The sequence below is a fragment of the Helianthus annuus genome, chromosome 4, assembly GCF_002127325.2.
Source record: "Helianthus annuus cultivar XRQ/B chromosome 4, HanXRQr2.0-SUNRISE, whole genome shotgun sequence".
Lineage (NCBI taxonomy): Eukaryota > Viridiplantae > Streptophyta > Magnoliopsida > Asterales > Asteraceae > Helianthus > Helianthus annuus.
In genome coordinates, this window is record NC_035436.2 from 17,507,539 (window position 1) to 17,564,047 (window position 56,509).

A 56,509-nucleotide genomic window follows, 5' to 3' on the forward strand; every position below is an offset into this window, starting at 1 on the left:
ATCCCAACGCGGGAATGATACTATTTGGGTGATAGTAGATCGGTTGACTAAGTCTGCACACTTTCTGGCCATTAAGGAAACAGACAAGTTTTCTACCTTAGCAGAAATCTATTTAAAGGAAGTAGTCTCCAGGCACGGGGTGCCAACTTCTATTATTTCCGACCGAGACGCTCGTTTTACTTCCGAGTCGTGGCAAGCTATGCACAAATCCTTTGGCTCACGTTTGGACATGAGCACCACTTATCACCCGCAAACGGATGGGCAGTCTGAACGCACCATCTAAACCCTGGAAGACATGCTTAGAGCATGTGTGATCGATTTTGGCAAGAACTGGGAAAAGCATCTACCGCTGGTGGAATTCTCCTACAACAACAGCTACCACACTAGTATTCAGGCGACACCTTTTGAGGCATTGTACGGTCGTAAATGCCGATCACCTCTCTGCTGGGCGGAAGTCGGTGATAGTCAACTCACAGGCCCAGAACTGGTGGTGGACACAACAGAAAAGATTTCCCAGATCAGGCAACGCATGGCGGCAGCTCGTGACCGTCAGAAGAGCTACGCTGACAAGCGTAGGAAACCGCTAGAATTCCAGGTCGGGGACCGGGTTCTACTTAAAGTCTCACCCTGGAAGGGTGTGGTTCGTTTTGGTAAACGAGGCAAGCTGAATCCACGATATGTTGGACCATTCGAAATTACCGAGAAAATCGGTAAGGTTGCTTATAGATTGAACCTGCCTGCAGAGCTGAGTGCAGTGCACAACGTTTTTCACGTGTCTAATCTGAAGAAGTGTCTGTCAGATGAAACGTTCATAATTCCTTTCAAGGAACTCACTATTGATGAACAGCTACACTTTACTGAGGAACCGATTGAGATCACGGATCGAGAGATCAAAACCCTCAAACGTAGCCAGATACCCCTTGTGCGAGTTCGTTGGAACTCACGACGCGGCCCAGAGTTTACCTGGGAGCGGGAGGACCAGATGAAGTCTAAGTATCCCCAGTTGTTCCCAAACGAAAACCCCAGCACTGAAGCTACAACTGAATTTCGGGACGAAATTCCAAACTAACGGGGGGATGATGTGACACCCCGTTAAAACACGCTAGCTTGGCAGTGGCTGCCTTAACTTTCGGGACGAAAGTTCTTAAAACTTGGGGATAATGTGACACTCTAGGTTTTTCCGAACGAACACCTTGTAATATTTTGTGTATATATAAATATTATTAAATGGAAACGTGACTTTTACATGATATGTGTGATATGTATGTAATATATATATATATATATATATATATGAGAGTCGAGACCACGACCCGAGACCAGGACTCGCAACCACCCGGTTGCGAGTGGGCCACTCGGTCTCGAGTGGGCCTTTGGGCCGTAACCGGCTTGGGCCGAAATCCCCCAAGCTTATGTTGGAACCTTGTATATAAACCCAACCTCCCCCTCATTCTTCATTCTTTAGTTACCACAACACTTCTATACTCTCTCAACTAGAAACCTTCAACAACAATCCATCCTCATCCAACTTTCGGTTCAAGCTTGGATCTCGGTCAAGGAAACTCGGACAAGTTCATCACCACTAACTCGGACACTTTATCTTCTCTCATTTTCTTCCTTTATTTCGGCTCATTCTTCTTCTTCACAACCGGTTAGTGTTGTTACTATGTGCATGAGATTTATGTATGTTGTATGAACTAGAAATGCTTGGTTAGTAGTGTTACACATGATTTTTGGGTGATTTGTGAAGTTGGATTATGGGTGTTAAACCTTATGTATGAATATTTGCTAAACATGTTTAAAATAACTAGAAATGGTAGTTTAAGAGAGTTCATGGCCAACCAAACTATACTTCTTTATTTCTTGCAAAAATGATGATGTTAAACATAAGATTTCGGCTACAAACATGTATGTTTCTTGTCCTTGCATGATTGATGAAATATGTAAGTTTTAGTTCATAAAATGAATGGTTATGTTGGACATAAAAAAAAAACCCTAGGATGTTGAATATGGATGAACTTGTTATGAACATGTTGAATAATGGTTGAGTATTTGAAAACCCTTGTGATTTGATCCATATTTGGTTGATAGACAGTTTGGGTAAGTTGTTAGTTAAACCCTATTGGTTGTTTCCTGATTTGGGGACTGATGTCTTGTACCAACTAACCTGACTTAGTCTGCATCATCACGTGTACATGAAAGGGACATATTACGACTCGCAACCACAGCATTCCGACTCGAGACCACGCAGTTGCGACTCGCAACCATAGCATGACAAGTCGAAACCACACGATTGCGACTCGAGACTACAACGGTTGCGACTCGCAACCACAACGTGACAACTCGAGACCACGGTTGCGACTCGCAACCACAGCGTGACAAGCCGAGACCTCCTGGTTGCGACTCGAGACCGCCTGGTTGCGAGTGGGCTGTCCATTTTGGTTATTGGGCCGATATGTGTTTAACTTGGGCTATCTGTTGACTGGATTATGTGTCGCTGTTGACTGCTTAAATGTTTAGGCCGGCCCAATAACCCCACGACTGTTTACTTGTATGTATGCTTCGTGCCAGTTATGTGTATAGATTTTTATGTGAATGCTTGTACACCGAACCTGACCTATACCGGTAACCATGTTAGGACGTGGTGACCAACGTGATTGACAAGTAACCTAAACCTACCGAGCAACCCAAGGTGAGTTCACAACTTAAAAGCATGCGTCCCGGTGGTTTGGGACACGAGACTAAAACAACCCTATCCCCTTGTAAAAGGGATACCATCTACATACCTTCCCTAGTTATTGGGAACAAAACTTACTTTTCCTTCCCTGGTATTGGGAAACCTTTTGGTTAATTACTGTTTATACGGATTGCAACTAACGGCACTAAACGAAACTCTATCACTCAAGTCCCTACTACAAATACCGATTAGTCGCCGGGGTCAGGCGAACGGGTTATTAGTTGATAGCGCTATTTAGGTGTTTACCAGCCTCACACCGTGCCCTGGTTTGGGATCGGTCGTGAACTAATGTACTCAGGCATCCGTCAATGATGATAGAACATTGACATCGGGGCATCCTGCGGAAACGCAACGGTTACCTAGTGTTCGGTATTGGAAAAACAGTTTAGTCGCTAACTTTTGGGGTAGCTCCCCATGGCATGTATAAACGGATAAATTAACTGGTGAAACAAGTTTTTGGAAATTAAAACTGGACAACTAGTGAACTCACTCAGCATTATTGTTGACCCCTTACTGCATGCTTTGCAGGTAACCTGTGACGAAGGAGCTTGCTGCTTGGGAATGAGTAGTGTCTGTCCACCCTCGTGTTGGGTGTTACCTATTTTGAAATATGAACTCTGTTCAAACTGCTTTACTATTGCTTCCGCTACTTATTACTGTTTGAACTTAAAACTTTAAACTCTGAACTTGATGTTTGCTAATCTTATAGTTAGTAAGTATTACTTTTGTTATCAACTTAATTATTCAGTATAATTGGTGGCTGGATCCTGGTCAGTCACGCCCTCAAAGCGGGTGTTATCCGCAGGTGGATTTTGGGGGTGTGACAAATTTCAATACATTGAAAATACGGGTTTCATTAAACTTTATTTACACAATTAAAACTATACAAGATAACATGCTTGAGTTCGTCATTTAACAAAACAACGATACATAGTGCGGAAGCTTATTTCTTGATCGTGTTCGGTTCTTCGTTGTGCTTGATCATCCTCCGGTGCTAAAATCATACCTGAAACTCATAAAACATGAGTTGGATTAGTCATATGTAACTTAGAACATATTTAAACGAGTCCTGGAAGCAAAACTGATTAAAATAAAATTTTTTCGCTAAATCAGGGTTCTGTCGCGTGTCGCGGAGGAACCAGGTTGTTCCTTCGCGTGTCGCCTGGGAAACCAGTTTCCAGCAGTTTGCAGTTCAGATCAGCTATGCCAGTTTTTACGGAAACGGCCATAACTTCTTCGTTATTGATCCGTTTTACCCGATTCTTTTTCCTACGCGTCCGTAATTTAATCCTCCATCTTATGGAGTTAAAATCCTACATCCAACATAAGAAATTTTGAGACTTCTAAGCCTTTGACTCGTTACCATTTTACCGAATTTTAACCCGTTTATGCATTTTATCAAACAAACGTATTTGTTTGATTCCTATGTTACATACACTTCTATAAATTAATGTTACCTACCATATTAGGTTCTAATCATAGGTTTATTACACAATTTAAACCCGTTTTCGCTTGTATGCTTATTTTGACCCGTTAAGGGTATTTAAGCACTTTCGAGCCTAAAATCGCTTTCGATTGCTTCTAGCATTACATCACCACATTTCTTACCCTATAATACCCCACCTCGACTGTATTTAAGGTGAGTTTATTGTGGTGATCTTATATAACCCAAATTTTACCTCTAGAATCAATATTTTACGGCAAAACTCAAATAGTGCTGTTTGACTAAAAATAATACCTCTTTCATCTTCTATACTTATTCTAAGTATTTGCCCTATCATAAAACTCGTTTCCAAACAACTTTTAAAGGTTGTTTGTTCCAATTAGCCAACGAGGGCATTTTGGTCGATTTTATTCTCTTTACTACTAAGTACTCTCTTTCCCATTTATTCGAACAAAATAGCATTTTTAACTAAAACATGAATATGCGTACCTGTCCCGGATCAACAAGTAGACCCGATTCATACCTTGTTTTCATTATCACACAATCAATAGTGACGAAATCATCCGATTTTGCTAATCGGTCCTGTTAGCATAAGACTTGACAACCATATTAGTCGATATTGTCAAATGGTGTTATCAACACCATTCGACCCGTTTGGACTACACGCCCAACGTCATCTATTTAATCAAAACATCGTTTTTGATTTCCAATTTATACGTCCATTCATCCCGGATTTTATTAACATACCCTTTTTCTTTAAACTCTTTTCTTACAAAATTCAACCCATTTCGGCTTACGCTATGAGTATCCTTTTAACCTTTATTTACACTAGTCGACATTTGACCAATTTCCGTTTTTGTCCTTTTTCCCCCATTATTAGATTACACGACAAGGTAATCTTAACAAAAATCCATATTTCAAAAACAATCGTTATCCGTTTACAACGTATTGAATAAACGAGTATTCTACATAAGTGTGTAAATTACACTTACCTTGCATCCGAATTACGCTTTTTCTTTTCTCACTTGCTTCGATCAACCCGCTTTCTCCCCAAGCTTCACCTAGCTTGTTAAGCGCCTACTATCATCCATCATTCACAAGGTTGTTAGATTAGTCATTCTAAATCATGACTTTCACACCTTATGAATCTTTGATTACTTTCTTATTGAACTAAATCATAAATCATGAGTTTAATTCTCATGTCAAGACCCACTTCAAATCAAGTATGAATTCTTAACAATTTCCCTTTTTGTTCAAGTAGTTCTTTCATACAAGTTAGTATGGTGTTTATAAACACCAATACAACATAAATTTCATTAAATCATCCTAAACCCCTTTTTCATAAGCTTTAACGCATAATTCTTTATAATAATCAAATCTGCGTTTTTACCCAACTTTTAGCATTTTAATCCGCACTTAGGCGTTTCATCAAACACCTAGCGGGTCAGATTTTTATATCATCAAAACCAAGTTTATGACTTGTAATTATCATCTAAATTAACTTCAATTAAACAATTTTACACAAGTCTTAACATCCATATTTCTGAATTTTACTCTTAAATTCAGATTATGCTAGAACAAGATCATCAATTCTAGGGTTTATCAAGTTTTCTCCAAGTTCATTAATCACCTACCATGGTGGTTATAAATTCTATAAATATTCATGAAATCTTTTTACATGATTTCACCTAGGGTTCATCCCTAGACACCATATCTCTTCTAATTACATTCATGCATGACACAACCAAGCCAAATTTCGATTTTTCATAATTAACCTAGAACTTGAGATGAATCAAAACACTAGAATTTCACATACCTTGTGATCCCTTCAGTGAGGTGATCACTAATTCGTGCTTGAAACTTGATTTAGGACTGATTAGGAGCTTCAGTTTGATGGAAATCGATTGAATTAGGGTTGTGGGAAAACCCCTATGTCGCCCCTGTGCAGAGAACGACCAGACACACACTTCTTGTGTGTGTTTGGTGTAATATCTTTTGTTTTAATATCCCAAGTTTCAAGTTTAATCATTCTAGTCCCTCAACTTGTGTTTTCTTTATGATTGAGGAGTTTTAACCCTATTTAAGTTATTTTTAGACTTGTAGTTAACTAGGTTATAATTTTTCCTAGTTATTCATCTTGTACAAAAACCCGTTTTAGTTTAAGTCCCGTTAAATCTCGGGCCTTTTTATATATTTTGCTTTCTCAAGGTATTTCCCATCCTTTTAATAAATATTAGACTTATTTGTTTAAATCCTAATATTCACCGAGTTAATTTTACCACTAACGATATTTTACCCGTTTTTACTATTGACGAGATTTGATTACCAAACCCGTTTTTCGGGGTGTTACAAGTCTACCCCCCTTAAAGAGGTTTCGTCCTCGAAACCTTTTCTTTCGTAATTTATCGAGTTTAACTCTATGCATATGCTCTCGATAATCAATTGAGCATTGCTCATATTTTAATCGATTACTAATATTACCAGAAAAATTATGGTAATACCTTTTTGGTTGCAAAACATCTACGTGCCTCATTCGACATAAAGCAACTTGAAATAACGTAATTTCGTTATTTCTACTAATTTAATTAACTTAGCGATATCCATATTATCGAACCCTTTGTGAGTCCGTTACCTTGACCCGTTTAAAGGTCTTTGGTGAAATCTTTCACTTTTAGCAACAAATTCTTTTATTTTCAAATTTATTTATTCGGTTCAGTTATACCGAATCCACCGCTTACAAGCAAACCAAATTTATTTAAATGACCTTAACCGATCTCACTAACTAGACTTATTGGTCCAGTTACTTTCTACCCTTATTATTTGCTATGGTTTACCTTATTAGGTAACCATTTAAAAAAAAAAACTCGTTATCTTTTAGTTAAAAGTTTTCATGTATACTGACGCGTACGTCTTTCATGTGTAAGGCCTCGCGGGCCGTTACTTACTGCTTATAACCCTTAATCTTTATTGACTGAGTTGTAACTTGACCACTCAGTCTCGTTAGTCTTTTAACAGGTTTATCGCGCGCTTGTCTTATATTAACAAGCGTTTTGTATTCGTCATGACATTTTCTTAACTTTGAATAGTTTTGCCGGCTAGCCTAATTTGACACCGTCACTTCATACCCCGTCACACGGGTATACTAATTTGCCATCTCCGGCCTTATGTGTGTCTAAGATTCTCTAAACCATCTCATACTACTTATGTTTGTTAAAATATTGCTTTTGACTAAAAACTAAATTTTTAGTTTACATTTTCTCCTTGTCTTATATCTTTTTCTCATGTCTAGGAATTTCCGTTTTAAGTTTTATTCCTGACCATTATTAATTTACACGGAGAATTGTAACCAGTTTCCCTTGCTTTACAATATTGGCCCGTAGGTTTCTTCACTTAGCGTCATGGGCTATTTCTTTATATGTTTCACCTTTTAAGGTGAGACCCAACAGTTCGTCTCTTCCTATTTATGACCCAACGGTCTCCTTGGTCTCGTAGACCTTATCACTACATTTTATCCCGTAGGTTATGATGATCCCATAGATCGTCTTTTATTCATGTCTACATTCATATGTCTATTTATACTTATATATCTTTAAAGCATCCTTTGTTATGTTTGGAATCATTTAATTTTGTTTTTGAACTTTGGTTGACTTTGACCGTAGTCTAAGGTTTCTTTTGTTCACTTTCGGGCTTTACTTTCGGGCTATCTTTCCGACTTTACGACTTCTAACGTCATTTACACGTCGGTTTGCTTACGTTTACCGTTACCCGGTTTATACTTATACTCCTTTACAACCCATTACCCGGGTCCTTCTATCTTATTGTTTTCAGCCTTCCGATTTCACCGGTTTGCGTTTTCCTATTATATTAAGCGTTATTCCTCAATTGACTCGTTTGACTCATTTTGGGTGAATTTTCATCACTTATGAATGTTAAACTTCATTTTCTATTTGACCCGTCCAACTTTGAAATGGTTGAACGTAATTACCAAAATTTATGTTTGCGAAAATTCTTGTCATCCTTTAGTCATGACTCGTATTCCGAGTCTTTTGACTTTCTCTTTCGCGCTCCCGTCTCTCGGTTTGCGCATTCACCCACAATCCTACCCGTTCATCGGGTATTTTTACCGTAATCATTATCAAGTAACCATTCTTATATGGTTTTAGACATCATTTCAATTTATTTGGTCGTCTTAGCGAAATCCATCGCTTTTATTTAATTAAGTCCTTTATTCATTATTCAATTCGTTTGACTTGTCCACGTGAATTTCATCACTTATGTCGATAAAAATTTTATCCCCATGCCTTAGCATTCTCATTAGTTAGTTTGTATTTTCATTTTCTCCGATCTTTGTCCCTTCTCTCGGGCTCATCATTTTAACGTAATACGTTCCTGTCGTCCGACTTGCATTTACGTTTACTATCAAACATCTTATTTATTTGATTCATTTGGGTACTATTTTAGTTTGTCCCATTCACCCCGCCCTTACTACGTCAGACGTAAATGTGTCCGCTACTTACTTGGCCAGAGTAAGCGATTAACACATGACACGCATGACCTTTTTATAGTTTTCACATCACGTGTCACACCCCCAAATTACCACCTAGGGAGTGTCCCTGTCAGGCGTGTGACAAACCAATACCGAGCCACTAATCATATTGAACCAATCATAATGTTGAATAAATTCATCAATTACTCTGAAAAGTACTGTTAATAAATTTAAAAGAAAACCAACATGTTCAGCGGAAGCAAATAAAAGAAAACATAATTAACTGTTTCAGTTTAAATGTGTGAAATCAATAAACCCATCATTCGTATCCAATCAGCACGACCCATGACCACTCCAGCTACTTCAGACAGCAAGTTCCAAATCCGTATAACCTAACAACCTGCGAGCATGCAACAAGTGTATCAGACAACGCTGGTGAGTTCATAGTTTTACGAAAACGTTGTTTACCAAGTATGTAGTTAATCCATTGAAGTTAATTCCCGAAGTAATGTTGAAAACAATGTTGATAATACCCCAATACAAGACGACTTCTGATTATTTTGCCCTTTCTCCAATGCTCCTATCAAAGCATTGGTCATGACTAGGTCATTAGTTCAACACTCGTCCTCCCAGGAACGGGGTGAGGTTGCCAAACCTAAGTAGCGCTACTAACTAATACCATGTTACCTTCCCGGTAACCAAACAACACGGAGGGACTTTAAAGGTGATAGGAAGAGTATATTATCCAACATTCCCGTTTTACCCAAAAGACTTATCCCTCCCCAGGATACCCACTGACTGTCCCAACCACCGGGACGCATGCTCAAGAGAGATGAACTCACCTTTGGTTTGCTCGGTAAGATTTAAGTTGGTGTTCACAGTTTGATCAATCCAATCCTAGTATGGTTTCAGTACCAATCAGTTACTTACACACCCAGATCACATATCTTTAATATGCAAGTATGAACAGGCTTGGCATATATTATCACATGAATTACAGCGAGTATTCAAGTTATGTACATACACCTTCACATCACACGCCATATGCCATAATGTCACACGTTGAGAACCCATTTCCATTTATATACACATAGTTGGTTCACTATACACTCACATAACAAATTCATGCTACACCAGACACACAGCAAGTAGACGAAATACATGAGCATATTTTCCTAATTCATAACTTTAATTTTAACCAACTGTATAACTATATATATAATTAATACAACATAGGTGTGTATTTAATAATTGTGTGCGGCCCACATCACCTACCCAAACCAATATGGCACGGCCCAGTTACCATACCAAGCCCAACTAAAAAGGATGTTATCCGTTTAATACTTTAGCCCAACCGGATTTGCATGTTATTATTATTTCAATTCCCAATTATAACCAGCCCATCTCAAGTATGTTTGCCACTGTTCGATCCAACAGCCCCCAAAGTGGATCTGTGATTTATCAATTTCCATCTTTACTATTAACATTTTATTTTAATCATCATCAGTTACACCCACTCATAATAATTATTAAGCATATCTGAATTCATGAAATTGATTCAATTATACAACATTGTTTTCTAACCATGAAATACCTAACAGTTTCCACACAAAACATCATGTTCAACTTTTTTTTTTAAACAACCCAGCTTAATAGTACACTTATATCATCGACCCAAGTATTAATCAAGTTATCCCATTACCCTACATACCCTAATTAATTAACAATCTGTTATCAGGACCCTTGTTATCATTTAATCCATAACAAAACATTTACAAAACCCATGGATACCATATCATGTGCACTGTTATATCTATTTTACCATGGATTTCCATACCGAGACAACCATCATAATTAACCACCTATATGCATCGAACCACCATTAAATAATCGGAAGACATGAGCATGGTATTAACGAAACTTACTTTACCTATATAACAAAATCATTAATCACTAATCCATACCTCCTAGTTTGCATGTGCAGCCAATGACATCAATTTTAACGTTTCACATAACATCACTATTACTTGTTTCAGTTTAATACTTCAAAGTATGTTGCAAATAAATCCTAGATTATTCTTAAATCGATTCAAGCACCAAGAAGGTAACAAACTATGATCCATGGCCTCAACAAACAGCAAGAAGATTACATGAATTGATTAACATACTAACCGGAGTGTAGAAGATGCAACTAGTAGGCTTCGATGAAGAGGGGGGGGGTCTCCTGTTGCCGTCGCACTTCCAAGAGGGTAGGGTTTGTTGTTGTAGTTCTGTGATATTTCGTTTACGTAATTGTGTATATATCATATCCTAATTTCACTAATCGACCCCTAATACAAGTCCTACTTGGGCTCCTTGGCATGTGAGTGTAAGCCCAACATATGTGAACTAGAAATCGGCCCAAACATATGTGTTATGTGTAGACTAGTAATTGGCCCAAACATATTATCGATACAGAATTGACCCATTAAGTCCTATAATATGTAACACGTACCACCATGCGTCACGTTTTACGATTAGGGGATTTATTAGGGTTACGAGTGGTGCGTAAAGAATAACCTACTGACATGTAATGAAGTTATAACACCCTACTATGTTTAGGCGACATTAACCTCGGAAGTTCGGGTCGTCACATCATCCCCAACTTGAAAGAAATTTCGTCCCGAAATTTGACAAGTAAGCACAGAGAAATCAAGTGGTAAATCAAGATTGTTCCGGATTATTCTCAGGTGTCACATCATCCCCAACTTGAAAGGGAATTTCGTCCTCGAAATTCACCAGTTGCATCGGAATCGATTCAGCAGATTCGTACGATTGCGGATACTTAGTCTCGAGTTCTAACGAACTCTCATAATTGGAATTTGACAGTGCTCGCAAACCTTAACCTCCTGGGGCATGATTTCAATAGGCACCTTGACAACTGCAACTTGACGTTAGACTCAGACTCTAAGAAAGTATCACAAGCGTTTCGTCGGAAAAACACTACTTTAGATTCGCGACATAAATGACATCATGAACGTTACCCAATTCGTCAGGTAACTCGAGCTTTTAAGCGATGTGACCGATTCTTTCCATAGGTAAGAGTCCTTCCACTTTGCACCAAAGCCGGTCACACACATGCTCACAACATGTCTTCGAGTGCCAGGAGAGTTCGTTTTCTCTGACCGTTTGTCCAACGACAGTAAGCAATACTCTGGTCCTGGCGTGGGCCAAGGGTGTTGCGTAGTGTCTCACATAGATCATGCATGGATCAAATTCAGAGATAACAGGAGTTGGCACCTTGTGCCTAAAAGCCGCCTCTCTCAGAGGAACATTCAGAACTGTGAAGACTCGTCTGTTTTCCTTGAGTGCAAGAATGTGTACTAGTAACTTGAGTCCATCAATGATCACCCAGGGGATAATGTTTCCGTTTCGAGTTGTAAGTAGACTAGTGACAAAATCCCTGGAAGTCTGTTATGTAGGCCTTCAGGCCCGGTCATCCGTACATGGTCTTCAGGTTTTAATTCATCCTATCAAAACTCAGGTGATTAGGCTATCGAGATCCGCGTGCTTCGCCTGCACCAGTTCCCTAATGTTGTTGTATAGTGAGGTCCATATTCGTTTCACGAAGTAGCAAATATTGTCCAACCTGCCAAAGGTTGCCTCCCCATGCCCCGCATGGGTTAATCTTGAGAACTCTCTTCCTTCGAAACAAGGGTATACAGGAGGCCCTTGTGATCGGTCTAGGTAGTGCATTTGGTACCATCCAAGTAATGCCTCTAATTTAAATCCAAAGACTACGGCTTCCACCGCAGGTCGTGACTCGTGCGGTCCTTCCTGTAAGTCCACCACGTAAGTCGTCGCCTTCTCATGTTGTATCGGTGCATAACCGGGACTCTAATTCGAACAATCATGGTATGCCGCCAGACCATCAGTACCCTCAGATAGGAGTGATGCTCAGTGCGTTGCAGAGTTTGGTTTCAAAAGCTGAAAAGACGTTCCGCGACTTTGTTTTCCCAAGAATTCACAGCTCCCAGCTGTGCTAAGGAGGTTGTAGTTACGCAATCTTCGAAAACCCTATGATGAATCTGTGATAGTATCCAGCGAACTCAAAGGATTGTTGTATCCCAGAAGGAATCTGAAATTGCATAAGGTCAATCTGAAATTCCACCTGACGATGTGGAAGTAAACCAGGTAACTCTTCAGAAGACACGTCAGAAAATTCACAAATAACTGGAAGATACTCGATCTTCCTTTCTTAAAGTGGCGAATCGATGACGAGAGCTAGAATAGCAGAGTAGCCCTTCCGTAGACACTTCTGGGCTTTCACGACTGAGACGATGCCAACAATGGCACCACTACGATGATCTTGAACTGATAAGGATTCCCCACTGGGGAGAGGGATACGCACGATTTTCTTTTTGCAGAGAATTTCTGCTTGATACATAGATAACCAAGTCCATGTCAACGACCACGTCAAAACTTACAAGAGTATTGGGAAGTAGGTCAATGTCGAACACTTGACCCACGAGATCAAGTTTACAGCCAAAAAGAACATGAGAAGCTTCTATCGATTTACTATCAGTTAATTCTACTACATGCTTATTTACAAGAAGGGTGGGAGTTAGTCCTAACTGGCGACTGAACCCCAAAGACACAAGACTCAAATCGGCACCAAAGTCGAATAAAACAGAAACAGAAAGATCATTCAAAGAAGACGTACCGGTCTCAGCATTACCCTTCATTGCGAGCTTCCCCAGCGCCAATAGTAAATACTCTTCCACGTGCCCCGTTCCCACCGTTGTTCCCGTTGTTGTTATTCCCTGCGTTGTTGTTGTTGCCAGCATTCTGGTTAAGCTGAGGGCAATCCCTCTTAAAATGACCCTCATCACCACACTGAAAGCACCCCATTTGATTTCCCCGGTTTTGTTGGGACTGTTGCCTCTCCTGTTGCTGTGGCTGCTGCTGCGGCTGCTTTGGAAGCCAGACCCTGCAATCTTTAGCCATATGACCCACCTTGTTGCACCTATGACATACCCGGGTGCACGGTCCGCGATGGTGAAACATACACCTATCACACTTTGGTAACTTCCCCGCGTAGGAACCCTGATTTGAATTGTTGCTCTGATTCTGGTTCACAGAAGACGACTGGCTAAAACTACGGTGGATGCTGTTGTCTGCCCTTTTCTGAGGTTGGCTGGCACTGGTTGCTTTGTCAGTATCGTTCCATTTTCGCTTGTGATCACTAGCAGGTGTGGTAGCTGTAGCAGTCGAGGTAGTAGCAGAAACACGTGGCGGCAAGTTGCCACGTTCGACCTCTTGGTCAGTAATCTTATGTGCCAAACGGACGATACGGGGCAGATTGTCTAGGTTTGCAGCAGTAACGTACCCCTTAACAGCTGGTGTTAAGCCCTTGAGATACAACTCAATTCGCCGAGGTGGGGGTCGAGACATGTTAGGGCACAAAGTTGCTAAATCATTAGACCTCCTAGTGTATGCTTCAATCTCAGATCCCTCCATTTTCAGATTGTAGAACTCGTTCTCCAATTTCTGAATCTCATCACGAGGACAATACTCCTCTCGCATCAACTCCTTGAAATCATCCCAAGTGGTGGCATTTGCCATCTCAATACCCAACATCTGAACTTGGGCATTCCACCATGTAAGGGCACCATCCTCGAGGGTGCCCGTAGCATACTTCACTCTGTCCCCAGCTGGACAGTTACACATTGCAAATACCGATTCTGCCTTTTCAAACCATCGTAGGAGCCCTACAGCCCCTTCAGTCCCACTGAAGGTCTGTGGCTTACAATCCATGAACATCTTGTATGTACAAACAGGTGGAGCAGGTGGATTGTTTTGATTTGCGGGTTGACCTAAAACGTAAGAACGTACAACGCACTGGTACGATTCGAGTATACGACACAAGGATATAAAGTAATTGGCACATATCGTACCAGCCTGGTAAGCCGCTAGGGCTTCAGCTACACGAGTGTTGATCAAGTTGGTCAGCTCAGCTTGGGTCATCGCGATGTGACCACGTCCATGTCCTCGTCCACTCATGATTCTATAGGGTAAGAGGGAAAAGGTTACGAGTTGAAATGAAGTACAGGTCAAGTATCACGTTGAAATCTACAATCTACCAAGTTTACACACAATAGGGCAGAACCCTTCTCACGCTCGTTAAGCCTCACTGGGACTTGCATGCACCTCGCGTTATTATTATGTGTGCACCCATAATAATAAGGCGATTTGCATGCTTATCTCAGCGCCTCTTAACTTGCCTTAAAAAGGTTCCCCATATTCAAATAGCAACGAAAGGTTTTACAGGATCAAGAATCACAATAGTCAAAGGGTTGTGTCACACTAACAGTTCACATAACAGGGGTTGGTAACATAAGGGCTCATATTGTTATGCCAAGTGTGCAGTCACGTGTAATGTTATACATAAGTGTACGATAGATATACTATGCAATAGTAAATGAGAAACGAACCTTGCAGTCTGGAGCCGAGTGTCATGGTCGATTTCGGTACTGTTCGGTTATAGTCTGGTTTTATAAAAACGTTTTAAAACCAAGTTCACTATAACCAGTGGCTCTGATACCAAACTGTCACACCCCCAAATTACCACCTAGGGAGTGTCCCTGTCAGGCGTGTGACAAACCAATACCGAGCCACTAATCATATTGAACCAATCATAATGTTGAATAAAATCATCAATTATTCTGAAAAGTACTGTTAATAAATTTAAAAGAAAACCAACATGTTCAGCGGAAGCAAATAAAAGAAAACATAATTAACTGTTTCAGTTTAAATGGGTGAAATCAATAAACCCATCATTCGTATCCAATCAGCACGACCCATGACCACTCCAGCTACTTCAGACAGCAAGTTCCAAATCCGTATAACCTAACAACCTGCGAGCATGCAACAAGTGTATCAGACAACGCTGGTGAGTTCATAGTTTTACGAAAACGTTGTTTACCAAGTATGTAGTTAATCCATTGAAGTTAATTCCCGAAGTAATGTTGAAAACAATGTTGATAATACCCCAATACAAGACGGCTTCTGATTATTTTGCCCTTTCTCCAATGCTCCTATCAAAGCATTGGTCATGACTAGGTCATTAGTTCAACACTCGTCCTCCCAGGAACGGGGTGAGGTTGCCAAACCTAAGTAGCGCTACTAACTAATACCATGTTACCTTCCCGGTAACCAAACAACACGGAGGGACTTTAAAGGTGATAGGAAGAGTATATTATCCAACAATCCCGTTTTACCCAAAAGACTTATCCCTCCCCAGGATACCCACTGACTGTCCCAACCACCGGGACGCATGCTCAAGAGAGATGAACTCACCTTTGGTTTGCTCGGTAAGATTTAAGTTGGTGTTCACAGTTTGATCAATCCAATCCTAGTATGGTTTCAGTACCAATCAGTTACTTACACACCCAGATCACATATCTTTAATATGCAAGTATGAACAGGCTTGGCATATATTATCACATGAATTACAGCGAGTATTCAAGTTATGTACATACACCTTCACATCACACGCCATATGCCATAATGTCACACGTTGAGAACCCATTTCCATTTATATACACATAGTTGGTTCACTATACACTCACATAACAAATTCATGCTACACCAGACACACAGCAAGTAGACGAAATACATGAGCATATTTTCCTAATTCATAACTTTAATTTTAACCAACTGTATAACTATATATATAATTAATACAACATAGGTGTGTATTTAATAATTGTGTGCGGCCCACATCACCTACCCAAACCAATATGGCACGGCCCAGTTACCATACCAAGCCCAACTAAAAAGGATGTTATCCGTTTAATACTTTAGCCCAACCGGATTTGCATGTTATTATTATTTCAATTCCCAATTATAACCAGCCCATCTCAAGTATGTTTGCCACTGTTCGATCCAACAGCCCCCAAAGTGGATCTGTGATTTATCAATTTCCATCTTTACTATTAACATTTTATTTTAATCATCATCAGTTACACCCACTCATAATAATTATTAAGCATATCTGAATTCATGAAATTGATTCAATTATACAACATTGTTTTCTAACCATGAAATACCTAACAGTTTCCACACAAAACATCATGTTCAACTTTTTTTTTTTTAAAACAGCCCAGCTTAATAGTACACTTATATCATCGACCCAAGTATTAATCAAGTTATCCCATTACCCTACATACCCTAATTAATTAACAATCTGTTATCAGGACCCTTGTTATCATTTAATCCATAACAAAACATTTACAAAACCCATGGATACCATATCATGTGCACTGTTATATCTATTTTACCATGGATTTCCATACCGAGACAACCATCATAATTAACCACCTATATGCATCGAACCACCATTAAATAATCGGAAGACATGAGCATGGTATTAACGAAACTTACTTTACCTATATAACAAAATCATTAATCACTAATCCATACCTCCTAGTTTGCATGTGCAGCCAATGACATCAATTTTAACGTTTCACATAACATCACTATTACTTGTTTCAGTTTAATACTTCAAAGTATTCAACATAGTTGTTGCAAATAAATCCTAGATTATTCTTAAATCGATTCAAGCACCAAGAAGGTAACAAACTATGATCCATGGCCTCAACAAACAGCAAGAAGATTACATGAATTGATTAACATACTAACCGGAGTGTAGAAGATTCAACTAGTAGGCTTCGATGAAGAGGGGGGGGGGTCTCCTGTTGCCGTCGCACTTCCAAGAGGGTAGGGTTTGTTGTTGTAGTTCTGTGATATTTCGTTTACGTAATTGTGTATATATCATATCCTAATTTCACTAATCGACCCCTAATACAAGTCCTACTTGGGCTCCTTGGCATGTGAGTGTAAGCCCAACATATGTGAACTAGAAATCGGCCCAAACATATGTGTTATGTGTAGACTAGTAATTGGCCCAAACATATTATCGATACAGAATTGACCCATTAAGTCCTATGATATGTAACACGTACCACCATGCGTCACGTTTTACGATTAGGGGATTTATTAGGGTTACGAGTGGTGCGTAAAGAATAACCTACTGACATGTAATGAAGTTATAACACCCTACTATGTTTAGGCGACATTAACCTCGGAAGTTCGGGTCGTCACATCACGCCCTATTTAAGTAACGCCTCTATTTAGTTTTCTTGGAAGTAATATCCTGGATAGGTATTCTATTCAGGCTTTCCAAGTTTCTAGCTTACATATGCAACAATCAGTTTCTACATGTTTATTGCATATTGTCATTTGTGCGATTATATTTAAAAGCACGCACCTGGTAATGCTTGCCCCCGGGCGTTTCTTGCCTTTAAATTTGTTCGCGGTCGTTACGCGATTTAGTCCTTGGTGAGCATGCTCCTCTTGTCATACTTCGGACCGTTCTTCTATCATATCCATAATTTGTTAAGCTCTCGCTATCCTCATATGCGAGTGTCCTTCAACTAAAACATATACAACAGTTAATAATTTCAACATTAAAGGATGCCCGTATAATAATACAAGGCTTTTCTACTATACACATTAACGCATGTAATTTCGTTGACTATATCTACTCTATATCGATTTTATTGGTGTAACGTGTATTACACGATAACCATATGTGTTGTTCTCAACACTTTAATCATATTAAACCATTGATATACATGTACTTACCGGATTTGCGATCAAGCCTCGAACCGAACACTAATCTTTATCAAGAGCGTGAGGTTTAAGTCCAAGCATAGCTTTCCCGCCATACTTGAATCTCTTAAACCAAGGCTCTGATACCAACTTGTAACACCCTTATTATTATTTAACAATTTTCGTATAATTTACGAAAATAAACGGGTAATTAGAATTTCAATACATTGAAAATACGGGTTTCATTAAACTTTATTTACAGAATTAAAACTATACAAGATAACATGTTTGAGTTCGTCATTTAACAAAACAACGATACATAGTGCGGAAGCTTATTTCTTGATCGTGTTCGGTTCTTCGTTGTGCTTGATCATCCTCCGGTGCTAAAATCATACCTGAAACTCATAAAACATGAGTTGGATTAGTCATATGTAACTTAGAACATATTTAAACGAGTCCGGGAAGCAAAACTGATTAAAATAAAATTTTTTCGCTAAATCAGGGTTCTGTCGCGTGTTGCGGAGGAACCAGGTTGTTCCTTCGCGTGTCGCCTGGGAAACCAGTTTCCAGCAGGTTGCAGTTCAGATCAGCTATGCCAGTTTTTACGGAAACGGCCATAACTTCTTCGTTATTGATCCGTTTTACCCGATTCTTTTTCCTACGCGTCCGTAATTTAATCCTCCATCTTATGGAGTTAAAATCCTACATCCAACATAAGAAATTTTGAGACTTCTAAGCCTTTGAATCGTTACCTTTTTACCGAATTTTAACCCGTTTATGCATTTTATCAAACAAACGTATTTGTTTGATTCCTATGTTACATACACTTCTATAAATTAATGTTACCTACCATATTAGGTTCTAATCATAGGTTTATTACACAATTTAAACCCGTTTTCGCTTGTATGCTTATTTTGACCCGTTAAGGGTATTTAAGCACTTTCGAGCCTAAAATCGCTTTCGATTGCTTCTAGCATTCCATCACCACATTTCTTACCCTATAATACCCCACCTCGACTGTATTTAAGGTGAGTTTATTGTGGTGATCTTATATAACCCAAATTTTACCTCTAGAATCAATATTTTACGGCAAAACTCAAATAGTGCTGTTTGACTAAAAATAATACCTCTTTCATCTTCTATATTTATTCTAAGTATTTACCCTATCATAAAACTCGTTTCCAAACAACTTTTAAAGGTTGTTTGTTCCAATTAGCCAACGAGGGCATTTTGGTCGATTTTATTCTCTTTACTACTAAGTACTCTCTTTCCCATTTATTCGAACAAAATAGCATTTTTAACTACAACATGAATATGCGTACCTGTCCCGGATCAACAAGTAGACCCGATTCATACCTTGTTTTCATTATCACACAATCAATAGTGACGAAATCATCCGATTTTGCTAATCGGTCCTGTTAGCATAAGACTTGACAACCATATTAGTCGATATTGTCAAATGGTGTTATCAACACCATTCGACCCGTTTGGACTACACGCCCAACGTCATCTATTTAATCAAAACATCGTTTTTGATTTCCAATTTATACGTCCATTCATCCCGGATTTTATTAACATACCCTTTTTCTTTAAACTCTTTTCTTACAAAATTCAACCCATTTCGGCTTACGCTATGAGTATCCTTTTAACCTTTATTTACACTAGTCGACATTTGACCAATTTCCGTTTTTGTCCTTTTCCCCCATTATTAGATTACTCTACAAGATAATCTTAACAAAAATCCATATTTCCAAAACAATCGTTATCCGTTTACAACGTATTGAATAAACGAGTATTCTACATAAGTGTGTAAATTACACTTACCTTGCATCCGAATTACGCTTTTTCTTTTCTCACTTGCTTCGATCAACCCGCTTTCTCCCCAAGCTTCACCTAGCTTGTTAAGCGCCTACTATCATCCATCATTCACAAGGTTGTTAGATTAGTCATTCTAAATCACGACTTTCACACCTTATGAATATTTGACTACTTTCTTATTGAACTAAATCATAAATCATGAGTTTAATTCTCATGTCAAGACCCACTTCAAATCAAGTATGAATTCTTAACAATTTCCCTTTTTGTTCAAGTAGTTCTTTCATACAAGTTAGTATGGTGTTTATAAACACCAATACAACATAAATTTCATTAAATCATCCTAAACCCCTTTTTCATAAGCTTTAACGCATAATTCTTTATAATAATCAAATCTGCGTTTTTACCCAACTTTTAGCATTTTAATCCTCACTTAGGCGTTTCATCAAACACCTAGCGGGTCAGATTTTTATATCATCAAAACCAAGTTTATGACTTGTAATTATCATCTAAATTAACTTCAATTAAACAATTTTACACAAGTCTTAACATCCATATTTCTGAATTTTACTCTTAAATTCAGATTATGCTAGAACAAGATCATCAATTCTAGGGTTTATCAAGTTTTCTCCAAGTTCATTAATCACCTACCATGGTGGTTATAAATTCTATAAATATTCATGAAATCTTTTAACATGATTTCACCTAGGGTTCATCCCTAGACACCATATCTCTTCTAATTACATTCATGCATGACACAACCAAGCCAAATTTCGATTTTTCATAATTAACCTAGAACTTGAGATGAATCAAAACACTAGAATTTCACATACCTTGTGATCCCTTCAGTGAGGTGATCACTAATTCGTGCTTGAAACTTGATTTAGGACTGATTAGGAGCTTCAGTTTGATGGAAATCGATTGAATTAGGGTTGTGGGAAAACCCCTATGTCGCCCCTGTGCAGAGAACGACCAGACACACACTTCTTGTGTGTGTTTGGTGTAATATCTTTTGTTTTAATATCCCAAGTTTCAAGTTTAATCATTCTAGTCCCTCAACTTGTGTTTTCTTTATGATTGAGGAGTTTTAACCCTATTTAAGTTATTTTTAGACTTGTAGTTAACTAGGTTATAATTTTTCCTAGTTATTCATCTTGTACAAAAACCCGTTTTAGTTTAAGTCCCGTTAAATCTCGGGCCTTTTTATATATTTTGCTTTCTCAAGGTATTTCCCATCCTTTTAATAAATATTAGACTTATTTCTTTAAATCCTAATATTCACCGAGTTAATTTTACCACTAACGGTATTTTACCCGTTTTTACTATTAACGAGATTTGATTACCAAACCCGTTTTTCTGGGTGTTACAAGTCTACACCCCTTAAAGAGGTTTCGTCCTCGAAACCTTTTCTTTCGTAATTTATCGAGTTTAACTCTATGCATATGCTCTCGATAATCAATTGAGCATTGCTCATATTTTAATCGATTATTAATATTACCAGAAAAATTATGGTAATACCTTTTTGGTTGCAAAACATCTACGTGCCTCATTCGACATAAAGCAACTTGAAATAACGTAATTTCGTTATTTCTACTAATTTAATTAACTTAGCGATATCCATATTATCGAACCCTTTGTGAGTCCGTTACCTTGACCCGTTTAAAGGTCTTTGGTGAAATCTTTCACTTTTAGCAACAAATTCTTTTATTTTCAAATTTATTTATTCGGTTCAGTTATACCGAATCCACCGCTTACAAGCAAACCAAATTTATTTAAATGACCTTAACCGGTCTCACTAACTAGACTTATTGGTCCAGTTACTTTCTACCCTTATTATTTGCTATGGTTTACCTTATAAGGTAACCATTTAAAAAAAAACTCGTTATCTTTTAGTTAAAAGTTTTCATGTATACTGACGCGTACGTCTTTCATGTGTAAGGCCTCGCGGGCCGTTACTTACTGCTTATAACCCTTAATCTTTATTGACTGAGTTGTAACTTGACCACTCAGTCTCGTTAGTCTTTTAACAGGTTTATCGCGCGCTTGTCTTATATTAACAAGCGTTTTGTATTCGTCATGACATTTTCTTAACTTTGAATAGTTTTGCCGGCTAGCCTAATTTGACACCGTCACTTCATACCCCGTCACACGGGTATACTAATTTGCCATCTCCGGCCTTATGTGTGTCTAAGATTCTCTAAACCATCTCATACTACTTATGTTTGTTAAAACATTGCTTTTGACTAAAAACTAAATTTTTAGTTTACATTTTCTCCTTGTCTTATATCTTTTTCTCATGTCTAGGAATTTCCGTTTTAAGTTTTATTCCTGACCATTATTAATTTACACGGAGAATTGTAACCAGTTTCCCTTGCTTTACAATATTGGCCCGTAGGTTTCTTCACTTAGCGTCATGGGCTATTTCTTTATATGTTTCACCTTTTAAGGTGAGACCCAACAGTTCGTCTCTTCCTATTTATGACCCAACGGTCTCCTTGGTCTCGTAGACCTTATCACTACATTTTATCCCGTAGGTTATGATGATCCCATAGATCGTCTTTTATTCATGTCTACATTCATATGTCTATTTATACTTATATATCTTTAAAGCATCCTTTGTTATGTTCGGAATCATTTAATTTTTGTTTTTGAACTTTGGTTGACTTTGACCGTAGTCTAAGGTTTCTTTTGTTCACTTTCGGGCTTTACTTTCGGGCTATCTTTCCGACTTTCCGACTTCTAACGTCATTTACACGTCGGTTTGCTTACGTTTACCGTTACCCGGTTTATACTTATACTCCTTTACAACCCATTACCCGGGTCCTTCTATCTTATTGTTTTCAGCCTTCCGATTTCACCGGTTTTCGTTTTCCTATTATATTAAGCGTTATTCCTCAATTGACTCGTTTGACTCATTTTGGGTGAATTTTCATCACTTATGAATGTTAAACTTCATTTTCTATTTGACCCGTCCAACTTTGAAATGGTTGAACGTAATTACCAAAATTTATGTTTGCGAAAATTCTTGTCATCCTTTAGTCATGACTCGTATTCCGAGTCTTTTGACTTTCTATTTCGCGCTCCCGTCTCTCGGTTTGCGCATTCACCCACAATCCTACCCGTTCATCGGGTATTTTTACCGTAATCATTATCAAGTAACCATTCTTATATGGTTTTAGACATCATTTCAATTTATTTGGTCGTCTTAGCGAAATCCATCGCTTTTATTTAATTAAGTCCTTTATTCATTATTCAATTCGTTTGACTTGTCCACGTGAATTTCATCACTTATGTCGATAAAAATTTTATCCCCATGCCTTAGCATTCTCATTAGTTAGTTTGTAGTTTCATTTTCTCCGATCTTTGTCCCTTCTCTCGGGCTCATCATTTTAACGTAATACGCTCCCGTCGTCCGACTTGCGTTTACGTTTACTATCAAACATCTTATTTATTTGATTCATTTGGGTACTATTTTAGTTAGTCCCATTCACCCCGCCCTTACTACGTCAGACGTAAATGTGTCCGCTACAAGAAGTTCATGGTACCATATGCCACTACTTACTTGGCCAGAGTAAGCGATTAACACATGACACACATGACCTTTTTATAGTTTTCACATCACGCCCTATTTAAGTAACGCCTCTATTTAGTTTTCTTGGAAGTAATATCCTGGATAGGTATTCTATTCAGGCTTTCCAAGTTTCTAGCTTACATATGCAACAATCAGTTTCTACATGTTTGTTGCATATTGTCATTTGTGCGATTATATTTAAAAGCACGCACCTGGTATTGCTTGCCCCGACGGGCGTTTCTTGCCTTTAAATTTGTTCGCGGTCGTTACGCGATTTAGTCCTTGGTGAGCATGCTCCTCTTGTCATACTTCGGACCGTTCTTCTATCATATCCGTAATTTATTAAGCTCTCGCTATCCTCATATGCGAGTGTCCTTCAACTAAAACATATACAACAGTTAATAATTTCAACATTAAAGGATGCCCGTATAATAATACAAGGCTTTTCTACTATACACATCAACGCATGTAATTTCGTTGACTATATCTACTCTATATCGATTTTATTGGTGTAACGTGTATTACACGATAACCATATCTGTTGTTCTCAACACTTTAATCATATTAAACCATTGATATACATGTACTTACCGGATTTGCGATCAAGCCTCGAACCGAACACTAATCTTTATCAAGAGCGTGAGGTTTAAGTCCAAGCATAGCTTTCCCGCCATACTTGAATCTCTTAAACCAAGGCTCTGATACCAACTTGTAACACCCTTATTATTATTTAACAATTTTCGTATAATTTACGAAAATAAACGGGTAAAAATCTGATGCTTCAAACCTATCAAAATGAGCCCAAATTTTCAAATGGTTTATATACGCTGCGTAGTGACCTATATGCAGCGTATATAAGCCTTGTTTTTTGTGCAATGATTGGTTATAGGCACTGAGATCCATGGTTTATATACGCATCATAGAGTTTAATACGCAGCGTAGAGGGTTAACCCTATACGCTACGTATTGACCTCTACGCTGCGTATATAAACCCTAGTTTTGCTAGGGTTTGGTGTGCCAATAGACACTAGTGTGCCAATTGGCACACCCATATTAAATAGCATGAAAAGCCAGAGAAGAAAACGAAAATGTATGGAAAATTGTCACATGACCCTTAAATAGCATGAAAAGCCAAAGAAGAAGACGAAAATGCATGGAAAATTGTCACATGACCTACATTAAAAAACTATATATTAGATTTATCAACTTTCACTAATTGACCGATAGAACTCTCAACTTTCAATTTGTACCACAACACTCTCAACTTTTAACTTATTCCTTTAGCACTCCCGAATTAACTGAACCCTAACCCAATTAGTTGTTTGCTGAAACATATATAACTTTAGAATAACAGGCTTACTTCTATTGGGTCACTAATTGACACCGTACTTTTAATTGCTTTATTGGTGTCAAGAATAAGGTTGCTGAGATGGACAAAAAATGTTTTATAAGGTGAGGTCTCTCGAGTGGAGTCCTTGCGTGGATGAGGACGATGCGACACTCAAGGGGAACTCCGCCCCACGTTATGTGAGATGGAGAAAAAACCCTGAACAGGGAACTATACCAACATGGAGAAGAGGTATATAGCCATTGGAGTCACCATTGAAAAAAAAAGCAACCGAATTTTCCTATATAAACGAATTTAAATCTTCCATTTTATAAATAATCTACTCTACTCAAAATCATTCTATACTTACAAGATCCACTCTACTCACATGGATCTTATAAATATTTTACCATCTTCTAGTTCGTCATCTTCATTAATTTCTAATTCGTCATCCAATGACATGGAGACTTATAATTTGCAACTTGTCGTCTGTGTTGCTCAAGCCACTTTAGCTGATCAAGAACCCCAAGCATGAGAAGATTTCCGTTATGCATTTTTAATGATGTTTGACATGCTTTTGTTATGTATATGAAATTTTGTTTGATTTATCTTTTTTATATGACCCCCCTGACCGATCCAACCAAATCTGACCCAAACCGGACCGAACAAGTTTAATATATAGCCATAGCAACTGACCCCAAAATTTCGTACAACCAAGAAAAAGGTTCCTTAATCCACCACTGCTTTTATAGCAGTTTTGATGTTTTTAAATCTTTGAGCCAATTTTTCAAGTCTGGTATCTCAATATCAATATCACCTGACACAACCACAATCACCACTTTCATCTGAACCCAGTGGCGGATTCAGACTTTTATTTTAATAGGTTCCTTTTGGTAAATTTTCTTTAATTATCACTAATTTTTTCTAAATTCTATAAGGTTCTCACTAATTTCTTTCCAAACACACTGGGTTTCTGAGATCCCACAAATGTGGGCTGGATCCGCTGTGCCTGAACCCACTGCCACAGATGTGGCCTCCACAGCCTCTAGCGTGCTCCCGGTATTAAGCCCAAATTTAAATTGTTAACACTTGACATCCATGTTTTTGGGCCGAGTAATGCACTCACAGGCCCACAACGGAGTCCAACTAATTGGCATGATCCCCTTAGACTGTGGGTATAGGGCGGGGGTTGAGGCGTGTGTTGGTTGAAAACGCCCAAGTCACCACCCCGGGTGGGCTTGGGTTTGGGCGTGGTCCAAGGGGCGGGAGTTTAAAGCCGTGCGTGGGGCGGGTCAATCAATATGACATGGCGGGCACTCAATGGCCAAACCAAACTAGTCGTTGGGCTAGCCGTTGGCCAACCGGCCTGAATACGGAAGAGATGCCGCAAAAAGGCGCGCTCAGGGCATCACCTTTAGTTGGGAGTTCGGGCTCGCGTAGGGGAGTATACGGCGATCAGTTGGATGACATTGCATGCAAGTTAGATACATTCAATGTATTCCAACAACAAAGGGCCGAAATTCAGAAGAGCAAAGAAGCTAGTGATACCCTGAAACAAAGACGAGATGATATGAAATTTCTAGCACAGCCCATTGATCACCTATCAGGTGAACAGTTGGAACTAATGTTGGAAACGAGAGAAGATATAAAGAAAAAATATAAGCATTAGGAATTTTTTTATGTAGTTTTCTTTATTTAAAAAATTTAAATTTTTTGTTTTAAAAAATATAAAACAGCCGTTTGGGCTGGCCACGCCGCAAACCGTCGCCCCACCATATCGTCTTCAATGTGGGTCAGCCGACTGAATCCCCCTCAAGCCACGTGTCAACCCATACCCCAAACCCTCGCCCCACCATACATCACGGTGATAAGGGTAGGCAGGGGCGGAACTAAAGGTATGTGAGCTGTAGCACGGGCTACGGCTGAAGTCTGTATGCGTAGTGTATTTTTTATATATATATTTTTTGGTTTTTTACAAAAGATATCCCTAAAATAATATAAGGATACCCCTAACCAACCCAAACTTATAAAATAAGGGAGCCCGATTGAAACAATGACTCAATTGATTAGATAAGCCCAACTGATTAGATTAACAAAAAAAAACACAAAACTACATATGGCGGCCAGGGGCGGACCTAATGTAGGTTGGGGCGTAGCACGGGCTACGGCTCAACTTTTTTCCGGTAGTGTAAAATTTTATTTTTTTTTTCGATTTTTATACTAAGGACACCCCTCAACAAGTACTAGGACACCCCTGAAAAAAAATTTATAAACTGAAAGCAAGCCCAAACAATACTGATTATATTTGCCCAAAAAAACAAATGATAGCCCAATAGTAATTAGCCCAAATAACCAAATAATAACCCAATAGTGTATTAGATTGTTGTGCTAATTGTGATTGTGAGTTGTGAGTATTCTTTATTTCTTGAGTTCTTGAATTGTTTAATTTCGATCTAAAAATTAAAAATAAACCTAGCCCAATCTAATATCTAAAAACTTATTGCCAATATTAATTCATAAAGCCTAGCCAAAATGTGATATGCTCAATATTTATTCGTTAACCTAAATACTAATAACTTAAAAAAAAAACTAGTTTATAAAATTTAATTCAGTAAGGCCTAAGGGCCTTTTTTTGGCTCACCGAGGGCACTCGAATTTTCAGGATCGGCCCCGCCCCGTAATGCAGGTAAAAAAAATTCTGTTCTATAAATGTATCGTAAAAAAATTTGGGATACCCCTGAATATTTCTTCTAGTTCCGCCACTGAGGGTAGGTACACACAAGATGACGTATTATTTGGTGAGGAAATGACGTAAACCACTACGTACACACGTTATTAATTATTTAATTATTTATATCCTTTGATTTTTAAACATTATATTGATCGACTTAAGAAACACAAATAATATTTAATTATTTATATCCTTTGATTTTTAAACATTATTTGATTGACTTAAGAAACACTAAAAAATATATATTCCCATTCATCTAGAAAACTTGCGTTTATAATATTGGTGCTGTGATGTTACCAAACATTACTATCACTCTCTATATGGGCGTCACATCACTTCACCTCATCCGCTATCTTTCTGCACTATCCAATATGGTGTGGTCCCTGATCTCCACCATCCTCGAACACGAATAAAATTCCACCAATTAATCCAAAGAGGCTTGTGATCGGCATGAAACATCCATGCTCACCACACATAGATTAAGAGTGGTGTGGTGTACCACGTGAATCATATCCCATATGACAATCCATAACCTAAACCATCATGTTCACACCCCACAACTTTATAGTTCAATATCAATTTAAATATATTTTGTTTCATATGGTTTTTTAATTGATGTGGCTTTAATTAAGTGACAAATCTCTTATTAAATAAAATGTAAAATCTAAACCAATTCTTCTTCTTCTTTTCTCTCCCTCTCTCTCTCTCTCTATATATATATATAAAGTGTGGATTGATGTTTGTTATAAGAGAATGATCAACTAAAAAATAGATTTTGCCTAAATAGCCTAAAATGGATTATGATGATGCCATGTGTCACTCCTTATAAGTAAAAAGTAACGGCATTTAGGTCCTTATAAGAGTGGGAAAATGACATGTGTCACCCTTTTTGTTTTCTAAAGGGTGTACCTATTGGCACACCCATTTGTCTATCTACACACCTTAAAAGGTATTTTTTGTCCTTATATGCACACCCTGCAGTGTCGAACTGTGCCCAAAACGCGGCGTTTTGGTCCAGTTAACAGAAAAAGACTGACGGATTTCTGACGGGTCTGTTGACCGGACCAAAACGTCGAGCTTTGGCCGCGTTTTGGTCCTGTCAACCAGACAAAAGACTGACACCCGGTCTGATTGCAGGACCAAAACGCGGCTAAAGCTCGGCGTTTTGGTCCGGTCAACAGACCCGTCAGTCTTTATCTGGTTAACCGGACCAAAACGCTACGTTTTGGGTACAGTTCGACACTGCAAGGTGTGCATATAAGGACAAAAACCACCTTTTTGGGTGACTATCTACACACCAAGTGTGTAGATAGTTTGGGCCTTTCTAAAACTACAACAAAAAAAATACAGTACAAAAACCCAGTACAAAAAATAATAGCACAAAAAATATTCCACAAAAAAAACTAGTAAAAAAATATAGCACGAAAAAATTCAACACAAAAAATATAGTACAAAAAATTCAGCACGAAAAATTGAGAAAAAACATAAAGACAAAAAAAAATTCAGCATAAAAAATTTAGCACAAAAATTCAGCACAAAAAATGTTATACAACATAGAAATACAACACATTTTTGTGGGTTTTTTTAGTCGTCATATTTTATATAACAATTTGGTACTCAAATTAAAAATAAAAAAACGTTCGATTTTATTGTGAAATTTTTATGGTAAAATACTGTCATATGAAAAAATTACGAATGTTTAAAAATTGAGGGTGTAATATGTATGTGTGTTATATGTGGAGAGAGAATGTTAATAAATAAAATTTTTCTAAGATATCATTACACTTCTTTTTTTTCTATATTTTTATCTTAATTATTGATTTGAAAAATGAATAGTTAAGATTACTTCTCATTTTAATTAGTCAAAATAAACTTTTGTTATATTCCATATTATCTTGATCAACTAATAAAGGAGACTATAAAAACCTTTAGTATATTCATTTGATCTTACCCTGTTGGTTATATTCTATATTATCTTGATCAACTAATAAAGGAGACTATAAAAACCTTTAGTATATTGAGTTTAAATAAACCACTCTTAACCTTAAAATAATATTTTAGCAGATATTTTAAGATTCCATTATGGATTTTTTTTTTCACTTTTTTATGAATGGGATCATTCTCTCCTGATTGTTCCTTCCATGACCAAAATAAAACTAGAAAATAGTTCATGTGCAACATATACACAATAGTTAAAACTAGTGGTAATTTTTTCCGTTGTGACGACTCGGTTTTAAATATACATTATATTTAGAGATAAAAATAAACATGTCATAATGGTATATTTGAAATTGTATAAAACACTTTAATTTGAAAGACACAAAATATGTTACAACGATCGAAAACTATAAAAACGAATATCAATTTTGATAATATTGATAACGATACTGTTCTCAGTCGACATTGCTCTATTCTTCACGATACTGACACCCACTATAGCTTGCAATATCAAAAATATCTTTTAGTTTAAATACTGTTATACATCTACTTATTATTAATATGGTTATCAACAACTAAAATAGACTAGGCAATGTGTAAAATGTTTAATACATTTTTTAAAACACCAATTTTTTATTAATTTATTAAAAGACATAAAAGCGTTTAACCACGATTACCGGTATTGGTATCCACCTAAACCCAACTGCCAACTCATTAAGCCCTTTTCATGCTAGCATTATGTTCAAGTTAACAATTCATCTAAATGTCTCACACTCAGAAGTTACAGATCCACCTAATCCTATATCAGGCTTATAAGGTAAAGATTAAAAATCTACAACTTTATATAAATAACCCTTATGCATTTAAAATTAAATTTGGATGGAATGATGGATGATGATGAGCTTTAGCAATTTATTCTCTTATATATAATTCAAATATTTGACCTGTTTGCATGTTTAAGCAAACGGGTTTATGGAATTACATCTTTTTCGCAAGGTCATCATTTCTACGAATATACCCCATTACCTGGGTTATTATTCTTGCTTTTGGCGCATCCGTTACGTTTAAGCTTATTCAACCCGTTCAACCATTTAACGATCAAACTTAATTTATCTGAATTCTTTTTAGGGATTCAAAATCTTCCGACTACGACTCATTACCCGAGTCCATCAATTTGTAATTCGCGTTCTCGTTACCCGCTTTAGGCTTTCCTTCGTAATTTAACCCATCAACCGGGTTTATACCGAAGTCATTGCTCACGCATCCATTCCTGTATGCGTTAAAACTTTATTTAGACCCGTTTGGTTGATTTTGTGAAAACCATCATTTTTAAACAAACCAAACATATCACCACTCGCTATTTTGACCCGTTTGGTTGTTTTCGTGAAAACATTCACTTTTAAAAACCCGAACATATCATTACTCGTTATTTTGACCCGTTTGATTGTTTTTGTGAAAACCATCACTTTTAAAAAACCGAACATATCATTACTCGCTATTTTGACCTGTTTGATTGTTTTTTGTGAAAACCATCACTTTTAAACAAACCGAACATATCATTACTCGTTATTTATCCAAACGGTTCATTTGTGTGAAATCCATCACTTATAAATGAGCCGAATTTCTCTAGCATCACTTCGTTGTTCAACATATATCGATAGAAAATTATTAATAATATCCTACGAAGCATAAAGCCACGTACCTTATAGCTTTTCCGTGTATCGCTTCCGGCTTTGTCACCCACCTTATCACTCAAGTTGCCTATAAGTACAACTCGACAATTGTTAAGTCATCATTATCATGATCATTTTTGCCACATTTCAAAAAATCGATTTGTACGGCTCATCTCAACATTTGTCCATACATAACTAGCAACCAAGTTTCATTTAAGAATTTTACCATACACCTTAAAGGCGTATACTTCCTAGCACTTCATTTGGTTAGGTTGCTATCTTCCTATTCCCAAATTTCGAGGCATAATTACATGTTTTCACTAGGTCGATTCAATCATGAGCATACATCATTCAAGATTATCTCCCTTAGCTATTATACACAACATAAACTTGGGGTTTCTCATTCTATGAACAAACCCATTTCATATTCCAATTGATTAATCATCTAAACAAGTTATGCAACAATAATTCATACAATTTATTGATTAGGACTACCAATGTTGTCCCTGTGTACATGTAATCTCATTTTTAGGGTGATTGGTCATCTAGGTCATCTAATTTCATGAAACCCTTCAACTAGTGAGTTTCATAAATCACAAAATTACAACATGTTAAGCTGAAGCGGGGCTTATCAAAACCTCAATCTTGCATAAACATCACTTCAATTTTCAGTTCAGATCAAGTGATTTGATGAAATATTATGAACTAGGGTTCTTCCCCTTTTCTCCTTTTTCCTTGGTCGCACACTCCTGGACACACATATGTGTGTGCAACATTTCTTTTTTGTTTAATAAGAACAACTTTGCCTCTTTGACCACTGTAGTCCCCCAAGTTTATTTTAATTACTAAAGATACTTGCATCCATATTTTTGTAAGTTTTACTAATTCCTAACTAGGTTATTTACCCCTAGTTATTTTATTTTAATTGAAAATAAAAACATATTTTCTTATTCGTATCTTTTGGTATTTTTGGGGTGTTGCACACCAACAAATCTTAAAATCAACACCCACTTTGAACAAACAAACACCTTTCATGCGGGTTCCTGGCAAAACGAACCCACCTTACCTACCCTTGAGGGTGGCGGTGGTGTTCTAGCATCCCTAGATGCCTCTACCCGCTAGTGACCCCTCCCGCTGATAGCTTACAATAATGTCACTGCTTATTGAAAAAATAATTTGATGAACCCTAGAAAACTAAATGGATGAACTCTTCAATAAAAGGTGTAAACACTAATATGAAATTTTAGTCTTTAATAATTAAATCTAGTTATAATATACATATAACTAGTATTAAGCCACCCGAGTTGCGGTTGGGGTGTAAAACCGTGAGAAATAGCACCAATGTCACACCACCGATAACGACCACCAACAGTGAAGTTGCGGCGTGTTAATGTGAAGAATTAAGACCGAAACGTAAAGTATGCAAAGTAATAACTAAGTCAATTTAGAACCCGCACATTGCGACAAACTTGTCAAGCAGGAAAAAATAGACGACGTAAAAACGTTGAACCACACACGCACGTTGTGTCGTGTTAAGTCGCAAAATTTAGAAGAAAACGTAAAAACGTTGAACCATATACGCACGTTGCGCCGTGTGAACTCGCAAAATTTCGAGCGAAATATAAACAAAAAAATTGCAAAACATGAAAACTAGAAGGCGAAAGTTGAAAGTAAAAAAGTTATGAGGTTAAATTTGCAAAAGATGAATACTATTGGAATAAAAGTAAAAAAAAACAAAAAAAAAACCAAATACTTTTTTGTTAAAAGTAGAGTAAACTGCCATTTTGGTCCCTGTGGTTTGGCCGGTTTTGCCATTTTAGTCTAAGTCTCAAACTTTTTACATCTGGGTCCATGTGGTTTGCATTTTGTTGCCATTTTAGTCCAAAATTTAAAAACACTATTTTTTTTACTGTTGCACCCTCCTATTTTGTCTTTTAGTTCAGGGGCATTTTAGTCATTTTGCTTTTCATTTAACATTTTCTTAATTCAAAAATTAATATATATATATATATACACACACACACACACACATACATATACACTATGCTCTCTCTCTCTCTTCTCTGAACTACCACCACACCACCACCACCAACCCCACCACCGCATCATCCCCACCACCACCATCCCACTGCCGCCAACACCACCATCCCCGTGAACTCTCTCTAAAACCTGCACACACACTCTCTCTCTTTCTCTCTCCAAACACCCATCTCTCTCTTCTCTCTCTCTCTATCCTCTCTGTCGAACACACACTCTCTCTTTCTCTCTCCAAACACCCATTTCTATGATATCAAGATCTGAAAATTCAGCAGTACACTCAATATCAGATCTGAATAATTAAGCAACACAACAACGTTCAGCAATTCTACGTCTTTTTCGGCACATCAGCCGCAAACAAAACCTGCAACTTGTGTTCTTCTTCGTTGCAACAGCAAACAACAATACTGACATGTAACTTCGATAAATTTCTGCAATAATCAAACCTGTAAACTATACGATTCTCACAAAACAATAACCAAATCGATTTGACTTCCTACTCCTTCTTAATCAGAAACAACAATCTGCAAAACCAGTCGATCAACAACACAAAAACCTGCAAATCTTTCAGATTGATGAACATAACAATCTTGCAATTTATCAACACAAATTCAGATCTAAAACTTTCATGTCTCAACAAATACAACTCAAACTCAGATTTGGGGATGATGATGATTTATTTAGGGAAACTTCGAACCTCCTTCATCAGCATCAATCAATCAACTGTTCATCTTCATCATCGAACACTTCAGCGGTTCATCTTCATCATCGACACCTTCATCAGCGGAATCAGTCACGGAGCCGCCGTCATCGGAGTTCCTTTCTCTCTCCCCCCCTCTCTCTCTCTGATCTCCTGAACATACGTGTGTGTAGGCCTGAAATCGGAGTGTCGATGGTGAGAAGGGGGACGACGCCAGAGTGGGTGTGACTGTTGGATGGGACGATGCCGGAGTGGGTGTGACTGTTGGATGGGACGACGCCGGAGTGGCGGTGGTGAGAAGGGGGAGGAGGTGGCGGTGGTGGTGGTGCTATAGAGAGAGAGAAGAGAAAGAGAGGGAGGAGGTGGCGATGGTGGTGGTGCTATAGAGAGAGAGAGAGAAGAGAGAGAGAGAGAAGACTGATTATGTTGGGGATGATGATGATTTATTTGGGTTTTATTGCTAAAAACTAAACATAAATGACCAAAATGCCCCTGCACTAAAGGACAAAATAATCAGTTTTCAACAGTCAAAGTAGAGGGTTTTTGGATTTTGGACTAAAATGACAACAAAATGCAAACCACAGGGACTCAGATGTAAAAAGTTTGAGATTTGGACTAAAATGGCAAAAGTGCCCAAACCACAGGGACCAAAATGACAATTACTCTTAAAAGTATAATATCAAATTTATTGTGAAAACTCCCCTAAGCTTTTAGTACAACTACTTTATGCATAACAATATATTAGTATAATATAAAATTATTTTGAAAACTCTCCTATACCTCTAGTACAACTACAGATCAATATGGAAAGGAGTTGACATAACTCCAGTGTTGTAAAAATCGCGACTAGGCGACGATTAGTCGGCGATTAATCGCTAGTCGTCCAGTTACTGAGTAATTTTTCTTAAATCGGTCTATTACCCGACTAGGTCCGACTAGGCACGACTAGGTCCGACTAGGCAAGCCAAAAGTCGACGATTCCAGCAAAAAACCTGTATATTCCGGCCAAAACCTCTAAATTCCGGTCAGTTTCCAACCAAATCATTTGAATTCCAACAATTAATCATGTATACTTAAATAAATGAGTTGAGTAAGATTTAAAACCTAGCTACTTAAAATATTTACCTATAAAAATGTATATATTTATACATAAAACTGAAAATTACATATAAAAAACCCGATCCGATTAATCCTGATTAATCCCGAGTAATCCCGAGTAGTCGCTAGTCCCCACTTCACCGGCCGACTAGCGACTAGCGAGTTCTCCAACCTTGCATAACTCCATGACCTGTGGTATCGCATTATTGAAATTAAAAAAGAAATAAAAAATTATGATAATTTATTATTTAGGTATGTTTTTATATATACTAAATCACAATAAAATCAAACTATATTCCAGATTTCATAGTAATTTAAACTTCACTATATATAATATATATACATACATACTTATTTTATTAACGACAGGGCTGCCACTTATATAACGTGTATTAGAGATATAAGGAATAAAACAAGTCAACGAGTGGATTGTTTCGTTGTTTGATATGAACGCTTTTAACTACCATAACACTATTCAAACAATCAAACTTTTCTCAAATACTCCAAAAACGTCTATCTTCTCTCCATCATCACAAACATCATTACATTTAGATGTCATCATCATAATTTTTTTGTTTAAATAACTAAAAACTAAAGTGGTGGAGGGCTTCCAAACATCATCACAAACATCATTACATTTACATTTAGATCTCTAAATCAAGTGGTGGAGGGTTTCCATTTCTCTTGAGAGATGCAGGTTCGACTCTTATTTGGTGCAGAGTGAGGTACTGGTAGGCAATGATAGGAGACCCAGGGAAACCTGGGTTGGATCCTTGAGCCAAACAGGTTTTACCGATAATTTCACAGTCATGCCTACGGGCGGGTGGGTTACCGGGTTTTCCCCGGAATTGATGGTGGACTCGGGTTACTCTCGGAGTACTCCGTTTGTCCAGTGGGTGCCCCGAGGATGCTCGGGATTGAGTTTGTTGGCCGTTAAAAAAAAAAAAAAAAACTAAAGTGTATAAGTTATTAAATCACATGATGTAAAATAATAAAGCACATGAAGAGGGTTACAAAAAAACGTGAAATATTTTTTTCATTTCAATTACTATACCTAAATGAATTTAAAACTTAAATATATGCGAGGTATAACTAGTTAAAACATATAATGTACAAGTCATTTATACATTAAACATGGTTGAAAAAAAGTGTTTTTTTATTTGGGCCCACGTCATCATCATGTGCTTTGCCCTCGCAAAGAGGCCTGTAGACGAATCGAATATTTAGCAAATAGTTCGTAAACCGTTCCATGTTTTAACTAGTACCACTTGTCTCTCTCGTCGTAACAAATATTATTAATTTATTATTATTTTTTATTTAAAGGTAAAAAGAAAAATTAAAAAAAAAATAAGTGTGTAAATAAATAAGGGTGTGCCTATTAGCACACCAAACCCTAGTAAAATTAGGGTTTATCTACGCAGCGTATAGGTCAATACGCAGCGTAGAGGGTTAACCCTCTACGCTGCGTATTGACCTACACGGTGCGTAGATAAACCATCAATCTCAGTGCCTAATAACCAATCATTGCACAGAAAACAAGGTTTATATACGCAGCGTATATAAACCATCTGAAAATTTGGGGCCATTTTGGTAGGTTTGAAGCATCAGATTTTTACAAGGTTTATATACGCTGCGTATAGCTATATACGCAGCGTATATAACCTTTCAGAATTTTGTTTCAACATTCGGCCTATTTGTGGAATAAATTCTCACCCGGTTATAACGTTAACTCGCTTAAAATATATAATGAGTTAAAAATATATAATGTTTTTTATTATTTAGTCTACGTCGTCGTTAATTTATTTAGTCGATGTCGTCGAAAAGCGTATAATGTTAAAATTTTGAAAAGGGTATATACGGTTCGAATATTATAACGTTAAAATATTATAGCTTAAATAAGTGGAAATACCCAGGTACTGTTCGAATATGTTAAACTGTTTACAGCAAAAGTTTTATATGTACACCAAAAGTTTGATATATAGAGCAAAAGTTTGTGCATACATAACAAAATGATAAAATGATAAAATACTCTGGTTGCTGCTGCTCCTGCTGCTGCTCCTGCTGTTGCTCCTGCTGCTGCAACTGCTGCTGATGCTGATCCCATTCCGCATCCGTAATGAAGGGTCGGGGAGGTAACCCATCACGCTGTCTGCGCTCCTGCAGCTCCGCGGCCACCCACTCCAATAGATAGTTGTTCCTATCAACATTGCGACTTAGCCGCTGATATGATGGGTCAGGACCGGGCCAAACATGTCGTAGGAACTGAGGCGCCCCGGGTGGTCCACGCGGCTATGGTGGCTGCGGAATGACGACGACAGCCTCATGCGCCTCCGGCACCTCCGGATCGCGTGGAGGAAATACCAGTTCGAACTGTGCCGGCAGCTGTGTAAGCTCGTATTATGAACCGTCCTGATTCTTTAACCGCTTCCCGCATGGGAATTCTTTGGTAATGTGCATTCCGGATAATGTGTTCATCCCCATCCGCTTCGGCTGTTTCGTCGGGCCTACACGGTCTCGGTCATTCTCCGGATGATAGCCCAACGAAAGGGCTATCCTAGTCACGTAGGCACCGCCGTATAACAGTACGCGCTCCTGTCGATGATGCGCGGAGGCGAAGTACGCCAACCCGTAGGCGAGAGCGCACGACCTCTTGTATAAGAGACAATATAAGAAATACAAGTCACCAGTGGTACACCACTCCTGGCTTTTGTTTCGAGCAGTGATCGAAGTGGAAATCATTTTGTGCAAAAACCTGCACAAAAGGAAACCAGTCAGTAAAAAATAATCAGACACATCGACTAAATAAGGATAAAAAAAACAATATATTTTTGACTCGTTAGGATTTCGACGCGCGTAACAGACCTACGCGCCTTACGAGCGTCGAAACATATATTTTTTTATTATTTAGTCTACGTCGTCCGTAAGGCGCGTACGGGCCTAACGAGCGTCGAAACTAAGTTCGCCGTTAAAATATATTTTTTTATTATTTAGTCAAAACCCTAAAAGCGTGGGTTTATCAACCATTACCAACCCCTGTTTACACGAATGTTTATTAAACGTTAAATTAATATTAAATCTTAAATGTTATATATTAAAATAATAATAATAAAAATACAAAATTTGTGTTAAACGTACCGTCGTATATAGATCCGTAGCGATCTCAGCCTCTGTATACAAACCTTGGGCGAGGGAGGGGGCTGCGCGGGGTCCACAACCTGATCTGGCCGACGAGGATGAAACTCGAACGGCGAAAGAAACTCGATCAGTATCTCCTTGTAGCTCGACATAAACGATAGCTCAAACAGCCGATCCCACGGTGAATCACGGGGAACAAACCCCTGCGCCCAATCTTCAACCGCGAGCTGCCTGAGGGTTTTCCAAGAAACCGCAAAATGGGCACCGACATGCATCTTCCGAAGCTTCTCGCAACGGAGAGCAGCGTCGGAGTCCGGAGGAAACTCCAAATATGGGTGATTCTCGAGAGGATCCGCCGGTTGACGCTCATGCGGCTACTCCGGATTAAATTGTTCTATATCCATTTCATCCTCCATCTTTCTCGTCCTGAAAACCAAAAAAATTATTAGATAAACCAAAAACAGTTTACTGTATTTTAAAATAAAACAGTTTTCTGCGAAATCCCTGCCGTTTGCGGCTGCGTTTGCAGCAGTAAACGGGCGTTTAAACGGCTGCAAACGCAGCCGCAAACGGCTGCGAAATTGCTGCCGTAATTAAAAACACCTGCAAAAATAAAATAATGAAATGTAAAAGCGTGTGTAAAATATAATAGATTGGGTGAGTCGTTTGTTGAAGGAATACTTACTTTCTCGGTTGGCAACCACGAGTCGGTTATATAGTTTCTCCAAGCTGTACTTGTACATGGGCTCTGAAGCAGATTCGCACACTCTCCGCCAGTACGACATAAATTTTCCCCAATCTTCTTTATTGAACCATTGCTTGCAATGTCTACATATATGTTTTTTCGATGTGAAACTGGCATAGAAGCCTAGATGCGTTCGGGAATACTTTAGCACACGCGTTAATTAGGGCAAGCTCTCTATCCGTGACTATCACACGCGACATCATACATTCATGCAACATTGACTTGATCCGCTCAAGCACCCACACGTAGTTATCCTTTCGTTCTTTGCAAATAACGACAAGTGCGATACAAAAAGACTTGTTGGTCGACGTCACACCTACGACCTGGACAAATGGCATATTGTAGATGTTTGTTTTGTAGGTCGCGTCGATCAACATCACGTGCGGGAATGGACACCCCATAGTGATTGAATAAGGATGAACAAAGAAAATCTCTATTACGACATCTGTTTTGGGTTCCTGTCGGGTGTTGTAAATGAATCGGTTGTCATGCAGCACGCTTTCCAGTGCCTGCATAGGAGTCTTTCCGTCCATCAGTGTCACTCTAATTTTTTGTACCGCATTTTGCACGTCTTTCTGAACATGCAGGCTGTCGGGGAACTGCTTTCTTAGGGTTTGAAATATGATACGTGGCTCCATGTTTTGAGCAGTTAGCTGCTCCACTAGCTTGTATTCGACTTCAGTAAATCTTCACACAAAAGCGTGGCCCAACAGACTCGTCGTAAGTTCGTGGTTATGGTTCGTGTTGTCCACTTTTAAGTCCCACGTGTCATTCGTCACGTCCCGGATGGCGAGTAATGAAAATGGGCAACATTTTTTTTTGCTACCAGCTTTCCTAGCTGTTGCTTAACTACGGTGCTCACCACTACGGTCGCACACAAGCCATACAATCCCAGTAGTACCGCCAATATTTTTCGATCGGCGGGTAACAATTACGTAACCATTCTCCTTTCCCATTTCTTGTACCCAATTCTTCAAATCAGTTAGAGACATAAAACACTAAAAAAATAATATTTTTAACAATAATAATAATAATAAATTATTATTATAATAATTATAATGTTGTCAATAGCTATATAATTTTTAACAATAATAATAATAATAATAATAATAATAATAATAATTTTTATTATAATAATCATAATGTTGTCAATAGTTATATAATTTTTAACAATAATAACAATAATAATAATAATAATAATAATAATAATAATAATAATAATAATAATAATAATAATGATAACAACAACAACAATAATAATAATGATGATTATAATTATAATATTTTTAACAATAATAATAATAATAATAACAATAATAATTATTATTATTATTATTATTATAATATTTTTAACAATAATAATAATAATAACAACAACAATAACAATAACAATAACAATAACAATATAATTCTAACAATAATAATAATTATTATAAAAATAATACAAATATTAATTAGATACCTCCTTTATTTGAAACGGATTGCCCGGGGTAGATGGTTCATAATCATCATACAGTGGTGTGTTACGGGGCTCATAACCGTATCCACCGTAGCCTCCGTATCCACCGTATCCACCTTCACCCCCATATCTATCGTATCCACTGTATCCACCTTCACCCCCGTACCCACCGTAACCTCCGTATCCACCTTCACCCACGTATCCGTAACCCGAATACGATTGCTGCGTCGGGTAATATGGTTCATCAACAGGTGCATTCTCAGCACCGTATCCACTTTGTTGCACGTATGGAGATTCATACCCGTATCCGTAATCCGGATACACTTGATGTGCCGGGTAATTTGGTTCATCAACAAGTGGAGTGGGAGTCTCGTTCAAGTCTGACAACTGTGTTTTTTTATCAACAGGGACTCCAGACACAACCTCCTCCTCATCCTCCTTATTGGCATCATTTACTCCCCATGTGTCGTTAGAATAGCGATTACCGAAATAATTCTTGTTCCAAAATGATGACATTTTAACAATATTGAACAAAAAACAGAGCAAATGATTTTGGTTTGGGTATAAATTGTTACTGAAGAAGAAGATGAAAAGAATGAACAGATGAAGTCGAAGGGAAGCAGAGATGCATGGATAAATAGACTTTTAAATTTACTGAAATACGCAGCGTATAGCTTTCTACTCCCTGTATTGCTTTATTCACGTGCCTAGACAACATCGTATCAGTGTCAAATCAGTCTGACATACGCTGCGTAGAGACCTATACGTAGCGTATAGGGTTACCTCTATACGCTGCGTATAGATCTCTACGCAGCGTATGTCAGACTGATTTGACATGGTACTAGGTTTGACTGTCTGGTCGTGTACCTGCCCTTTACATACGCTGCGTAGAGACCTATAGGCAGCGTATAGAGGTAACCCTATACGCTGCGTATAGGTCTCTACGCAGCGTATGTGATGAAACAATGGTTAACCGGGCAGGGTTAACACACTGGTCTCGTCAAGAAGGGTTAATCCCTTCCTCTCGGAGATCGCTGGCTGGGTCACCGGTGGATGATCTCCTGCACAAGGAAACAAGCCGTGACTCGTAACAAGGAGGATGGAGTGGGGGGTGCTCCTTGTTACCACTCTCCGGCGTGAGAATCAGTAGTTTGCTTGGGAAGCAAAGCAAGATAATAGTAGTAGTGAGAGAGTTGTGTAGAGATACCTCAAACCTGGTTTGGGGTCGGTATTTATAGCCGAGGAGTGAAGGAGGAGATTGATGGATGGGCTGACGACGAGCTGCACCGTTGCAGGTGTGTCAGTCTCGCCGGCCGTGGGGGTTACGCCACGTCAGCCCATTGCTTTAATAGCTCTGACAGGGGACTGTCGCCGGCGCCACTTGCCTCGTGGTGTCAGCCACTTGCCTGGCGTGTCAGTCCACTTGCTGGATATGCAGGGTGCGGTGCAAGCCGCATCGCTGCATGCGGTAACGTCTGAAGTTACCGCGTCTCCTACTTGTGATCAAGAAATACGCGAGATGCGGTGTTGGCCGCATCATCGTATGTGGAGACTATTTGCTCGCTTCCCTTGTCGTGACGAAAATGGCCATATGATGCGGTGCCAGCCGCATCGATATGTTTATCTTCTTTCGTACTTGGGTCAAGCTATTCCTCTTCGAACCGAATGGGTTCGAAGGATGTGACCGCATGGGTGCGGTTTGCTTACTGGTAGGGGTTTGTTTGATGCGGGTAATGGTCGTTTTGGGACCATACCCCTTCAAGTCCCCCCAGTCTAGTGTTGCTCCCTTGTGCAAGTTGCACGTGGGAGGAGTACTGGACTTATAGTGTAGGAAGGTAGTGTGGCAGTCTGGAGAAAATTTTAGGCCAGATCAACCTGGTGATCTGGTAAAAAATCCGGCTATGCCTCTTCCGTACCGGTGAAGGGGTTTCGCTTGATGCGAAATTCTCAGCCGTTGCATGTCATCAGGTGGGTTGCCACCTGTTGCTGTGTTGGAGGCCTGTTAGGGACCTTCATAGTAATGCTGCACAAACTTCGAACCAACCTCTTTGATGGTGGTTCGAAGGTTTGCACATATTTTGGACCTCTTGGAGGTGGTTTCTTCTTCGAACCATTTGCCAGAATGGTGCACGAAGAAGAAAAGGAAGACTTGGAAACCGACCTTTGCGGTCGGGTTTGAAAGTTTTGGATGTTGTGTTAGAACTTTGCTCAAGTTCTATGTTCAGCATCCTCTGATGAGATGACCATCCCTTTTTGGTGGGGTGTTCATCTTTGTCTTGATAGCTCTCAAGTAACCGTACGTTCTTTGCGGTTACTTCGTTGCGTCATTGTTGGCCGTGTTTGGTCGAACAATGTGGATCTAACCTATGGGTAAATAAACATGGTCATAGGCAAGGGGATGCCCACCGTTGTTTATTCCATGCGATCCGTTGGTAGGTAATCAAAGTCCTAAGCAGACTTGTTACCGCGGTCCGTTGGCAGGTAAACAAAGTCATAGGCAGACTTGTTACCGCGGTCCGTTGGCAGGTAAACAAAGTCATAGGCAGACTTGTTACCGCTGTTCGGACGCTTGCTGCTTGATAAGTGCTTGTTTAGAGCACGTATCTGCGTTCTTTCTGGAGCCACTTACCTTCACGCTCCAATACCGAGTTTACAACGAGGTAGCCTCGTTCGGTGATGTGGAGTGAGCTTTGCGTTTCCGTAGCAACCACTCTGCGGAAGCTATGGTTATGTCTGTAGCTCTTTATGGGTGTCTGCGATGCTGCAGTCCCGTATTCGTTCAAAGTGTGCTTGTTGCACGGATGTAACTCTTGAAGGTTCAGGAGTCAGGGCTGCTGATGTGCGGGCGCGTAGATGCCGTTCCTTCGTTTTCCTGAAGAAGTTGTTCATGCACCCTTTGTGGTTGTGAACCGGACAGGAGGGATTTGAAGCTTGAAGAAAAGGAAGGCAATGCGCTTTGTCTGTTCCTGAGATGCGGTTCAGTCCAAAGAACAACACTGGTTCTGAGCATCTGACACATCTGAATGGGTTCATGTGTGTCGCTTCCGCATATTCCACGTGTGCTCGTGAGTGATGCGGAAAAGGTAATATATCCCTTATAGTATAGATAGATATATTTCTACCTATTTTTTAGGGTATATAAAAAAACGACATGCGGTATGGGTTATGGTGCGGTAAACCAGAAAAAACCGCATGCCGCTTATGTTTTTTGGATAATGTTGTCGCTTTTTCTTGCCTACGTGGCTTGATCGCACGTGTGAGTTGGTAGAAGTTGGTGAGACGTTTCTGCATGTGCTGAAATGAAAGGACATTTGCACTGCCCGAGGTATTAAATGCACTGTAGCAGGGAGTGTAAACGTCTTCTTTGTCAGGCGCGTGGGCGGCCACGCGCGCGTGATAACCGTCATCTGAAACGGCGCTCGACACGTGTTGTTGCAAGATACGCTCTTTTTGAACGTGATGATTTGCTTTCTCCCTCCGCATTAATTGCGATGGGTATATAAAGGGATAACCGTTTGTGGTTTCCTCTTACTTTGTCAAAAATTCAAAAAATTTGCCGTTTGAGAGAAAGTTGTCATCTGTCTTCTCCGACGATTTTTTCTGAATTTCTGGTGAGGTTTCTAGTGTTTCTGTTCACCGTCTTCCGTTTCTTTGATATTTTTGATGGCTGAACCATCGAATCCTCACAATGTGGAGGGTGAAAACCCTGAACAGCCGATCGTGGCTGAGGAGGAAGAAGAGGATGATGATGTTAATGTTCCCGGTGGTGGGTTACCGGTGTTAAAGTGGACCAGAAAAAGCTTTGATCGCCTTATGCTGGAGGTCCAAATGCCCTCGGAATATGGGGCTCGGTACCCATCAGAGGGTGATACTGGTGCCGACGCTCCGGCCGGTTATGTGACCATGTGGTCCGATTTCTTCGGAGATTGTAACCTCCGATTACCGTTGACCGTGTTTGTTGTGGAAATCTTGGAGTGGTACAAGGTCCACATTTCTCAAGTGAGTCCGTTTGGGATGATTCGGATTCGTAATTTTGAGTTTACCTTCCGTGCTCTTGGCATAGAGCCTACCGTTGGAGACTTCCGACGGTTTTATCAGATGACAGTGTCCATGGGGTTCTTTTCTTTCCGTCTACGAGACGGTACCCCAAAGCTGATGACTCCCCCTAAGGGGATGACGATGTGGAAGAAGAAGTTCTTCTACATCAAGTCTGCTGCCCTTGCTGTGGATATGACGTTTCGGAATGTGACCGAGACGATCATAGCAGAGACCATTGCGATGCCCAGTTTGAAGTCAGTGCAATGGTTCCCGCAACTGCAGACTATTGAGTCTGTGAAGTTGACCAACACGCAACTATGGCTGTTGCGTATGATGTTGAGGAGGGGCAAGAACTCGAAACCCGTGGTGCGGGAAAAGAGCGGTGGTACGTACTTTTTGTTTCGTTACGTTCTTTATCCTTACATGTGTTGCTGACCTTTGTCTACTATCAGAAGATGCTCCCGCATGGAGGATGTTTGCTCCGGATTTCGAGGGTACGGTTGAGACCGTAGTTTGTGCGGATGGTGAACAGGATCACAACACTATCATCCGTAGTAACTTCCGGGTGCCTACTGCGGCTGCACTGGCAGTTGAGTTGCCAGTAGGCAAAGGTATACTATCGAAGCTTGCTACTTGTGTTGATCATGTTGTGTTATTGACGTATTGATTCCATGCAGGTGATCTTGGGGCCTTGGGGGACCCTGAAGCGAAAGGTGTGCCTAAGAGGCAAACTGTGAAGGGCGTGCGCTTTCGCCAAAAGAAGATAAAGGAGGTCACTACTGTGCCTCATCTGGTGCCGCAGGCAGCAGGTATCTCTCATTCCTCTTTTCGTCGACACAAGGATTATGTGATAGTGTCTGATACCCTTGAGGGTTTGAGTATAGCCGCGGAGTCACGTTCTGGTGCTGCGAAGAAGCAGGCAGAAGAAGTGGCTGCGGGGGGGACAGCTGCGGGTCCCCCTGTGATTGGTGAAAAGAGGAATCTAGAGCAGAAAGCTGCTGGTGGTGTTGAAACCAAACGTCGGAGGCTAGTAACCAAAAGGTCTGCTCCGGCGCAGAAGAAACCTGCGGTTGTCGTTGGTAAGTGTAGGCTATCTAGTGTTAACTGTTGTGTAACTGATTTTGATAGCTATTTCACTTTTTTGCAGAGCGTCAAGATGAAGATTTTTCTATCTTCGATGCTCCGGAGTCCCCTCCGCGTGCCATGGATGCGGGTGGAGCGGAGGTGCCATCGACTCCTCCCGTCAAGGTGGTACCTGAGTCAACCGTGCAGAAGGAGGGTACCGCAGAGAATGCTGCGGCCCAGATATTTGATACTGTCGACTCGTCCAACAACCTGATCTCTCCCAATGAGGGAGACGATTTGAGTTTGCGGTTCACTGCTACCGGGAGGCAACATTCTGATGCTGAACCGCAAAAAACTGGCGATGAAGCGCGGCAGCATGATGCTGGGCCGCAGAAGTCTGCGGTTGATAAGGGTACCAGTTCGTCGGCCGATGGTGCGGGGTATGACGGGCCTCCAATTCAGCCTGGGGAGTCTGAATTGGAGTATTACTACCGCACCTACTCCCAGGATCGCGGTACGCTATACCATCGACCCCCCTGGACTGTATTGCAGGGGGATGACATTGCTAACGACCCTGCGGCCTGCAGGGAGATCCTGGGCGGTCTTGGGACCCCCTTTGAAGTTGAGCGGGCTAGTGCCGCACCGCGGGAGCTGCGTATAAACCAGCTCTCGACCATGTTGGTAGGGACTTCCATTGTGGCTAATGCCATTTTGGAAGATTATAAGGTGCTGGGCCGCCGCGAGGAAGATGCTGCTCGCATGCGGGCAGAAGCGGAAAAGCTGGTCCAGGCTGCCCGCGCGGGTGCGGAGCAGCTCGAGAAGGATAAAGCTGCTTTTGAGAAGCAGAAGCAGACTTCGGAATGGGCTGCCGCTGCCCAGCTAAAACAGGTGCGTTCCCTTGCTAAACTCCTTGCTGATGAGCGTCAGCGTTGGGAGGAAATTTCATCCAACGAGCGCAAGAAGTGGAACGAGTCTTGGGCTAAGCAGAACAATCTTCTGTTTCATACTCGGCAGGAGCTAGCAAATGCCAAGGCGGCAAATGTTGCCTTGGGCAATGAAAAAGCTGCGGCTGAGGCCGCATCAGCTAAAGCGCTACAGGCAAAGGATGAGGCCTTGAAGGCGCTGGAAGAGGCCAAAGTGGCCGGGGCTCGTGCCTCAAAGGCCCTTGAAGAGGCCGCGGAGAAAGAGAGCCGTTCTTCCAAGGCTCTGGAAGAGCTGAATGCGGAGCGCATTCGTTTGGATAAGGTTGTTTCCAGCCTTCAGGTATGTTTCGTTGCCTCTGTTTTATATTTCCTTTATTGTTTTGAAAATATTTGCCGAGTAAACTGTTTGCTGTTCTTGTAACAGGCTGAGGTGCAGGCGCGGGGGGTCGCGGTTACGGACCTTACTGCCCGCGTGTCTGCTGCGGAGCAGCGGGCTGACGCTGCTGTTGAGGCCAAGGATGCCTTGGTGTCCTCTTTTAACCAACTGGAAGCTGACCGTGAGTGGTTGCGGACTCACGGCATCGCGCGTGTAAGTATCCCTTGCCTTTATATTGGCGTGGATTAGTATTGCAAGACTTATGATTTTTTTATTGCAGATTGTCGAGGCTATCATGAATGCCCCTGAGACCTCATCAGGTTTGGACCTGGTTAAGGAACGTGCGCGTGATGCGGGCTTCAAGGCTGGTTTTAACCGCTGCATTGGGCACATCAATGTACTATCCGCAGGCGGTTATACCGATCAGGCATCCGGGTTCCGGGATGTAGATACCGAGGGTCGTCTGAAAGCGGCCGTAGCCTCCTTTTATGACACGCCCCTTGCCTGTGTAGGGGAGCTGGACGAGTGCTTGGAGGTTGCGGACTATGTTGACCGCTTACGGATGCTCTACCCTGATGTGGAAGAGGAAGAACCCGCTGGTGGTGCCGGAGAAGATGCGGGGACCAGCGGTACAAAATAGGGTTTAGGTTGGCGAGTGTGCCTCCTTTTTGTATTCCTCTTGTATAGAATAGGAACTTTATGTAAATTCCGTAAGCATCATGTAGATACTTGAATTTTTTGAATATAAAGTTTCTTTGTTCAGTTTGTACAAGTGTTTTTAATTCTTGCATGTCTGAACATATGTATGCGTAACTTTACCCATTTATGAACGGGGTCAAGTATGCTCCATACTTTTGTTGTATGTGTATGCATCAATTCTGTTAATTACCGTGTCAGGGTTTTAGAATTGCTTTAAGCTTTGTAAAAGCTTATATTACCGGAACTCTACCCATTTGTGAATGGGGTCGAGTGTACTCCATACCTTTGTCGTATGAGTCCGCGTCAATTCCATTGTTTGCCTTTTTGGGGCTCAGGAATTGTGTTTTAACAAAAACTTGTGTATCCGGCCGGATAAAACATGCAAGTCTGTTTGTCTTTTGCTGGCCTATTACAATATTTGTGTGTGGTTACCACTTTGTATGGGTATCATGAATGAAGATTTTGCCAATCTGTTTTTGGGATACCGCAAAGTGGAACACGCATTTGTAATAGTAATAACAAACAATAATGTAGAAAATTGCTTATTTATTTATTTGCAAATGGCCTGCGGCCCAATAGGTTACATAGAGAGTGTAGGAACATAGCTTACATATAGCAGCGTCTAAGCTGTTGTGCGTTCCATGTTCTGGCGATAGGTTCGCCCTCTAGTGTTTGTAACCTGTATGCGCCCTTCCCTAAGACCTCGCTGATGAGGTAGGGTCCTTCCCACTTGGGGGCAAGTTTTCCTGGGCGCTCGGCGTTAGATGCCTCGTTGTCACGTAGGACGTAGTCTCCTGGAGTGAAAGTACAAACGCGGACTCGCGCGTTGTAATATTTTTCCAGTTTGGATTTGTATTTGGCCTCGTTGATGGCGGCGTTCTCGCGCCTTTCTTCTAGGAGGTCCAAATCGATCCTACGTTCCCTGTTGTTGTCTAGTTTTTCGATAGCCAACATTCGAGGAGATGGGAGGCCCATTTCTGCGGGTATCACCGCTTCAGACCCGTAGACGAGGCTGAAAGGTGTTTCCCCATTGCTTGTTTTTGGGCTAGTGCGGTGAGCCCATAAGATGCTTGGGAGTTCATCGACCCAGCCACGCCTGGCTGTTCCCAATCGTGCTTTGATTCCTTCGACTAAGCCTTTATTTATACTCTCGACTTGGCCGTTCCCTTGTGGGTGTGCGACTGACGAGAATATGTGTTTGATGTTCAGCTCTTCTAGCCATTGTTGGAATTCGTCGGCAGCGAAGTTGGTGCCGTTATCGGTAACAATGTACATTGGTAAACCGAAACGGCAGATGATGTGTTCCCAAATGAACTTTCTTGTTATCATAGCAGTGGTTGAAGCGAGTGGTTTCGCCTCTACCCATTTTGTGAAGTAATCAACCGCTACTATGATAAATTTAACTGCACCTGGTGCGTCCGGGAATGGTCCCACTACGTCGATCGCCCATTTTTGAAAAGGCCATGCAGTAGTGACGGGGACCAGATTGTTTTTTGGCCGCAAAGTTTTTGGTGCATGGCGCTGGCAGTCCATGCATTTGCGTAATTCTTTGACGGCGTCCAGGTGCATGCCGGGCCAGTAATACCCGGCATTCATGATTTTTGCCACGACCATGCGTGGTCCGGCATGTATGCCGCATATGCCCTCATGTATCTCTCGGATAAGGTATGTGGCATCTTGTGGATTAACGCATCGGAGGAGCGGTCCGAGGTATGACTTTCGGTATAAGATACCGTCTCCCATTTGATAGTGGCACGCTTTGTATTGCAACTTACGTGCCTCTGTTTTGCTCTCGGGAGTCACACCTGACTGAAGGTATGCGATAATTGGTGTCATCCATGACGTTGTTCCGTATTGGATGACACTGACCTGGCGTAGAGGAACCGAAGGATTTTGCAGAATCTCGATACGTACCTCCTTTGCCAAGTGTTGGAAGCTGGTGGATGCAAGTTTTGATAGTGCATCCGCAGATTTGTTTTCGCTTCGATTAATGTGTCGAATATTGAATGAAGCGAATTTGGATTTTAGCTGCAGGGCTTGCTCGAGGTAGAGGATCATGATATCCCTTTGGCGGCGTAGTCGCCGCGTACCTGGCCCGCAACTAACAAGGAATCGACGTGCGCTGTTAGATGTTGCACGCCGATTTTGACTGCTAAACGTAGCCCGGCTAATAGTGCTTCATATTCTGCCTCGTTGTTGGTGCTCTTAAAATCGAGGCGGATGGCATATGTAAGTTCTTGGCCGTCAGGGCTGACGAGTCGCAGACCTGCGCCCGCGCCGTCCTCGTTGGACGCACCATCGGTAAATAGTGCCCATACTTCTGAGGAGGGTGGTGGGGGCGCAGGATTTTGGGATTCTTCGCATTCTTGGATGCGATCCGCTGGTACTTCAGCGGCGAAATCAGCTAAGATTTGGCCTTTGATGGCAGGGCGCGGTTTGTAATGTATTGTATGTGCGCCCAGCTCAATTGCCCATTTTGCTAATCTCCCAGAGATGTCGGGTTTGGACAGGATCGGGCCGATCCTGTAATTGGTTAGCACGGTGATGATGTGGTTTACGAAGTAGCGTCGTAACCGTCTTGAAGCATGTACCAGTGCTAGTACCAATTTCTCCATTATCGAGTATCTCGTCTCCGGGTCGTTGAGCATTTTGCTGATATAATAGATGGGTGTTTGAACCCCCGCTCGCTCCACTATTAACACCGCGCCCACTGCGTTGTCTGCAGCGGATAGATATAAGATGAGTGGCTCATCTTTGCATGGTGCGGTTAGTGTTGGGAGTTGTATCAAACACTCCTTCATTTCCTGGAAGGCCATTTCGGCCTCTGTGGTCCACTGGAATTGTTCTTTCTTTGAACAGCTTCGCAGGGTCTTGATGAAAGGGTATGACTTGGCTGCGTGGTTAGCCAAGAACCTGTTGAGTGCTGCCAGCCTTCCGGCCAGGCGTTGCATATCTTTCATCGATGCAGGCGATGGCATGCGCTCGATCGCCTGCACTTTTTCCGGGTTTACCTTGAATCCATCTTTGGTGACGATGAACCCAAGGAATTTGCCTTCTTCCATTCCAAACGAGCATTTCCCTGGATTGAGCTTCATGTTGACGCCTCGCAGAGTTTGGAATGTTCTTTCTATATCAGTGAGCATGGTATCTTCCTCCATGCTCATGACGACCAGGTCGTCCATATAGATTTCGACACTTTTGCTTATTTGACCGCGGAAAGTGTCGTTCATCAGTTTCTGGTAGGTTGAGCCCGCGTTGCGCAACCCGAACGGCATTTTTGTATAGCAGTAATTTCCGGTTGGGGTCCGGAATGCCGTTTTGTCTTCATCCTCAAGTGCCATTTGTACCTGGTGGTACCCTTTGTAGCAATCGAGGAAACACTTCCACCTAAATGGTGCGAGGTTATCGACCTTTTCGTCGATTTCTGGAAGCGCGTAACAATCCTTGGGGCAGGCCTTGTTGAGGTCCTTATAATCGACGCACATGCGCCAGCCCCCGGATGGTTTTTCTACCATGACAGGGTTGGATAACCAGGTCTGGTACTTGACTTCCCGCAGTATACCTGCGGAGAGCAGTTCTTCGATCTGCTCTTGCATCGCCTGATTTTTAGCTGATCCAAGGTGGCGTTGGCCTTGGATCACTGGTTTGATACCTGGTTTGGTATTCAAAAAGTGCTGCGCTATTTCACGTGGGACCCCTGTCATGTCTGCGGGGGTCCACGCGAAAATGTCTTGGTTCCTGAAGAGGAGCTCCTTCAGGTGCGCTCTGGTGGTCGAGGATAAGGCATGACCCAATGTGACCTTCTGTTCCGGATGCGTTGGGTTGAGAACCCATTTCTCCGGTTGGTCGACGGGGGTGGGCCTTGCGACCTTCGTCGGACGTGCTTCGTCCGTCATCATGACGTCCTTGCGGGCGTAGATGATTGCAACTCCCGATGCGGTTGGGAAACCAACCGCGGAGTGGGGGACGGATGTGATCATATTGAAATCTCCTTGGGATTCTCTCCCAAGGAGGACGTCATAGTTGGAGGTGTGGGGTAAAACCATGAAGTTAACCTCCTCTGTCCGCGTGTGTTTACCATTGGTAAGACGCACGGGAAATGTAATTTGACCTAGGGGGAAGACTGTTTCCCCTGCGAATCCGGCCAGCGGGTAATCTACGGCTTGCAACCGATCTTTGTCCTCTTGGTCAAATTGATTGAAGCATTGCTCGTAGATTATATCGGATGTACTGCCCGGGTCGATGAACAGACGCTCTGTGCAGTAATGGGCCAGCTGGCCTGAAATGACGACGGCGCGTCTGTCACGCGGTCCGCCTCGGACTTTTGGGAAGACGACTTGTTCGTCTTTCCAATCATTGTCCGGTCTTCGTGCCGCTTTGCGCGGCCTACCCTTGCCTCCGTAGATCATGTGGGTGGAAGCCACGTACATGGCTTTCTTTCCGGAGGAGGTACCTTCGTTGTGAGGGGTGATATGCTTGGTGGGCTTTTGTCCACCTGGTAAAAGGTGTTGCAGTTTCCCCTCTTTCAACGCCCGCTCAATCTCCAGCCGGAGACTGATGCAGTTGTTGGTGGTGTGGCCCGAGTCCTTGTGGTACTCACAGTATAGTGTGAGGTCCTGACTTTTCTTGGACTTCATTGGTTGGGCCGGTCGCAAGAATTGTGGGTCCGCGAGGAGGACCTCCCTTGGCGACTGGTTGATCTCGGTCCATTTGCGGTCCCGAGATTCTTTTCTTGGTGCCCGAGTGTCTCGGGCAGGGTTGTAGGATTGCGGGTCAAACGTGTTGGGTTGCGGGAAATACGGTTTAGTAATATCCCGATTTCCTGCATCCCGGTTTCGTTTGTTGTTACGTTTGGACCCTTGGTGGGATGTTTCGGCTTGGGGCTTTGCCTTTTTGACGTGTGGTTCGAGCGACCGCTGTGTCTGGGCGTATGTCTTGACTGCGGTCATGACATCCTCCCATTTTTTAGGCAAACCCTCCTTGCCAGAGATGGTCATGACCATCTCTCTGTCTTTGACGGCCCGGATAAAATGGTTTCGCGCCATTTGGTCCGCCACGTCGCCTATTTCTAGGCATTCTTTATTGTAACGGATGACGAATGCCTCGAGCGATTCGTCATCCCTTCGCCAGATGTTCATGACGTCCAACGAATCGCGTTCGTGGCGTCGCTGTTGGCTAAAGTGGGCGAGGAACTTGGCGCGCAAGTCCTCGAAAGAATCCAGTGATCCCACTGGCAAAGAATCAAACCATGCCCTGGCCAGACCGATAAGGGTCTGGGGGAAAAAATTGCACCAGGTGGGTTCGTCCCACCTGCCATTGACGCCTGCACCTGTGAAGATGTTCATGTGGTCGTCCGGGTCGGTCGAGCCACTGTATTTCCCAATGTTGACTGGGAATTTTGTCGTTGTGATATCGGCGTTGGCGATGTGCGGGACGAATTTTGAATTTTCGGCCGCGGCCCTTGGCCTGTATGGTTCGTGCACAGGGCGCTTTGCCGCCCTGAGGTATGTAGTGCGGGGGTGACTGGGAGGAACATAGTTGCGTCCCCCCGGTCTGCTGTTGGTGTCGTGAGACTCCCCGCGGTAGGTTTGATCGTCAGGGTCGGTATGACCGTACCCTTCCGTGTAAGGTTGCGGGCCCAATCGGCTCTGGATGCCTGGGCCGCGCCTGGAGGCTGACCGCCTCCTATCTTCTCCATAGGGGCCCAGGCGGGTATGCACTGGCCCTCTGGAGCGGGACTCATATGAGGAAGTACCCTCATTGAGTGTATGGACCGAACAGTAAGATGATCCACGGTCGTCATGTCGGCTTCTGGAAGCCGGACGTGAGTGTAACCTGCCATCATATTGGAGTATACGGTTGGCAGGTGTGTGTTGTATTGGAGTAGGCCCAGCTTGTACGTTTGCTTCCGTACAAGCGCGGTTGTAAGCCGCTATCAGCAGGTCAGTCTGCTGTTGGTACCAGGAGTGTAAGTCCACGCCTGGTGGGAGCACAGTTGGGGCCTGTGATAAGTCGTGTCCGAACGCAAAGGATGGGATCCTTTGGGTGGACGTGCCAATGTGTCCGGGTTGGGGGGTCGAAGGGTGGACCCCTGTTGGGACCGGGGGATTTGGGCTATCCGCATTGGTGTTTTGGTTATCAGTCATGATCTTGAGAGGGAGAGGGATGGATTAAAAAGTGCTAAGAGTAGCGGTGGGCGCCAATGATGAAACAATGGTTAACCGGGCAGGGTTAACACACTGGTCTCGTCAAGAAGGGTTAATCCCTTCCTCTCGGAGATCGCTGGCTGGGTCACCGGTGGATGATCTCCTGCACAAGGAAACAAGCCGTGACTCGTAACAAGGAGGATGGAGTGGGGGGTGCTCCTTGTTACCACTCTCCGGCGTGAGAATCAGTAGTTTGCTTGGGAAGCAAAGCAAGATAATAGTAGTAGTGAGAGAGTTGTGTAGAGATACCTCAAACCTGGTTTGGGGTCGGTATTTATAGCCGAGGAGTGAAGGAGGAGATTGATGGATGGGCTGACGACGAGCTGCACCGTTGCAGGTGTGTCAGTCTCGCCGGCCGTGGGGGTTACGCCACGTCAGCCCATTGCTTTAATAGCTCTGACAGGGGACTGTCGCCGGCGCCACTTGCCTCGTGGTGTCAGCCACTTGCCTGGCGTGTCAGTCCACTTGCTGGATATGCAGGGTGCGGTGCAAGCCGCATCGCTGCATGCGGTAACGTCTGAAGTTACCGCGTCTCCTACTTGTGATCAAGAAATACGCGAGATGCGGTGTTGGCCGCATCATCGTATGTGGAGACTATTTGCTCGCTTCCCTTGTCGTGACGAAAATGGCCATATGATGCGGTGCCAGCCGCATCGATATGTTTATCTTCTTTCGTACTTGGGTCAAGCTATTCCTCTTCGAACCGAATGGGTTCGAAGGATGTGACCGCATGGGTGCGGTTTGCTTACTGGTAGGGGTTTGTTTGATGCGGGTAATGGTCGTTTTGGGACCATACCCCTTCAGTATGTGAACCCTAAGTGTGTAGATAGTCTGCCAAGGTGTGCAAATAGTTAGGGCCATAAATAAATGTGTATGTATGCATATATATTTTATTTATAATTATTTTATTTTTTTAGTTAAAGAAAAAATAGAATTTTATAAAATTAAAAAACAAAATAATAAATGGGAAAGTGCCAAAATCGTCCCTAAGGTTTGAGAATTGCCAAAATCGTCGATGAGAGTTAACTACATTTTAACTAAGTTTGTCACTTAGATGGAATTGACAATAAAAATAAAACATCAGGGACTCATATACAAAAAGTTTCATTTTTGAACTAAAATGGCAAAAGTTAGAATCTCATGTTAGGGAAGTGACTCAACACCGCACACAAACACTAAAACTACAGAAATGTAGACGAACACAAGTATATAAGCTACATTCATGGCCACAACTAGGGTTTCTCTTTTATTACTTTATGTGATCAAGGAATTATTTGTATGACGATGGGCCAGTGGGAAAGCCCACTTTACCCGCTTTGAGTTATCTTTATGAAGGCCCAATTACGCGAAAGCCCACAAAATGGAGTTACCTTGCCCATTAAGGCTTCTCCCCTTTTGTAAAGAGCGGGAAAACAACTAACAAAGGGAGCAGGCTTCATTTAATGCTCGATAAGAATAGGATCTCGTCTGAAACAATGTACTTCGTCGGCTGGACATTAATTAAGGGAAGCATCTCACCGTTGGGGGTCAGACACGTGTCTGCACCCCCGAGAGCCCTCAAAAGCCGTTAGATCGCATGTATCTAATGAGATAGGAACTGGCTGTTATATAAGAGAAAGCATAAGGGAACAAAGGCAGGTATCATCTCCGGAACTATCTCATTTACTACACTCTCATTTATTCACCTCTCATTAAATCCGACCAACATTCCCTTACATTCAATACACACACGTATTAATTAGATTCACACCAAAAACGAAACCTTCCGGTGATTCTGCTCATCAGGAGAAGCTCCTCTTGTTTTCCGGCAAGTTTACTTATTCTCACGCCGGAGCTTGGTCACGGATCCCCCTCCCGGGGTCCTCCGTGACGAGGCTAACGGTTTGTTCTTTTGTAGCAACGAAGATAAAGGCTCTTGACGTAAACGAAGATCCATCTAACGTCATCCGTAAGTTGGGTATTCGACATTGGCGCCATCCGTAGGACATCGGCCTGCCCGTTGTTCCCACACCAAAACCCGACGTCCAAAGAGCAGCTTATCCCATCAAGGACGACATGGCAACCCCACACAACTCACGTGTCACTCAAACAGCACAAAATGATCTGGATAAGGTTACAGTAGAGGACATTACTCACGAGGAAGGTAACGAGAACCAGGTGGAAAACCCAGAAAGAACAGAGCATATCACTCCGGATTTCGTGGCCATGCATAGGGAGAAGTTGACAAAGTACCTTGAAGACTTAAAGAGACAGGAAAAACTTGACAGCCTCAGGGCTAGGCTTTCTTTCGACACTCCTTCCAGTCAAGAAGGAACAGATCTTCAAAATAAAAACAACAGCGGTGACCAGCTGGAAACGTTTATGGCTGCCCTAAGGCAAATGTCCTCAGAGGAAAGGGAGGATCTTATCACAGGACATAAGTCAAAGGAGAAAGGGAAGGAAAAGGACAATCTTGGTGATGATGGCCTAGATCAGCCCTACCTACCACGAGACCTAGCCGAAGTCTCAAAATTCACACGAAGAATTGCAGAGGCACCTACGCCCCCCAAGACAAAGTTACCCCCAGGCTTTGACCGTTACGACGGAACAAGAGACCCCGAGGATCACCTGCATGCCTTCCGGGGAGCACATGTTTGTACAAACTCTGACGGA

General features: G+C 41.1%; 1 protein-coding gene and 2 long non-coding RNA genes across 5 annotated transcripts; 1 reads left to right on the top strand and 2 right to left on the bottom strand.

The window, feature by feature from the left end:
- Window positions 1–3,644: 3,644 nt before the first annotated feature.
- On the bottom strand, window positions 3,645–6,076 carry LOC110871262. 2 transcript variants are annotated; one of them, XR_002553600.2, is made up of 4 exons: window positions 5,998–6,076; window positions 5,174–5,261; window positions 4,671–4,763; window positions 3,645–3,743 (listed from the first exon to the last, which is right to left on the bottom strand). It is a non-coding gene; the product is annotated as an uncharacterized LOC110871262 (long non-coding RNA). The 2 variants fall into 2 exon arrangements; XR_002553601.2 differs by having other exon boundaries at window positions 5,174–5,258; window positions 5,998–6,069.
- Window positions 6,077–18,561: 12,485 nt separating this feature from the next.
- Window positions 18,562–21,048, bottom strand: LOC110871263. Of its 2 annotated transcripts, none has more exons than XR_002553602.2 (4): window positions 20,970–21,048; window positions 20,146–20,233; window positions 19,644–19,736; window positions 18,562–18,716 (listed from the first exon to the last, which is right to left on the bottom strand). It is a non-coding gene; the product is annotated as an uncharacterized LOC110871263 (long non-coding RNA). The 2 variants fall into 2 exon arrangements; XR_002553603.1 differs by having other exon boundaries at window positions 20,146–20,230; window positions 20,970–21,041.
- A 24,291-nt stretch (window positions 21,049–45,339) lies between these two features.
- On the top strand, window positions 45,340–46,711 carry LOC118491447. The gene is made up of 3 exons (XM_035989240.1): window positions 45,340–45,667; window positions 45,736–46,575; window positions 46,668–46,711. The coding sequence occupies exons 2-3, from the start codon at window positions 45,792–45,794 to the stop codon at window positions 46,709–46,711; spliced, it is 828 nt and encodes a 275-aa protein (XP_035845133.1). The 5' UTR covers window positions 45,340–45,667; window positions 45,736–45,791.
- Window positions 46,712–56,509: the final 9,798 nt, after the last annotated feature.

What these genes read in the sequence shown, in the direction of transcription:
- LOC118491447 (XM_035989240.1), top strand. Translation starts at nt 45,792, where the DNA reads ATGGATGCGGGTGGAGCGGAGGTGCCATCGACTCCTCCCGTCAAGGTG. An exon ending in TAAACTCCTTGCTGATGAGC is followed by an intron (nt 46,576 to 46,667) that starts GTCAGCGTTGGG and finishes CATACTCGGCAG; the next exon opens with GAGCTAGCAAATGCCAAGGC.